Raw genomic sequence first — 72089 nt, forward strand, 5'->3', positions numbered from 1 at the left:
AAAGAACTTATCTTGTAGCCAGCCCTTTCTAATCTTTCTCTTCATGCCATACATGGAAAATGAAAACACGTATGGCACACTGAGATACAAAGTTGAGGCTTCTTGTGACTGACAACACACCTGGCCTAACCTTGGTCATCACCCTTGGCATTCTTAATCCACGGTAACACACAACTGGGGCATAGGTTTTGGGAAGCTCTCCTACGAGTAACAGAGTAACATTGAAGACTTTTAAGCTAGGAAATAATATGATAAGATTTGGAAAATAAATCGTAGTTTGGAAGATAAAGGAATATGAAGAATAAGATTGAAGTCCAAAAGATCTAGAAGGAGGTGATGGCAACAACCCAGAAAGAAATAGTTAAGAGCTTAAATCCTAATAGTGGCCATGGAAATAAAGAGAGTGGATAAATTCAAGATATAGTTACAAGTTAATTCTGCAAGACAGAATTAACAAACCTTACTGATTGATTGGAAGTGGAGGATGAAGGGGGAGAAAGAGATTAAAATGGCTCCCTGCCTGGGCAAACGTTAGTGGTTCCACTGGAATAGGAGAGAGAGGAAAGAGAAGACTGTGAAGACTGGAGTCAGTTCTCAGGGACCTGTTGAACTGATGTGTCGGTGGAGGTACCTGAAATGCAATTAAAAACCAGGGTAGTTAAATATGGGTTCAGAGAGAAACTGGAGTAGAGTTAAAGAAGGGGCGAGGGAGTCATGGCCAGACACAAGCAGTAGTTAAAGCCCAGGGAATAGATGAGCTGATTAAGAGAGGACGTAAGTGAAGGGGGGGAAAAGGTCCAAGGTCATTTAAGGAGACCACGGTGAAAGGAAAGACTGTGGGAATAACATTGGCATTTCTTTGATGCATAATAGGATTTCTCAACTGACTGAACAGATACTCTTTGAAAAGAATAACTCTTTAATCTTTCTAAATCTGTCTGAATTATCTATAAAGGCACCTCTGGGAATTCCAGAAGATTGGTCAGATACCGGCAGATACCTTTTATGAAAAATGAATCTTTTAGAAAGTACATCATTTGAAGAAATTTTAACAAAGTCATATTTATGACTTGCTAACATATTACTACTATATCTTGCTAACATATTACTACTATATATTGTGATTGCTTATCTGCTTATATGTCTGTCCCTTCTCACTAGACTGTAAAATCCTCAAAGGTCCCAGTGTTGGTGTCTAGCCCAGTACCTGGCCCATAGTACACAGTTGATAAATATTTGTGAATTACTATGAATTTGAGTTTTCAAGTTCAATATATACAGAGTATAACTCCGTTCCAGTAATCTTTCCAATGGAAATATGTTAAATTGGCAAGAGATACTATACTTCTAAATATGGCAGTGGCATTCATAACAGTCCACATTGATAGTGATGTATTATATTCGTAAAATGTCATTTAGTAAAGAGAATAAATTAGCTAAAACCATACATAGTAACAAGGATGAATTTCACAAATATGATATTGAATGAAAGATACCACACAAAAACTAGGGCAAATGTAAAATTCTAATCCTATGAAGTTTAAAAACAAATCTAATGCATAAGTTTTAGAAGTCTGGAGAGTAGTTACCTTTGGAGGCGTAGTTGTGATGGGGAAGAGGCACAGGAAGGACTTTCGCAGAACTGGTTATGGTCTATTTCTTGATCTGGGTGTTCTTTTCATGAGCACATTAAATTTGTCATCATTCATTGAACTGCACACTTATTATTTGTTCATTTTTCTGGGTGATGGCTAGACTTCAATAGAATATTGAAGAGAGAGGAACACAAGTAATTCCTGATACATGATACTACATGATAACTAGTAACAGTAAAGAATAATGCCGACAAGTGAAGGAGTATATAGCATGAAGCAAGTAATCGAAACTACAGTAATCAGCTAATAAGAAAAGAGTAAAAGGAAGAAGTCAGTGGGTTTCAGAAGATGTGGGTGACTCGGTTGGTTTATTAGCTGAAAACCCAAGCGGTTGCTGATAACTATCTATCTGCATGGGATCAAAACCTAAGTGGCCTTGCTGAGAATTCAGCACAACTCAGGTTCTGAGCATTCCCCACAACTCTCACCAAAAGAAATGTCACTTCATTAGATCACAACTCTGACAACAAAACACTTCTACTCAGGCTGTGATGGAGTAACTGATATTACCCTCACACCCCTGCCATAAATGAAAATTAGATAAATATGGACAAAATATGAAACATATTTATTTTAGACATGGAACAATAAGCTATACAAGACTCTCTCTAAGAGAAAGGGAACAAATGAGGTAAGTCATTCAAATTGCCTCAACTTTAGACTTAAAGGCATTTAGATTCTGGCACAGAGAGGAGGAACCTGAAGCCGAACGGGCTTGCTCAGTTGAGGAAAAGGATTTTATTTTGGTGAGATTAAGATAGCTGGAATTCGCAGAGACAGTGTGTGAGAAGAGGATATTATGCAGAGGAAAAAACTCCAGAAATCTGCACACAGTCTAGAGAAAAAGAAAAAGGAAAAAATAAAATTATTGGGGAAAAAACAACATCCAGAGAGCTATGAGCTGAACAACTGTGAAGCTCACAAAGTTTTGGGAGACCTTTCTATTCTGATCAGCCACAGTGGAGATATCTCATTAAACATCTAGAACATTCATTAGAGGTGCCAGAAAGCCCAAGTCTTATAAATAAAAATAATCTAGCTATAGAAGGAAGTTACCAGAAATCCATTCTAGCAGAGCATAAAGCCAAGCTTTGAAAGTATCAGGCTGATCCACAAACAGATTAACTGTAAGACAGAACAAAGCTCAACAGTTCTTGAAGAAGACAACAAAATCTAGACTCTATCACCCAATAAAACAAAACAAAACAAACAAAAAAACCACTAGACCTGCAAAGAAGTAGGAAAATGTAATCTATGAGGAGAAAAATGTAATCTATGAGGAGACACAGAAATGATAGAGATGATAGAATTAGCAGATAAAGACTTTAAAACTATTATTGTAAATACAACTTAAAGGAAAACATAAACACATTGAGGCAAGAATTGGAAACTATTAAGGGGAGGTGAACCATGAGAGACTATGGACTCTGAAAAACAATCTGAGGGTTTTGAAGGGACGGTGGGTGGGAGGTTGGGGTACCAGGTGGTGGGTATTATAGAGGGCACGGATTGCATGGAGCACGGGGTGTGGTGCAAAAATAATGAATACTGTTATGCTGGAAATAAAAAAAAAAAATTAATTAAAAAAATAAAATAAAATAAAATAGCAAAAAAAAAAAAAAAAAAAAAAAAAACCCCAAAAAAAAGAATTGGAAACTATTAAAAAGATCCAAACAGAACTTCTAACGCTGAAAGATATCATACCTGAAATGAAAAATTAATTAGATGGGCTTGACATAAATTTAAACACTACAGGAAAAGACAAGCAAACTCGAAGGCAGGAAGCAGAAACTATCCAAACCAAATTACAGAGAAAAAAAAGAGGATTAAAAAATGAAAAGCCTCACAAGATGGGATTGGGAGGGAGACAAACCATAAGTGACTTTTAATCTCACAAAACAAACTGAGGGTTGCTGGGGGGAGGGGGTTGGGGAGAAGGGGGTGGGATTATGGACATTGGGGAGGGTATGTGCTTTGGTGAGTGCTGTGAAGTGTGTAAACCTGGTGATTCACAGACCTGTACCCCTGGGGATAGAGTATTACGCCTCCATCAGAAAGGATGAATACCCAACTTTTGTAGCATCATGGACGGGACTGGAAGAGATTATGCTGAGTGAAATAAGTCAAGCAGGGAGAGTCAACTATCATATGGTTTCACTTATTTGTGGAGCATAACAAATAGCATGGAGGACATGGGGACTTAGAGTGGAGAAGGGAGTTGGGGGAAATTGGAAGGGGAGGTGAACCATGAGAGACTATGGACTCTGAAAAACAATCTGAGGGTTTTGAAGGGACGGGGGGTGGGAGGTTGGGGTACCAGGTGGTGGGTATTATAGAGGGCACGGATTGCATGGAGCACGGGGTGTGGTGCAAAAATAATGAATACTGTTATGCTGGAAATAAAAATAAATTAAAAAAAAAAAAGAATTATTCAAATAAAAAAAAAAAAAAAAAATGAAAAGCCTCAGTGATCTATGAAACAAAATCAAATAGTCTAACGTTTAATAATCAGAGTCTCAAAAATTAGGTAGTAGGGCAGAGCAAAAGAGAAAATATTTGAGGAAATAATGGTTGTTAATTTTCTATATTTAATGAAAAATATTCACCCCAAAAGCCAAGAAACACAATGATCCTCAAGCAAGATGAAGACAGAGAAAACTACAAATTACATCAAAGCATATTGACAAAAATCAATGATAAAAAGTTGCCAGAGAAAACCGGGGAACAGAGATAAGAATATTCAATTCAAGCCAGAAAAAAATGGACCAAGATCTTTAAAGGGTTGAAAGGAAAAATTTTCAACCTATAATTGTACTTCCAACAAAAACATCTCAAATACAAAAGAGAAATAAAGACAGCTTTCAAAGACAGAATTATGTGCCAGCATATCTGCTTTACAAGAATGTTTTTTTAAAAGTTCCTCCGCCTGCAAAATAAAATGACATCATATAAAAACTTAGATTGGTACCAAGGAATGAAAAGTGCTAGAAATGGTTAATATTTGAGTATATCTAAAAGATTTTTCTCCTAATTTTTAATCTCTTTAAAAGATAACTGACTTTCTTGAACAAAATAAAAACAAACCTATCTATATGTGAAGAACCTTGTAACATTCCATTTCCCCTCTTTAGTTCATTAATATATCACTGTCATAATAAATAATAAATAAATAAAGGGTCATACCCTTTATTTCTACAGAGTATACTACAGAGATACTAGAGTATCAATGTGAAATACACATGCAAGTGCAGACGTGCACACACACACATAGACCTCTTGCAGGATGAAGGAAATACTCACCGTGCCAAAACTAGACTGGCCTTAGAGCGTTTGCTCTTCTGGGGTGGTAATGGTTAAGATTTAAAGTGGGTATTAGAGAGTACAGGTTAAGTCTAGCTCCCAGTTACTAACTCTCAGATGCTGAGCAAGTTATGTAACTAGCGCAGACCTCAGTTTCCTTATCTGTATAATGCAAGTAGTGCCTATTTACTAGCATGGGTGTGAAGATTAATTAAATGATCATATGTAAAGTGTTAGCACATTGCCTGGCTGCCAATAATATGGACCTGACAAAGGATGACTGTTATTATCCTGAAGTCAAACATGTCCCCACCTTGCCAGATAGCAACTTGTTCAGACACCAGTTGATCAAGAAGATATGACAGGAACTGGGGAAAGCAGGAAGCGGCAAGTGGCACTAAAATCCTCCATCTTCCAAAGAAGAGTAAAAGAAATCATCTTGAGTTGGTAAATCGGTCATTAGAGACTTAGGGATGGGGAGGAGTATGATGGCAGCCCCTGGAAGAGTTTAAAAAAAATTTGTTTACAGCGATTGCCTCTGAGAAATGGGGTTGAGGAAAAAAAGAAAAGATTTGATTATTCATAGTATACCCTTTTATCCTGTTAAAAATTTTATCATGCATTAAATATTGCATAGAACTTCAAAACCTAGTTCTATAATTTATAAAGTACATCTGGAGCAAGTAGAAAGGTTAAAGAAATATACCTGAATCTGTATAAAAATGGCACTTCTTAAGTGTTTCCAATCCTCACACTGAAGGTGAAACTGCTGGTGTGTGTGTGTGTGTGTGTACACACACGTGTGCGCACATGTGCATACCCGCAAACCTGTGCACCTCTGTTTGTCTGGAAAGTGAATGCTTGCTGGTTTAACATTGGAATTCTCTACTGACACTTTGCTTATGCCTTCTCCCTCCTTACGCCTCATATTACTAAAAATTAATATTTGCCTTTTTGGTCGATAGCATGAAAAGTTGGAAGAAGATCCAGTGATGTGAAAATAGAAATAGAACAGACACCTAGAGTGCAGGGAAAATAGTAGAGTGCCCTGGAGAGGCAGAGGATGCAGGAAATAACTAAAATCAGGTCTACCTTGTCAACCTACCTTGGCTCTGTGAGTCCTAACTAAGATTCCAGCTTTGGACAACAGAAGTGGGTTAGGAAGGGATCAGAGTTGTAGACACTGGAGTATGTATAATCTCACAGCAGATGGGGAAACAGGTTGACTTCTATTACTATTATTATTATAAAAATTGTTTTTCTTCTTTGTTTCATAGCATTTTATTCCAACAAAGTTAAGACGCTAGACAGACACCATAACCTAACACAAAGCACGCAGCATCAATTGTGGTATAGAACATAGTCATAGAATGTTGCCAAAGTAATGGCCTCAAGGTCCAAGCCAGGATATAAGGAGAAGGGGACTGTGCCCTCATGAGGTCCTCTCAGAAACCAGCAATCCTGGCAATTAAGACCTCTGGATGAGTAAAGTGGTTGGGACTGTGGACTTTGACTCCTGACAGTCCTGGATTCCAATCCCACTTCTGTTCTTCCCTATCAGTGGGCCTTTGGAAAGTTGCTTAACATCCCTGAGCCTCAGTTTTTTTTTACCTGTATAATGGGGATAATAAAAGCATACTTAAAAAAAAAATACGTACTACCTGGCATTCTTCATGTACTACCACAATTCATTCTCACAACAGCTGAATACTATTATGCCATTTCATTTACTTTTATCTTTTAAACATTTTTGTATATTTATTATGTTTCACAAAATTGTACCTTGCAGTCTAATATAAATAAAAAATTTTTTAAAAAATTGTATATTTCATGAACCAAACTATATACCAGGTAGTCCAGCTATTAAAGTGTGTTGTAATTCTTAATCAGCAAGGTTTTTCTTCTTCCAATTTTTTTTTTTTTTTTTTTTTTTTTTTTTTTTTTTTTTTTTATTTTTTTTTTTTTTTTTTTTTTTTTTTTAAAGATTTTATTTATTTATTTGACAGAGAGAAATCACAAGTAGATGGAGAGGCAGGCAGAGAGAGAGAGAGAGGGAAGCAGGCTCTCTGCCGAGCAGAGAGCCCGATGTGGGACCCGATCCCAGGACCCTGAGATCATGACCTGAGCCGAAGGCAGCGGCTTAAACCACTGAGCCACCCAGGCGCCCCTCTTCTTCCAATTTTTATTTAAATTCTAGTTAGTTAACGTATAGTGTAATATTGGTTTCAGGGATAGAATTCAATGATGCATCACTTACATACAATACCCAGTGCTCATCAAAACAAGTGCCTTCTTAATCCCCAATACCACCATTTAGCCTGATCTCCATCAACCCTCAGTTTGTTCTCTATCACTTAGTATCTCTGATGAATGGCCTTCCCCCCACTTCTTTTTTTCCCCTTCCCACACATTCATGTATTTTGTTTCCTAAATGCCACATATGAGTGAAATCATATGGTATTTGTCTTTCGCTAATTTATTTGCTTAGCATAATACACTCTAGCTCCATCCATGTCGCTGCAAATGGCAAGATTTCATTCTTTTTGATGGCCAAAGAAGATATATTGTATCTTCTTTATCTAATCACCAGTCAATGGACACCTGGGCTCCTTCCACAGTCTGGTTATTGTTGATAATGCTGCCAGAAACCTCAGGGATCATGTACCCCTTCAAATCTGTATTTTTTTAATCCATTGGGTTATTGTCCCATTTTACAGATGTGAAAATAGAGGATCACAGTGAGGTTAAGTCACTTGTTTGAAGTCACACAGTTGGTAAGTAAGGCAGCCAGAAGAGGACTCCAGCAGTTGACTCCAAGAGCCCTTCTATTAATCATCACACTAAAATGTATGATAAAGTTTTCCTGAGGATTAAATGAAATGCATTTAATAGTGGTTGGCATACTTTGAGCATTTAATAAAGAACAAGTATTATAATGAGAGCTGGGAGGAATCCAAGTTCCAAGTTATAACAAATTTGGGGTTTGAGTAGATTGCATTGTACTTTCATTATCTAGGGCAAAGTCTAAAGAGGCATCCATCCTCACTCTCCAGAAAGTTTTAAGTGGAAAGCAAGTTCCCACAGGAGAATACAGTTTTCTCAGGGGCAGGGCCACAGGGTAGGGGCCATAAATCATTTCTACAGGAGCTATCTTTCTCAGAGAGGGAAGAGATGACAGTAGGAAAGCAAGAAGTTGCTGGAGAAAGTCCCAGTGGTATCAAGGCTTGGGCAGGGCTCCCTATCAAGGCTCCCCTGCCCAGCAGTGACTGCTTGGGATCCAGCTCTTACGCTTCTGTGCTTAAGAACTAGAGATGGAGAGAGCCAAGTGGATGTATCCAGACCCACACAAGTGCATGAAATGCAGTGTCTTCATGCCTAGGCCAGTGGGTCAACCTGGCAGGGACAGGAAGCTAAGCAAGATGCAAAGAGCTGAGGCATGAGTTTTGCACACTAGGATGCATGCATCCTCTTTTGTTCCTCCACCATCCCTCACCCCATCCTTGAGAGGACTATAGCCTTGTCTCTTTCATGCCCCACTTTATCCCGCTAGGAACCCTAAGTGGTCCAGGGCAGGCACTCAAACATTAGTTGAGTGAGTTACATGAAAAGTGGCATTAAGATAAACATAAATATACTAGGGAATAGAATGGAAAATTGGCATATGCGTCCAAAATGGGAAGGGACTTTAAAGAAATGTCCTATCTCTGATGAGGGCTTTAAACTCTGTCTCCAGAAATTAGTCTACAGTTCCAAGTTTACACTTTTTTTTTTTTTTTAAGCTGTTAGGAATACTTGAAAGGGAATGTTTCAGAAGACCAGAACACAGTAAACCATACTACCTCTTTTCCTCCTATTATGGATCTTTTAAATGTATTGTCATCCGTCTGTAATTGTGAAGGAGGACTGAAGAAAGGAGAGCATGGCTAGTGCTGGGGAAAATATCTTGCATGCCTCAGTTTGTATGTAGACCCAGGTTTATTTTAACTTTAGATCTACACTGCTGTGGCACACCCTCAGAAAGGCTTTCCTCTGCCATTTCTTTTTAACTTTTTTTTGTGGTAAATATAAATAATGTAAAATGTACCAGTTTAACCATTTTTAAGTGCACGGTTCAGTGGCACTAAGTGAGTTCAGATTGCTGTACAACCATCAACACCATCCACCCACAGAAATGTCATCACCCCAGGCTGACACTCTGTACCCATTAAATACTAACACGCTTTCCCTCCTCCTCTCAGTTCTTGAAAACCACCATTCATTCAATCTTCTGTCTCTATGCATTTGACTCTTCTAGGTCCCTTATCTAAGTGGAATCGTACAGTCTGTCTCCTTTTAGGTTGGGCTTATTTCACTTAGTGTAATGTTTTCAAGGTTCATCCATATTGCAGTATGTTTCGGAATTTCGTTCCTTTTTAAGGCTGAATAATATCCCATTGTATGTATATTCCACACTTTGTTTATCCATTCATCATTTGGTAGACATTTGGGCTCTTTCCACCTTTTGGCTACTGTGAAAAATGCTGCTATGAACACTGTTGTGCAAATTCTCTATTAGAGTCTCTGCTCTCAGCGCTTCTGGGTATTTAACTGGAAGTGGAATTTCTAGATCATGAGGTAAATTCTATGCTGAACTTTTTTGAGAAACTAACCCTGGCATTTTTTTTCTTGTCCCCCCCCCAAATCAGTTTTTATCATCTATTCAAACAGTTTATTTTGTCTCTCCAATATACCATCCCACATTTAGGCTAAACTACCTTTCTTTGGCTTGTTCCCTCTTTCACTTATCAAGGTATTTAAAATTATGATCTTATGTTCCACAGTACTGATCTTCCCCAAAACACACACATTGGACCTCACTCCTTTGAGCAAACTGCCATTTACTAAGTCACAAGTTGCATTAGTTAGAAGAGTAAGAAACCAACTCTTTTTGAGGTGGGGGAACAGTCTTTCAAATCACTATCAAGATATCAGTCTGATATGAATAAGGTAGACATGCCAAGAGAAGAGAGCTCTTGATTTACACATGCCTCACTCAGGAACATCCCTGACATATAAACGGCAGCAGAAATCAGGAGTCCAACTCCTCTGCTGCAGTAGCTGGAGGGCTCCACCTGCCATCATTGCCATGGCAAGGATGCTGCACTCTCGCTTCTTCATGGAACAGTTAGAACCCCTTGTTACAGGATTTTTTTTTTTAATCCTTTGGTGCCTATGGTTCTTGGTCACACCCCGTCAAAGAATGAAGAGGTAGACCGGGCAAGTGGTGGGCAGCAAAGCAAGGTGTATTAAATGATAGTACAAAGCTCCTAAAGAGGGAGGCAACCCTAGAAGGTTACCACTGGAATTTCCAAGTCTAGGGGTTTTTATGGGCTTGTTGGAGGGCTGTTTTATTTAATTTTAAAAAAGATTTTATTTATTTATTTGACAGAGAGAGAGAGTGCATGCAGGGGGAGTGGCAAGCAGAGGGAGAAGCAGTCTCCCTGCTGAGCAAGGAGCTGGACAGATGGGGCTCTACCTGGGGATTCTAGGACCTGAGGCGAAGGTAGTCTCTTAACTGCTTAACTGACTGAGCCACCCAGGTGCCCCTGGAGGGCTATTTTAATCTGATTAACCACCCCCACCCGTGCCTGTCACCCCATCAGGTTTTTGTCATCTATCTGTCATATGGGAAGGGTAGAGGGCTCCTTCCGGTGGTGTAAAATCCCAAGGGTGGTTTCCTCTGAGGGCTGGAGGGGATAGGGGGCTTGTCCTTTATCAACAACCCTTCATCACCATCCCTCTTCTACTTTCATCTTCTGTCTTCCTTTCTGACCCCAGAACTGTGGGAGTGCCACCCCACTGTGGTTACCTGGCATTAGAGGGAGAGCCCCTGTTCTCACTAGAGAGCTGAATTTCCTCAGAAGCAGAATTTCAGTTGGAATGCTGCATGACTTTTCCCACGGAAACAATGTTCCTATGTATTGAGTCCACAAATCCTGTCCACTCCATTTGCCAGCTACCTCAAAAGCAGGCCTTCCTCCCTGCCTCCTCTTCGTTGAGGTCAGAATCTCAGACTACTGCGGTGGACTCTGACCTGGTTTCCCCCCACCCCAGGATTTCTGCTCCACCCGTCACCCTATGGGGTAAGCCCACCTCTACCCAGCTCTAAGTCCTTGTCACCAGAGTATAGAAACAGCAATACTCAAAGAAAAACTTAGCTCTTCCATGCCCCTGCTGAATGGAGGGGCAACTTGGAGCCATGTCTTCTGACCTAGTCTGGTCCGAACTTTTCTTATCAGTTGCTTTTCATATGTCTATGGTTCTTGTTTGTTTAGCAAACAAGAAAACTACTGGGAGTGTTATCTTTCATATATCAATGTCAGCAGCAGAAGGGAAAGAAGTAGAAGGGAATACAGTGTAAGGCCCAAACCATCCCATCACCCTTCAGTCACCCTGGTCAATAGTGGTGTGATACCCATTTTCTTCTTCCTTTTTGAGGATGGTATTGAAAGTAAAGTAGTCAAGTCATTATTCTTACTCTAATCATCCGATTCTTTCTTCCTTACACTTCCTAACCACCGTCTTTCCTATTTAAAAAGGGAAACTAACAGGGTTCCTGGAACCTAAGTCCACTGGAGAGGGGGCTGGGCAGTGGGAGGTTTCCCCACACCAACAATAATTCTCCAGACACCTGCTGGGTGTCCCATAATTCAACTCTATTCTGACCCTATTTACCCAGAGAGAGCATCAGACTCTGCAGTTTAGGGACTTGGTCCTACAAGGCTGTCCCCACCTGTTCAGATGTCAATTACAAGTCCAGGTTACTGCATGTGTCCCCACCTGTTCAGATGTCAATTACAAGTCCAGGTTACTGCAAGACCCACTGGCTATAGACTGGGGACTCCCAAGACCCTTTCCTCTGGTTTTATGAATTTGCTAGAACAAGTCACAGAACTAAGAGAAGCATTTTACTTACTAGATCACTGGTTTATTATAACTATAACTATAACTATAACTATAACTATAACTATAACTATATAGCTACAACTCAGGAGCCATAACTCAGGAATAGCCAGATGAAAGCCACAGGGCAAAGTATGGGGAAAGAACACAGGGCTTCCATGGACTCTCCGGAGAGCCATTCTCCCAGTACCTCCATGTGCTCACCATGAAGCTCTCCAACCCTTTGGAGAGTTTTTATGGAGGATTCATTATATAGGCATGACTGATTAAGTCACTGGCCATTGCTGACTGAACTCAATCCCTGGCCTTTCCCCCTCCCCACAGGTGTCAGGTGGTATTGCCAGTGCCAACCCTCTAATCACTGGATGGTTCCTCGGCAAGAGCCACCATCCTTAGGTGTTTTCAGAAAATCACCTCATTAATATAAACCCAGTTGTGGTAGAAGGTTTGTTATGAATAACAAGATGCCTTTACACCTTTACGGCACTGAAGCTATTTTAGGAACTAAGGACAAGAGATCAAGTATTAAGACAACAGTCGCTCCCCTATTGCTCTTACTGCTCAGGAAATTCCAAGGGTTTGAGAGCTGTGAGCCCAGAACCTTGGATGAAGAGCAAAGGAATATGGGAATTACCAAATATATACTTCCTATAAACCACAATATTACAGGGACTCTTCAAACACTCTGCACATCTAAGTCTTACAAGTAATGCAATTGTGAAACTGCACTTGATTTCTAGATGTTTGGTTTCTGCTTCAAAATCACTGACTTTTTTGGTTCTTCCTTCATAATCATGATCTATCACCCTCACCACTCTTCCCTACAACTTCCCCACCAAAATACCGCCACCACCAACAAAAATAAAATCAGTTTCATATATTTTTATAAGCAGTCTTAAATTCTTTTTAAGACACGCAATGTATGTGTTAACAAAGTTAGAATTCAGGTAGCCATTTGTACCAACTTGCCTACAACAAACCTGGTTTATGCCTATTGCCCTGCCTAATTTTTGAAATCTCCTTCTTTTACTCTAAAAGGGGGGGGGCAGTTTGGAGGATAAATTATATGTTCACCTTACTTAAAAACACAACTTGATTTTCTAATAAAGTGCTTTTCAGGTGACGCTGCTTTTGCCCCCATCACTGGACTTGATTTACACAACTCTGCAAAATACGGAGGGAAATATTTTATCTCAATAACCAAGACCTCAAGTAGTAGGTGGTGACTATCTTAGGTCACATACTCAGGGACAGAATCAGAGGCAGAACCCAGGATTCCTGACTGCAGTATTTTTCAGCTATTGATCATTTTGTACAAATATCTGAGTAAAGGCAGTTGGTAATCTGCTTGCACTTGGACCTAGAACAGTTTAGGCAAGTTCACCCCTGCCCAGACACTGTCCTTTCACCTTTAAAGCGAGCAGAGATGAAAGAAGAATTACCTACACATAAAGAGCATATTTTATTGAATCCCAGGCATTCTGGAGCCAAATGACATATTTTTTTTTTTTAACTTTACTGGGCGCAATTATGTCAGATTATTGGAATCTTACATCTAACCAAATTAGATGTCTCAGTTAATAACCAAAAAGAAGAAAGAAACAACAAAAAAAGACCAATAACGGATGCCTACTGTTACAAAGAACATATGAATGGGTTCTGCCCGAGTCTTACAGATATATTTTCCCTACGGTTATATGCTAATTCTTTTTGTTGTTGTTGTTTCACCTAAAACCAGAAAAATTCTACCTTCCTTGGATAAATGGCAAAGAGACAAAGGCACAGTCTTTGGCAAGGTCTCCAGGGCATTCCAGAAATGCTGAATGCGGTGCCACACCATTAAATAAAAGCACACTCTCCTAACCTCCCAAAGGCCTACCCCAAAAGAAGGCCACAGAACCCACAGTCGTCCCTCCCTCTCTTTGCAAAGACAGAAAGGGGTCCGCTGTGCCTGGGGAAGGATGACTCCAAGCCGCTGGCCAGTCTAGCCGGACCGCAGCAGAGCGGAGCACGCCCTTGGACCAGTTGTGGGCACCAGCCCCAGACCAGGGTGGTGGCCGGCCCCCTCCTGCGCAGGAGTCTCCAGGAGCTGAAGGTAAGAGGGCAGCGGAGGACAAGCGCGGTCCCCGGCAGGGGGCGGAGGGCCGCGCGCGCATGCGCCCCGCCCCGCCGCCGGCCGGAAGAGCCGGGCAGCGGAGCCGCTGCTCCCCGCGCTAGTTGCCGCGGCGCGGGGGAGAGCGCCGGCCGCGCGATGCGGCCCCTGGACAGCTCCCGGGCAGCCGAGGTGCCAGAGCCCGGGCTGCGGCTGACGGACGACGCGCCGCAGGGCGCGATCGAGGAGCCCGCGGCGGCCGAGGCAGCGGGGACGCCGGGTACCGGGAGGTGCTGGCTGTTCGGCTCCTCGCCGTGCGGCTTGTGTGCTCCGCAGGGTGAGTGTGGGGTGCGGACCCGGGCGCGGGTCTTGCCCCTTGGGGTAGGGGTGGGGGTGCAGGCGCCAGCGGGCGGGGGTCCCCGCACAGCTGCGGGCCGGGGGCTCAGTGAGGACCGCTGCCCCCATCCCTACCCTGCTCAGAGCTGGGGAAAACCCTCGAGCCCTCACCTGGAGGTCTGCAAAGCAGAATTTCGTCCCCCGTTGGCGCGAAGACCGGAGAAAGTTTCTGATTGTGTTTGGAACCCTTTTGGGATTCTGAAACTGTTCCTATAATTAAAGTGTTGCGGGCAGGACAGCGGAGTCAGATTGCAGTTTGGTGCGCCCTGCCGGAGGTTGGAGGTTGGGGGGTCAGTACGAGGCCATCCCGCAGCCGGCTGAGGTTGGTAAGGAGCTAAACTATGAACACTGATGACGGTGGTAAGCGGTGTTCCTTCAAGAGGAAGTTGAAAAGCAGAGTATGGGGCACGTGGTTGGCTCAGTGCGTTAAGCAGGGGACTCTTGATCTTGGCTGAGGTCTTGATGTCAGGGTTCTGAGTTCAAGTCTTCAGTTGAGCTCCATGCTAGACATGGAGTCTACTTAATTAAAAATTAAAAAAAAAAAGGAAGCATAGAGTGTAGAAAATGCCTCAGAATCTCAGAATCTTGGAAAGGCCAAGTTGACTGAGAGGAACCACTGGTTCTTTTGGGGTTGGGAGGACTTATTTGTTCTTGTAAATTTTTATAATATATTTATAATAGCTCATATTGAACTAAACCAGCATTCCATTATTAATAGAGTAAATATTTTGTGATTTTTCCCTATTTTTCTAAATTTGAATCATTATATCATAGACCTGAAACAAATACAGAAGGACTTTCTTGGCAATTAATCCTAAACAAGGCAGAGAGGCACGATCTTACATTAACATTGTTAGGAGGTTCACAGACCTATCTTCCAGAGCCCAGTATCCTGTAAAAACACTTTGATCTTGTTCAGCCTCTTTCTTCCACAAATGAGGAAAGTGAAGCCTAGGAAGATGAGGGCCTCAGAGCGGGGGTTGCCTTGTTTTTCCCTAGATCTGGCATGTGTGGGTGAGACATGGCATAGGTCTGTGTAGCACCAAGGTTGAGGATCTCATCATGCCAGAGACCCAGGCCAAGGCCCTTTGTGCTGAACACAGTGCTACTCTACCCACCTTGAACATCTTCCTTGAAGAATAAGAAAAAGGTAGATCGCCTTTCAAGACAAAGTTACAGTCTGCACCATCTCATCCCCTCGGTGGCCTCCACCAAGTGTGACCCTGGATTTCTGTGCCTCTTACCCAGCCCCAGGTCCCCCTTTCTGTATTATGAACTTCCCACATTTTAGAGAGAGGAGCCCCAGATGACTCTTGTTCCACGTTTGTCCTAAATGCTAAAGAAAGATCAGACTTCTGATTATTTATGCATGGGCTGGTAGCTACAGAGCAGGGGTTCCTGCTAGCTGTGGAGCTGTGTTGACCAGATGTGCAGCCCATGAAGAGGTGTATTTCTCACCTTATCAGTTATTATGGCTGAATGTCATTTTGGTGGAATGCTGAGTCAGTCCTTCTGAACTCTTAAATGTTTCCGCTGTTGTGAGCCAAAGAAATACTGTACACTCAGGCAGCACGTGGCAAAATGATAAAGCTACACAAGCTACTGCACTTAGGAATCTTGTGGAGTATTTTAACTGCAAAGAAAATTGCTAACAGTAAGATTTAGTAGTACTTATTGTAAGATAACCAGATAATATTCCGAAAACAGTATTGCCAGAGAAATGTTGTCATTGATCTTTGCAACAGTTATCATTTTAACCGCTTGATCATGCGTGTCTCAAGAAAGCTCATTTTCAAGTTCAGATTGAAACTGTTAACAGTTTTCTACATTCTGGGATAACCTTCACAGACAACATACAGCTATCCTAAGACATCTATTTATTTTCTTGAGGGACAGTGTGGATTTTGGACTGAAGCAAGGAGAAGTTGTCTTCGCTCTTGTGCCTCATATGCCCCTGGGAGGAGTTGTCTGTATGTAGTACTGGTTCTCAAGCTGGTGGAGCTTTCTACAGTTGCAGAGAGCCTGCATTAGTGGGTCTGGGGTAGGACTCGGGAATTGAAGTTTAAAGAGTTACTCAATCGATTTTTATTCCCAGCCGGGGTTGTGAACCACCAGTTTAAAGCAAAGAATAGAGAAACGGAGCAACTTTTCAGTTTTCTCCTAACTCAGGAAATTGCACTGTGACCCCTTACTTAATTTGAATTATTTAGAGTTGCCAAATTTTTAGCTATGCTTGTAGTGGAATATGATCATAGAAACACATTACATAAGCAAATGCCTCTTTGGATTATGCTGCTCTCTTGTCCATCTCCATTGGCAGAATGGAAATTATTATTCAGTAAGACACAGGTCTGCCTGAGTAGAACCAGGCCTCCCCCACATAACAAATAATCAAGTTCAGCCAGGCCTTATAACAACTGCCCTCTCCGAGTCAGCAGTTATGGGCCTTAAGTGTTTATAGGCAAGAAAAATATGTGAGTGGCTGTGTTTCAAGAGACAAGATAATCAGAACCAGAGGTGTAAAATTAAGTTTTAAAAGAGTTAAAGTATCATGTTAAGTTAAAATATTCCTGGAGAAAAATTTAAAAGTTTAGGTTGGAGAAGGTCCTTGAAATGTAGACCAGGGAGATGTTTTCTGTCCTTGATCTTCCTGTTCTGAGGGTGTAGTTTCTATGTATGAGTTGGGTTTCTTTTAAGAAAAACTATTTTATTTGGACCTGAACTCTGAAGTTTCAGAAGCTGAACTCTCAGACTGACCACAGCCAAGACATGTATTTTGTGGTGCTTAACTTGGAAGTCTTCTAAAGTTTCCTTCTCATGGGCTAAGTGAGTATGTACAGTTTGTTTCCGTGGTATCTGAGCACATAGGCAGTGAACAGAAAGTGGAGGATTCGGGAACTTAAAACATATCACCCTTGATGTGACGACCACTAGCTCCAAATTATTTTGACTGTGCACCTGGAACCAGAAGAGGGCGAGGCCTCTGACCACACTGGCATCTTTTACTGCACATGTCAGGCTATGGAATGCTCCTGGAAAGATTGTGCATCGTCATACTTTGGTCCCCATTCACAAAGTGTTTGTCACTCGTGGGCAAAGGTATCTCATGCCTATGAGATAGTTGAAATGTATTACCTGGTGTTTGCATTTATCAGAGAAGGGCATTTAAAAAAAAATGTTATTATGCAATATTGTTCTGTAGCTGAGTAACATGTTGTGAATTCCTAGACTGGAATGATGATCCTAGTTTTACTATAAACTGCAACTGCCAAAACCATACACTCTTGCATTTTGCTATGCTCTTAACTGATGAGGGCCAGTAGTGTTTCCTTCTTACTCTCTCCTTGTTTCTGTATTCATTTCAAAAAAGAAAAGAAATATTAATATATTCCTCAATGTGTCACCTGTCTTTTAGGGGGCTCTCTGCTTATCCTGTCCCCTTTAGCTCCCTTTTGAATGATGGGGTTGGGAGTGGGTATGAGATTCAAAACAGGTTTTACTCTTGTCTTAGGTAACTCAGATAGAGAAAGTGGCAAAACGAAAGTTTAATGCTCATACACACTGTCGTTAATGGATCGAATATGTGTTGCTCTCGAGAAAGCAGAAGTAGCAGAAGCTTCCTGGTTCAGATCTAGCCAAGAAGCTGATGCTCAACGACAGTTCTGATTTTTAAAAAATTTTGTTTTAAAGCACTTTGAGGTCAGAGGAGTAGATACCATAGCCCCCTGCCCTCGAAGAGTTTATGCTGTAAACAGAAGATCAGTCGTAAACCATGAAAAGTAAAAGATTTGATTAACGGTTCAAAATAACAGAATGGAGAGACTCCCCAGATTATGCTGTCGCCAGTGGTGTTAGACTTGGCATTTTTCTATAAGTTCTCTGGTATTCTTTCATTCAGCAAATATTTAATCAGGGTCTTCTGTGAGCCAGGCATAAACAAAACAGTGAGGTCCCAGCCTGAAAGAGTACACAGACTTGTTGGGGAAGTAAGATAATCAACAAGGAGCCATATGACACAGCTATAAACTGTTGTCCAAAAAAGAATACTTTCTTCATAAAGCCCGGTTCACCAGTGAGATGATAAAAATTATCACTTGGAAGCCTTTTTCTCCAGCCATCTTGACAAGCATTTCTTAAAGATTTCTCTCACCATCTTGGCAAGTATTTTTACTTCTTTTTGACTTGTAAGTGAGGGGTGATTCTTCAGTGAGCCAAAGGAAATCCATTTTATAGGGTAAAGCTGCTTCAAAAATTATGGGTTTAAATTGTTGCTTTGCTCAATGATTCGTCATTCCTGGTAGAGAAATGGTTCAGATCCAGAGAATGGGAATGCTTAGGAGATAGCATTCTTAGCCTGTTAGCCATTAACACTGTACCATTTTTCTCAATTCCTAACTGAAAATAATAAATCATATATTTGGAAGCAAGGACTAACCAGAACTTAATCTTTTTCAGAAGCCAAGAAGAAAGCACCCTGTCCTGGACTTGGCTTGTTTTATACATTATTGTCCGCCTTCCTTTTCTCAGTGGCCTCTTTATTTGTTAAAAAAGTGCAAGACGTCCATGCCGTAGAAATTAGTGCATTCCGATGTGTGTTCCAAATGCTAGTCATTATCCCTTGCTTAATATACAGAAAGTAAGTATTTCTTATCTGCAAAGTAGAAGGTATTAACAAATGTTTGTAAATCTTTTGACCTGCTTAAATTATTTATTCTCTAGCATCTGCTTTATCCCTCCCATAGATTTACCAGTTCTTACATCCTTTGGCTCTGATTACTAAAAAGTCACAAGGACCCACCCACAGAAGATGCTCTCATAAGCACAAACCACATGCCCAGCAAAAGAGGGGAAAGAGATTCAGTTATTCTCCACTCCCCATTTTAAGAACAAAGCATTCCTTGTATAGTTCCCTCCATCTTGTATCACCCTCCCTTCTTTCCCTTGGCATAACTAGTGTTTAGAACAAAAAAGTAAATGAGAAGAAGCAGTGGTGTCTCCTAATACCAAGATTTAAGTAGAATGGGCTGCTCTGTTATCCAGGCAAATAGAAGGTTACCTTAATAATGTGGGAAAGAGAAAAGGTAATCTTCAGCAAGGCCTTTTAAATAGTTTCATGTTCAGTGTCCTCATCTGTGAAATGGATGGAATTATACTCTTTGTCTTCTATCTGGCACCTTGGCTGCAAGGGCCAAATAAAATTTATTATAGATCAGAGCGCTTTGTGTAGAATGTAACACATGTAGTATTCCCCACTCTTCCTGATCACTCCCCACTAGGACTTCTTTCCCTTCTATATGGAAGGGAACCTGGGAAAGGGTGGGGATCCTGATCACTCCCCACCTAGCACCTCTTTCTCTTCCATATAGAAGGGAAAGAGGTGCTAGGTGGGGAGTGATCAGGATCCCCACCCTTTCCCAGGTTAAATTATGCCTCTCTCACACCTATTATAATCTCTACACACCCCCGTGTACTTAGAACCCTTAGAGAAGAGACCAGTTGGGTCCCTGCTGGCAGTCTGGCTCTTTCTCTCTTTGGGCAAAAATGCTTAAACCCTAAACTAAATGCTTCAGTCAGGTGCCACCAAAGTCTCCTTGTATCTGTAACACAGTACAGATGCATTTGGAATAGTTTCACCCTGTATCCTGAGGATTCGGTGAAAAAGGTGAAAACTTACTAATTAATACTGTCAGAAATTCCTGTGGAAGTGTGGACAAGTCTTGGTATTTTAGGAAATGATGGTAAGACTTCAGAAATTTCTAAGGGTGATAACAGACCACTGACGCTAACACAGTTATCTTCCCCTTAATAAAAGAATTGTCAGGGGAAGGCATTAGAAGAGTTTTTTAAATCCTTAGCACCAATCTCTTTTGACCTATTTTATGTTTCATTATCATGGAAGATGCATATGGTATTCCAAGTATTTTCAAAGTATGAGTCAAAGATGACCCACCCTTTCTAACTCCAGAGACCCAGCAGTCCTCATGTCAGGCCTACAGGGCTACACTTCACATAGATGTTCAGTGCTGGCTCCAGGTCAGCAAGCTGCACTAGCCTGACATATACCCAGCACATTGCTTGGTAAATATTTAATTAAAAAAAAATTGAGTGGCAATTATTATACTTATCCAAATGGCTGTATGTTCTTTTTCAGTATATTTTAACTCTTCCTGCAGAGAACAGTCAAAAGTTGTCTCACATTCCAAGGCTAAAATACATTTTAGCATTACCTCAGCTTTTATAGAAAAACTCATAAGATTGGCAATGCATACCAGTCAGCACCAAGTTTTCTTATGTAGAAACAGAAACTGTGTTTATTATAAACATCACTTACTATTACTGTAGAAAATTGAGGGAAAATAAAGAAGAAAAATTACCTGTGAGTCCATCTATTAATGTTTACCCACTATGAACATTTCAGTACATTTTCCTTTTTGTTTTTTTTGCAAGCCTGTGTAAACATAGGGAAAATTATATTTGCTGAATTATAATTATACAATTTATGGAGTTCTTTTCTATTTTTGCTTCTACTGTGAACACTTTTCATGTCTTTAGCTATACTTAGAAACCATTTTTTAAAGGTGTATATTATTCATTTGTGGGCATTATTATAATTTACCAGTTCCTTATTTTTTTGACAGTTAGGCATTCAATAATTACATTTAATCAAGAAGTGCAATATTAAAAACATACTAAGTTGGTTTAATGTGCGTTCCTCCATTTGAATTTACAGAACTGGGTTTTTAGGCCCCAAAGGTCAACGAATTTTCCTCTTGCTCAGAGGAGTCCTGGGTTCTACGGCCATGATCCTACTGTACTACGCTTTCCAGGCAACATCTCTCGCCGACGCCACTGTCATCACGTTTAGCTCGCCCGTGTTCACGTCTATCTTTGCTTGCATATTTCTCAAGGAGAAATACAGCCCTTGGGATGCCCTCTTCACCGTCTTCACCATCACCGGCGTGATCCTTATCGTGAGGCCCCCGTTTCTGTTTGGCGCCAGCGCCGCGGGCGGGGGCGAGAGCTACTCCCTTCACCTCAAGGGCACGATTGCGGCGGTGGCGCACGCTGTGTTCGGCGCCCTGACCCTGGTCATCCTCAGAAAGATGGGGAAGTCTGTGGACTACTTCCTGAGCATCTGGTATTACGTCATCCTCGGGCTCCTGGAGAGCATCATCGTCCTCTTCATCATCGGGGAATGGAGTCTGCCGTACTGCGGCTTGGACAGGCTGTTTCTCATCCTCATCGGCCTGTTTGGTTTGGGGGGTCAGGTGTTTCTCACGAAAGCCATCCAAATAGAAAAAGCAGGGCCAGTGGCAATAATGAAGACTATGGACGTGGTCTTCGCGTTCATCTTCCAGATTATTTTCTTTAACGATGTGCCCACGTGGTGGACGGTGGGCGGGGCCCTGTGCGTCATAGCCAGCAGCACCGGCGCGGCCGTGCGGAAGTGGTGCCAGGGTTCCAAATGAGGCTTTGCTGCCACGCGCACGGTCCCCGGGCAGACACGCCCCGCGTGCACACAGCTGGAAAGTCCGCATTTCCTTCACTGGTCATACTTAATAAATTTCGTAATTAAAGTACCATTTTTGAATATGGTATGTCTTTAATTAGCTAAGAATTTAGCCAGTCAGTGTGGTAGCAATTTTTTTCTCAATTGTTTTGGTTTTGGTTTTTTTTTTTTTTTTTTTTTCTGTTGGGGTGGCATCGGTAAGAGGACAAAAAAAAAAAAGTTCTATGACTGGTATAAATATATGTAATTTTTGAAAGTGTATTTTTGGTACTGATGGGATATATGTGGGTAGGAAATTTTAGATGCCCTTTGAGCAGTGTAGATGCTAAGAAACTTACTGATTATAATGCTGCTATAATTGGTATTATGTTGGAAATTCATTTGAAACCTAATTCCATTTCGGAGGCCAAAGCTGAAACTTGGAATAGGTGCCTACTTAATGGCGTTAATAATACAAATGAATTGGCCTTATTTTCAAGGCTTTTATAAATGATTATCATTCTTTTAACCCATATAAGTGCCTTTTCATTTTGATGCCAGAATTTTTATATGTAAACTTTAAAAAAAAAAGTTTTTAATCACCAGGTTTGGCTAGAAGTTTTCTGTATCAGTGGCATTCATGACTGTAGCTATCATTCTATAATTTTAAGTTGTCCTCTGATTTTTTTGAAACTGCACTACATTTTTCTTAACTTTCTAAGATTTCAGGTCTTTAAACCACAAGAGAGGAATCTTGGCATAGCCAGTGTGCACATTTCCATGCTGAAGTATTTTCCCCTCACTAGAAATGTGATTTTCTATAAATTCTCTTTGAATTTATAGTGCGATGCCAAATAAGATTTTCTCAGGATTTTATTAGGTTGAGCCATATGAAATTGCTGAAATTTTACCTTTTTAACTTACAAAAACAATGGTTTCTTATGGTTCACCCTAATAGATACCTCCCTTACCCTCTCTACACCAAATATTTACAAGACTGTGGCATATATTTTTTTAAGACAACTTTTTAAAATACAGTAATCCTATTAAATTTATTTTTGTAGTCCTTTTCCCTTATAGAATTACATGTAATAATGCTTCATGTTACTTGTTAAATGTAAAGATATGAATCCATGGTTGATTGACTTTTGTAGTTTCTTGAACAGAAAAAAAAAATCACTGTTAAATTCTAGTATATCAGTATAAAATGTTAGTGCTGTACCATGATACTAATTTCATGAATTCAAATGACATTTTTTATTTGGAATTTCATCAGGCCAATACTCTGCAGTTAAAGAGAGAATGCATTATTTAGGAGCACTTGGGAGGTTAATTGGGAAGTAGAGAGTAGACGCAAATGATTCTTTTATCACAATCAGCTCTTTATTGGTGAAGCTATAATGGTTTCCAACTCTTACTGTCCAACCTAGCGTCTGTCATTATCTTAAGCCTAAAGATTTAAACGATTAAAGGCTCTTTCTCTCCCTTTCATCATAATTCTTCCAAAGAAAGAAAGAACTTGGCTTCTGAGGTTTATGCCTTGGTAAGAAAGGATCTTTTCCAGTAGTTCCAAGAGGAAATTTTTAGCTTGCTGATCTTCCCAAATGCTTCCCACCTGACAAATCCTAAATGAAGTCTACTTACGGGAGTCACACTATCATTATAACTTTAGCCTAAACCACAGTTTTTGGAGTTTAGAGTGGCAGAAGCATCATTTTGCAAGAATGTTAGAGATTTAGAGCTCAAAGATCCTCTTGTAAGAGCCACGCTGCAAAGATAGAGATGCTGGGGAGGGGATCTGTCCAAGATGGGTTTCCATGGCCTTCTCCTTTCCCTCATTTCCATGATAACGTGTGGAAAGTAAACCACTGCTTAAGCTACCTAAGGTAAATTAACTCAGGGAACCTTCTCCTGGTTCCTTACCTTGCACAATGAAAGCACCTATGGGACTTGGAGAGTTAAATCCCTTTGGGCCTGTACACTATATATGAGTTATTTCAACAGTGTGTGGTTTAAGTACTTGAATGTCACAATATATGACCAAGGTTGGAGAAAATGTTTCTTCTCTAAACTTTTACAGAGTGTCATTCTTAAACACTTTTATAATGTCCAAAGTATATACAAGGATGTGTATTGTAACAATTTATGAGTGTGTATATTTTGCAGAGATTGTAGTTTCTATATCTTGAAAATATTTTCATAAATTGTTTTTATTATAAATACTAATAAAGTTAATATGAAAGAAGGCTATATGTTGGCTTCTATGATTATAACAAATGTGCTCGCTAATCTAACTTACTTCCTTTTTCATCCATGTGCTTCAAAATTCATTTTGTAAAGGATATGGTCCCTAGTCATTCACCTGTGATGTAATCTCAAGTTTCAGTTTTTTTTTTTTTTAAGATTTTATTTATTTCTCAGGGAGAGAGCACAAAGCCGGAGGAACGGCAGGCAGAGGGAGACGAAATCTCCCCACTGAGCAGGGAGTCTGATGTGGGACTCAATCCCAGAATCATGACCTGAGACAAAAGGGCAGAAGCTTAACCAACTGAGCCATCCAGGCATCCCATCAATCTATCAGTATTTTTGTTCCTCTGATACTGTTTCATCAAATCTAATTTCTCTAAAATAAAGACCCTAACCTTCTATTCCAATGAGGCCTACATTGTTCTAGACTCCCAGAGCTTAGAGCAGCTTTGAACCTATACTTTTCTTTTCATAGCTAATCTGTCACTAAGTCCTGGGGTGTCTGTCTTCTTATTATCTTGTGGATTCATTCTTTCCTTGCCATTTCCACTGCCACCAGCTTAGTCTAAGATTGAGCACCTCACAGTTGAATTACAACAGTCTCCTAATGGGTTACCCACTGCTTGACTCTCATCCACTCAGATCCTTGCCTCACTGCCAGACTGACCTTCCTAAAGCCGTTTTCTTTTCTTTTTTAAGATTTTATTTATTTATTTGACAGACAGAGATCACAAGTAGGCAGAGAGAGAGGAAGGGAAGCAGGCTCTCTGCTGAGCAGAGAGCCCAATGCAAGACTTGATCCCAGGACTCTGGGATCATGACCTGAGCTAAAGGCAGAGGCTTTAACCCACTGAGCCACCCAGGCATCCCCCAAAGCCATTTTCATTTTTACTTAGGTTTTCAGAGAACCAAATGTTTCTGTATCACATACCACATCTTATCCAAATTACTTGGCCCATTCCCACTTTTCCAACCTCATTTCCCATGTCCCATCACAAATCAATACTCTTATCAATCTCCCCACTGGCCCACATTTGCCAAGAGATTCCTTCCTAGGTCTCCCCTGCTTCCTGTGCCACCTTTTCTTTGTCCTCTAAACCCTCTTGGCCTCCAAAGGCTCAGCTTGAGCTTCTGTTTCTTCCTCGGCCTCCAGCTTCTCCCACCCATACTTGCCCACTCAGACAGAGTAGATAAAGCACTGGAATAGGCTGAAGATCTGAGTGTGGTTGTATCACTTTCCAGCTGAATCAATCACAGTGTACCTCAGCCTGTCCTCATTTGTTAAATAGAATATTACTTGCCCAAACCATGCAATAAAGGAATGCCATAGAGGGACTTGTAGATCAAAAAGGAAGATAAAAACACTACATATCAAACTGTAGTTAATACTGTAGAGTTGAACATTCTCTCTCCTCCTCAAAATGATGCCCAGTTCAGGGTCCTTACTCCTAAGCAGTTTCACCAGGAAATCCAGGAACAGTCTAATGGATTTCAAACCTCATTTGACTCTCTCCAACCAGCACATAATTCCACTATTGGACAGTTCTCAATTTCCTGGCTAATCTGCCCACATAGGTGGCCAAGGGTAACCAGTCATTATCTTATGCATAGGTGTTGCCACCTTTCCAGTTCTGGCTTTAACTCTGATCCTCTGTATTACACTTGGCTCTGGCTGGGTAAGGTGCCTGATTTTCTATGTGTTTCCCACATGCTATTCTCTACACTCAGTATGGCTCTTCTAGCCCCTTATCTGTTCACTCAGTAAGCACAATTAGTCTCCTGAGGGTAATCTAGTGATGAAAGCCAGAAGTCTTTAGGTAACATGTCAGCCTCTAATGTAGGTATATGGAGCTGTGGTCAGCACTGGGCATTAGAATGTGATTCTTAGGGTGTAGGTTGGGCACATGAAGCCTGAGCACCACCCTAAGCACACCATTCTATGGTCCCTTTGGCCCCTTCTATGAAATCTAATACAGCTACCATATTCACTTGGAATTCTGCAAGATGCCCTAACAGGGACTCTGTGATTCACAAAGACCCATCCAAGTTTTAGACTATTAGAACACTAGGTTTGAAGTTGGACTTGGAAAACCAATTCACAGAGAGTCTGTGAAACTTCACGCTGCTCATCATCCCCTAGAAATTGGGGTGGGACTTTATAGAAGGAGGGTAAGGGGAAGACGTATCTCGTGTCAAGGCAGGGCATGCAATGTTGCATCATAGAAGTTCAGTCCACAGGAAATGTGCCACTGGGTTGCACGAGGCACATGCCAGCTATCATCTATTAAGCCAGATATGTAATAATAAAAAATAATGCTATTCTTTTCACCGATTTTTAAATAGTTATTTTTCATAAGAATATTATTTATGTTAACATTATGGAATCATTTTAATAATTTTTTTTCAGTTTTGCCTTTAAATATCTCTCTATATATAACACACATAACAGAAGTTCTTTGGAGTTCTCAATAATGTTTAAGAGAGTAAAGGAATACAAAACTGAAAAGTTCCCAAGTTGCAGATTTAATATCTAGTGTTATCAAATTTGAAACCTTAAAAAAAAAAAAAAAAAAAAAAGAAAACAATGATTAAGCCCACCATCAAATCTACCAACTTTTTCATGAGGTTCTCACAGTTTGAAATGCAGCTCAAAAACAGTTTGCAAATTGGAAACATCTTTAATGTGATGTTCCATTTTAGAATTGTTGAGTTAATCCACTCTAAATGTATATAAGCAATCCAAATTATCTACCCAACAGAGGGCAAAGGAACAAGAAATCCAATTGGTCTATGTTCACAGGGTCATTATCAAGCTGCCTCTGTTACTTCCTACGTATGTGTTTTAGTTCCTTTGTATGTGCATTTTAGAAAAGTCAGAAGACTTTGATACTTGGCAAGTAAGTATGTGCATTGGTACAACTTCTGTGAAGGTCAACTTGCCAACATCTATCATTTTACAAATGAATATGCTTTTCCACCCAGAAATTCCATTTCAGGAATTTATCTTATAAATATACTTGCTTATTGCAAAATAAAATGTGCATGTTTATTCATTGCAGCATTACTTGTAATAGCAAAAAAAAAAATAGAGCTAGTCTAATGTTAAATAAGTAATGGTACCAGTAATTGCTTAAATGACTAAATAAGTAATGATACTGAAATTTTCCTCTGTCCAAGGTTCTTCTAGTTGGACTAATAATTAAGTTTACATAAGACAGATTAATGGAAGAAAAGAAAACCAGAAAGTTTCATTACATATGCACAGAGGCCCAGCAATGAAATTGAGTCCTAAAGGAATGGCCAGACAGTTTTTATACTTTTTAGGCAAAGAGATGATAAATCTATGAGGAATGACAAGACAAAGATAACCTTGGGAGCTTCAGATAGTAAGGAATTCTAAAGAGTATTTGGGCTGGGTTAGTAAATGAGTAAAAAGTAACAAGGGTTATCTATGCAGCCTTCTTGGCTCTAAATTTCCAGTTCTGGTGATAAAGATATCTCTATTTCTTTGTATACGGAGGGTACCTTTCACATGGGAGATTTCTTTCCTGCTTTCAGGGGGACAGAGGAGGGTCTAAGTGTCCTTGCATAGGCTGTCTCTTCAGTAACTTCTATTTAAAATATTCAGTATGCCAAAGTGGCACATTTAGGAGTGGCCTACCTACCCTTGGCCCTAAGAGTACATACATAAAATGAAATACAATACAATAAAAATAAATTAAGGAAGAGCGAGGGAGCTTTCCATGTATGAATATGGAGTAATCTTCAAGATTATTAGTGGAAAAGTAAGATTGAGGTAGTAGTACAGCATAGTATGTATTCATTGACATAAAAAGAAGGTAAACAGAATATTGCAAGAGGATACACAAGGAACTGGTAACATTGGTTACCTTTAGGGAGAAGAATTGGGGGGCTGAAGAGTAGGAAGGAGACTTTTCACTAAATTCCTTTTTATACCTTTCAAATTCTGAACCATGTATATATGTGACCTAGTCAAAAAATGAAATAAAAAATAAACTGATGGGGGAAAAAGGAGGTAAAAGAGAGATATCCACATATATATCCATATACACATGCATAGAGAAATGTTCACTGCTTTCATCTGAGCCATCACCCTGGCTCACCGTCACTGACTTCCTATTGCCTCATTCAGCCCACAAATCGGACTTAAATTCCCACATGCTGGGGGCACCTGGGTGGCTCAGTCCATTGAGTCCTTTGGCTCAGGTCATGATCCCAGGATCTTGCAATCCAGGCCTGCATGGGGCTCCCTGCTCAGCTGGAAGCCTGCTTCTTTCTCTCCCTCTGCCAGCTGCTCCCCCTGCTTGTGGGCTCTTTCTCTCCCTCAAAAATAAAAATAAATTAATTAATTTAAAAAAAAATTCCCACATGCTCCATGACTGAAGAAAATAACAAAAGAAAATCCTGAACTTCAGCATTTTCATAGATAAATATAGGGGTTCCTGGATGGCTCAGTTGTTAAGTGTCTACCTTAGGCTCAGGTCATGATCCCAGAGCCCCGTGTTGGGCTCCCTGCTCTACGGGAAGCTTGCCTCTCCTCCCTTTCCCACTCCTCTTGCTTGTGTTTCCTCTCTCACTGTGTCTCTGTCAAATAAATAAATAAAATCTTAAAAAAAGAAAAGAAAAGAAATATATCCTCCAATCCTGGGAATGAGCCCTGAATTGGGCTCCCCGCTCAGCAGGGAGTCTTCTTCTCCCCCTCCCTCTGCTCTATTTCTTTGCATTAAATAAAATCTAATATATGTACATATATATATCCTCCAAGATCCCAGAAAGCATTGCCCACCCCTGAGTTAGATATCTACCTTTCCACACCAACAAAACCATTCTTACATGGAAAGGAAACTAATATTTACTTAATTTGTCCCATCCAGGCCAGGAGCTTCTTGATCTTTGTCTCATTCAGTCCTTGTCAACTCTGCGAGATGGGCTGAATGGGAAACTGAAGTTCAAAGTGGTTGAATAGGGTCACCTACCTTACCTGTAAATGATGAAGTTGGCCACTACCCAAGGTCTGCCTGACTGCAAAGACCTGACCTTTCCATTACCCCATGTCACTTCCTTAGCTGGGGAAGAAGGCACGATAGGGAGTCACCGTGGCATTTGTCACTATGGTGAAAAGACTGTTTCTTGACTTGGAGATTTAAAGTTATGTATGCCCTTCTCCTCTCTCCTTTTCCATGGATGTAAGAGCCAGATGTGGAAGAATAGGTGATGATAGCAGTTTATATTCTAGTTTTATTTCTCTCAACCTGTTAATCAATATTTATTAAGCAGTAGCCATACACAATCACAGTCAATGAAAGGAAACACCAAACATCAATTATTGTCAAAGATTGCTCTTAAAGTGGTAAAACTGGATGCAAAAATGACATACACACACTATAATAATCCGTACACAATGAGCTATAACGAGAACCTTGAAATGAGATCACCTCCTGAGGTCACAAACCAAGGCAGAACAAAGAACAAAACTATGCAAGGTCCCCTAAATATACAGATTCAATTCTGAGCCAGCCACATTTAGCCATAACTTACCTAGATGTGCTAAGAAGATTTGTAAGGGTGTAATGTACCAATCAGAAGAAGGGCTGAACAGCCATGGAAGCAGGAAAAAAGGGTGGCTAGGTCAGGCATGTTCCCATTGTAGAGATCTCTATGATAAGAGATGGTGAGTTCCCAGTTTTTCACCCTAAAGTACCCCTAATGGCTAAGAAGAAGGTAGAGGCATAATGGCATCACCACAATCAGGAGCTCCACCCATAACACAATAACAGTAACCACTACCCTTTATTGTATTCTTCATGTAACAACTACTCTTCTAACTGCTTTTTGTGCTCTGGATCATTGAGTCTTTTCAGCTCCTTAAGGAAGGCTTTTTATTGCCTTCATTTCATCATTGAGGAAATAGAGACGTGAAGAAGTTACATGACATGTCCAAGTTAAGTGACTTGTCCACTTGCTAGTAAGTGGCAGAACCTGGGTCTTAAAACCCTGGCCTGTCAAACTCCAAACTTATATTCTTGACTCTGCTACTCTACTGCTCACCCTAAGACTGAAGCCATGCTTTAAAAAAAAAAATAATCATGAGTTTTATGTACCCCTGGCACACTGCAGTGTAGCCCAAGAGACTCTTCAACTCCATTTTAAGAAACACGGCCAATGGTTATGCAGTCAAGTCCTCTTGCCACTGGAAACTGTAAAATCACGCCCCTTATTCATTGTATATCCATGTTATCAGTATCTACACAATTACAATTTGGCTTCTCACATACTTTAAATGCAGAGGATAATGGATTAAGCAAAAGCTTAAGCCCTTGGTTCCGTAAACTGTTATATTTCTCATTGTATATCAGTAAAATTGCCATTGTTCCACGTACTGGTCTCCAGGTACTTGGTGATTGTAACTCTTTCCAGAGAGATATACTGTATTCCCAGCATCCCTCATCCCCTTTCTTCTAAAACAATACTTCTGTGTTACTCAGGGTAATTATCCTAGCTAGTATAATAACCCCCAAATCTCAGATGTATACCAATAAAAATTTATTTCTTAGTTATATCACAGTCCAATTAAGTTGTAAGTTACAAGCTCTCTGTCATTTCTCCTTTAAGTGGTGACTCAGGCTTCCAGGCTCCATCCATCCTAAAGTCCTAACCTCTTAAACATGTAGCCTCCAAGCTTGCTGCAGATTTTATGACCATGTAGACTTTCATATGCAGAATATCACTTCCACCTCTATCCTACTGAGCTTAACCTAACTGAAAAGGAAGACAGGATTCCTTTGGTTTTCATTTGGTTCCAAAGAGGAAAAGAAAAGAGAATTTGGTGAACACATAACGTTATCTCTGCTGCACCCCATCCCTTCCGAGAACCACCCAAACCTGATTCCACAGAGTTCTAGTGGGCTGGCAATACAGAATCCCACCACCAATGGCCTAAGGAGTGGGTGGGCCCATGACCTGAATGGAAAAAAGTCAAGTTTCTCTCTTCCGATCATTTGAACATCAAGCAGAGTCACAGGAGCAGAAGGCACATAGTTGACTTGTTTGACAACAGTGTCCAGTGAGGTGGGCCTTGAGTGCTGGCTGCCAAGAGGTGTCCAGCTCTTTTGTCAAGAGCTGGACTATCACTCCAACTAATCCCTTACTCATGACTAAAGTCGAATCAGTTTCTGTTACTTGTACCCAACATAGCTTAGTCAATACCCAGCATTGCTGCCTGTATGCTGACCACTCCCTCATGACTTGGCCCTGAGCTGTGATAATTTCACTGAGGTGGTGCCTCCCCTGGGGATCTGATGGAGTGTCTGACCAATGTTTTCCAGGTGACACCACTCTATCTCATTACATGCTGTCTTTGATCTTCTAGGAACATGGAAAAAGCAATTAACAATACAAAGCAGGTGTTTAAGGCTGAATAAGTGATAAAGACAACATAACATCCTCAAGAGGGATATAAAGGGGATATCAACGGACATCACATCCAGGAGTGATCTCTAAAAGACAGTCCCAGACAACACTTCGTCCACCTTTTCTATTTCACAGACAAAAATCAAGATTCTACAATAGCACAGTTCGGTAGAAATCTAATGCAAGCTACGTATGTGTTATGGACTGAATGTGTCCCTCCAAAATTCACGTTGAAGTCCTAACCCTCAGTGTGATAGTATGAAGAGGGTTAGGGGTTTAGAAGTTAATTGGGCTTATATGAGGTCATGAAGATAGGGTCCCTATTAAGGGATTAGTGTCCTTATAAGAAGAGGAAGAGACCAGAGCCCTCTTCCTTCACTATGTAAGTGTACAGTCAGAAGATCCTCACTAGGAACCGATCATGGACTTCCTAGCTTCCAGAACTGTGAGAAATAAATATTAGTTGTTTAAGCCACCCAGTCAATGGTATTTTGTAATAGCAGCCTTTGCTGACTTAGACAATATATAATTCTGAATTTTCTGATGGCCCTCTTAAATAATGTAAAAAGAAGCAGGTGAAGTTAATTTTAACAATATATTTGATTTGTTGGGGCTGATTCCACGTTAAAACCTGTTAAACCCCTAAGGCCTGCCTGGGCCTACTTAGCCATAGTGACTCCATGTTGCCTAGATAGCCATTTTGTTGTTTAATAAATGCCTCAGCAGTTACTGATACTGGTTCCAGGTAACCGTTGCTAAAACACATACCTAAAACAAGGCCATTTTGTTGTTTAATAAACGCCTCAGCAGTTACTAGTATTGGTTCCGGGTAACCATTACTAAAACACACCAGTAAAAGACATCCAATCAGCCAAAGCCACATACGTAAAGGTCTGCGGTTGTGCCCTATAAAAACTAGCCTGTAAGACCAAGGGGGGTCGCTCTCTTCGGAGGCGGCCCTGGCCGGTCAGTCTGACTTCTAATGCTTGGCATAGAATAAAGCTTTGCATAACTTTCACTTTGTCTCAGTCCCATTCCTTTGATAATGGACCCCAACAGACTTAATCCAATATATATAAAATACTACCATTTCAACATGTAATCAATATAAAACTTTATTAGTGAGATATTATGCATTCCTTCAGTCACACTGAACCTGGAGTCTATTTTACAGTTTCAGCACATCTCAGCTGAGACCAGCCACATTTCAGATGCTCTGTGGACACACAGAGATAGCAGTTCCATGTCTGATAGCCCAGTTCTAGAACATGCTGGGAGTAAAGAAGGATTATAAGAACAGCCACCACTTCTGTAGCCCTGTTATATGCCAGCACATATCAAAGTTCTTAGATTTTCCTCTTGTTTCTTCCCTGGAATAACCTTATGAGAGTGATGTTCTCTTTCCTCTTTTACAGATGAGAAAGATAAGACTCAGCACGTTTAAGAAAGAGACTTGTGTAAAGTCACACAGCCAGCAAAGGACAGAGGCACTCAATTTGACCCAAAGTATACACATTCTATTGATCTCATACTTCCCATTTACAGATACAAGAAGGTAAATTGGTCTGGACTTTCCCCCAAAGGGGGTGAGGCAGGGCAGGGCGTACACGAGGCTCAGTGGAACAACACTTATACCACCAGGAAGATGTGTTCTGCGAAGGCAGAAGGTACCTACTGTGCCACTGAGAGCAGCAGAAACGAGGTACTGATCAATTACCCCCCCCAAAAAAAAACCTCACAAACAAAACAAAAAAACCCACCTGTGAGAAGTAATGGTGAGGAGATAAACAAAGTGAAAACAGAAGAAATGTTGCACTAACCAGAAAGAGATAAATGAGTTTGAACATTAACAAAGGGCAGAGTTGATGATATAAAATGGTCATAACCTTGGCATGCCATTTCCATAGAGTGAGTGGAAGTCGGTGCCACAGGTTCTACCTGTAAGGTTACCCTTGGGAAGAGGAGAAACCAGAGCCTAGAGCCAGGTCAGGACTTACCCAGATTGGCTGGGAAGTAAGTCAGAGGGAGAGCCAAGGTCACAAGAGAGGAAACGGGAGAGTGCAACCATCCAAGGTGTGCTGTGAGAACAGCCTGTTGTGCTGGGATCCAAGCAGGGCAGACACACCTGACTATACATGCTCAGCTAGGACTGACCCCCAAAGCTGGAGCCCATATAAACAGGCCTCAGTGAAATGAAAATGTCACGCTAAATTGGCCATGTGTTTACATTATGCTTTTTCTATATTTAGAGGTTAAATACCTCTTAGTTATGAAAGGATGATAATAGTGGATACTCATTGTGTGGATAGCTTTGTCCTTTTTTTTTTTTTTATGTCTTTACAAATACAGAAGTTGACAATCTTATATTGGTCCTCTACTTTCATTTATTTATTTATTTTTAAAGATTTTATTTATTCATTTGAGACAGAGAGAAAGAGAGAGAGAGAGACCATGAGCAGTGGGAGAAAAGCTGAGGGAAGAGGAGAAGCAGACTCCCTGTTGAGCCCTAAGGAGCTGAATCTCAGGATCCTGGGATCATGACCTTAGCAGAAGACAGACGCTTAACCATCTGAACCACCCTGGTGCCCCCTCCAGATTTATTATTTAAAAACAAAAAAACTGTAATGGAATATGAAATTTTAAAAATAACAAGTTAAGTTTCCATCCTCTCTCATACATACTGGATTTTGCTTCTCCTTGGTATGATTTTAACTACTCTACTTTAGCTCCATGTCCTTGACCCATAAACATGCTCAAATTTCTTCCAGTTACATCAAAGTAAATGGAAACTTCCTTAAACTCTCCTCCCCCTCCCCTCTAGATACACCCAACACCTGTTTCTTCTTTAACTACCAGTCTTTCCTAAGCCCTTCTGTTGTTCCTCCTCCCCCCAATTTTTCACGCTGGCACTTGAATATTCAACAATAATCAATCGTTTCCACCAAAACAAAGATTAATTAAAATCTATTATTCACTGTTAAAGTTTGTCCTTCTGGTTGAATCATTGTGAAAACAATACTGCCTTCTTCCTATTTTTTTTTTTTTTAAAGATTTTATTTATTTATTTTACAGAGAGAAATCACAAGTAGATGGAGAGGCAGGCAGAGAGAGAGAGAGAGAGAGGGAAGCAGACTCCCTGCTGAGCAGAGAGCCCGATGCGGGGCTCGATCCCAGGACCCTGAGATCATGACCCGAGCCGAAGGCAGCGGCTTAACCCACTGAGCCACCCAGGCGCCCCTGCCTTCTTCCTATTAACTTACCTTGGGAGGGCCCAGTATTTTGGTTCTGTTTCATGTCAGACGTTTGAGTATAAGAGGAAAACCATGTTCCAAACTGGTTTTCAAATAAGCATTGCTTTTTTTGTTTTTTTAATCTTCTTATTTTGACATAATTTCAGAATTACAGAAATATTGTAAGAATTGTATAAATTCCCATTGCCTTTTACCAGATTCCTCAAGAGTGAAAATCTGAGACTAAGTTACAGACATGATGCCACTTAGGCCTTGTGTTATCCAAGATTCTCCATAGAAACAAACCAATAGATGATATATATACAAATCTTAAGAAAGAGAGAATTATTTTAAGGAATTGGCTCATGCAGTTGTGAGGGCTGACAAGTCTGAAATTTGTAGAGCAGGCTGGCAGACTGAAAATTTAGGTAAAAGTTGATGTTGATGTTGTCTTGAATCTGAATTCCTCAGGGAGGAATTTAGACAGACTTTCTATGTGGCAGTCCTGAGGAGAATTCCTTCTTTGGAAGTCCTAAATCTTTTCTCTCAAGGCCTTCAACTGATTGAATGAAGCCCATCCATAGTATGGAGGATAATCTGGTTTACTCAAAGTCTACTGACTTAAATGTTAATACATAGGGGTGTCTGAGTGGCTCAGTCAGTTTAGCATCTGACTCTTGATTTCAACTCAGGTCATTATCTTAGGGTCCTGAGATCACACCCTACATCAGCCTCTGTGTTCAGTGAGGAGTCTGCTTGAATTCTCTCTCTCCCTCTTCCCAATCCTTGCCCTTGCAAACATAAATAAATAAATCTTTTTAAAAAATTTATTTATTTGAGAGCGAAAGAGAAAGAGCTTATGAGCAGGGGGAGAGAGAGAGGGAGAAATAGACTCCCTACTGAGCAGGAAGCCATATGTGGCACTCTCTCCCAGGACCCTGGGATCATGACCTAAGCCAAAGGCAGACGCCACCAAGGCGCCCAAATAAATAAATCTTAAAAAAAATAAAATAAACCTGGTGATTCACAGACCTGTACCCCTGGGGCTAATAATACATTATAAGTTTATAAAAAATTAAAAAATTTTAAAAAAATAAATAAATATTGGAGCACCTGGGTGGCTCAGTGGGTTAAGCCTCTGCCTTTGGCTCAGGTCATGATCTCAGGGTCCTGGGATCAAGCCCCGCATAGGGCTCTCTGCTCAGTGGGGAGCCTGCTTCCCCCTCTTTCTCTGCCTGCTGCTTTGCCTACTTGTGATCTCTCTCATTCTGTCAAATAAATAAATAAAATCTTAAAAAAAAAAAAATTAGTCACATCTTCAAAATACCTTCACACCAACATCCAGATGGATATTTGACCAAACAACTGGACATCATAGCCTAGTTGACACTTTAAATCAACCATCATACACTTAAAATCGTCCTTTCAAAAGGCTACCCAGGTCAGGTTAGGACTTTTCAGCAAAGACAGCAATAGTATTTCAAACAGAAAAACTTTTAAAATTCAGAAATCATTTCCAGGAAAGTGACTTTAATGAAGTGGTTTAGAAGTTAATGGTAACATTCACAGAATGTTGATCTGGATGTGTAGCTTTGATTGGGGATGAGGGAAAAAATGTCAAATTACCTTAGAGGCTACAGGCTCAGGATGCCCTTGGTTTAGAGCTTAATTTTACCAGTAGATGTCACTATAGTCAGACATTATTTTAGAAAAACACAAAAAGGTGATCTCATTAGCGTTTAAAGGCTATGGAGCTGGGGGAAGCCAACAAACTGTTCTATATAAACATGTGCTCTTCTTTTTTAAAAAATACAATAGGCATCTAATCATCATTTGCTGAGTGAATAAATGAGCAATCAATGTATATTAATTATTCTGCCTTGAAATTTTTGTGATTGAGTTACACTCTGATAGGTGAAAACAAACAGAATTTGTCAACCCAAGATGTGGCTCTTTGGCATAAGGATTATTTTAGGCTGATTATTTTTAAGAAACTGCAGATTCAGGAAAAGCTCTTTACCTTCCTTTAAACTGCCTAAATTTACATTGGAAAAGGAGCCTGTGCCAAGAAGAGAGCTATTATCAGAGATACCTTTTTACCAAAGAAATTTATCTGCAACACAGGGAGACTTTTGTTCTGAAAATATCTCACCCTTCCTGTGAATGACCTTTCTTCCCTCTGTACCCCCAAACTCCTGCCCCTTTCCTTAGTTCAAGATGTTATATAAGTTTCAACTACCTGGCTCCCCGTTGAGTGTCATATTTTTATAGGGTTCCCATAGATTCATTAAATTTTAAATTGAATTTGGTTTTTTCCTGTTAATCTGTTTTATATTAATTTAATTATTTGACCAGTCAAAGAACATAGAAGGGAAGTTAAGTTAAAAAGAAACAGACCAGGGACGCCTGGGTGGCTCAGTTGGTTAAGCAGCTGCCTTCGGCTCAGGTCATGATCCCAGTGTCCTGGGATCGAGTCCCACATCAGGCTCCTTGCTCGGCGGGGAGCCTGCTTCTCCCTCTGCCTCTGCCTGCCATTCTCTATGCCTGTGCTCTCTCTCTCCCCCCCGCTCTCTCTCTGATAAATAAATAAAAATCTTAAAAAAAAAAAAAAAAGAAACAGACCAAAAATGGAGCCACTGATGCTAAACCCCACCAAGACTTAACATGCAACCTAACAGCATTTTCAGCCTCTGGCAGGAGTGCAATCATTCTGGAATTTCCTGATCCCACTAGTGAGGTCATCTGTATAATAAGACCTCTGGACTTGCCCTAAGGGAAGGTAACCTTGCCTGAACAATCTACTCATATTATAACTTCCTTGTCCCACTTGCTAGATAAAATGCTGCTGACTGATGAATCATCGAATAAAACTAATTAGATCTTTAAATCTACTGACTTGAATTCTGTCTTTTAACAGAAGAAAGGGAAACTCTTCCACCCCTACATAGCCATGTCAGAGAAAAGCTTTAGAAACTGCATAATGAAACTGATCTCTAAGTTAAGAGCAGACAAGTTTAATAGAAAACAAGTTGTCTATAGAGTCCATTCTTGAGAAGAAACAAGAAAATTTAAGCAATTCGATTTCACAAACATTAAATTCACCACCCCATGTCCACACTGAACTCTGTTCTACTAAAAAGATCTTTAACGTAGGAGAGAGTGAAGCACAGGACACTTTTTCTGTCTTCCATCTAAGAGATGGGGAAGGGGCAGATCTTCCTGGCACCAAAGAGAGACAAGTTCTAAATCTGGGAGAAGGAGCCAAGAAACAAATTCCCACGAATTCTCCTTCAACATCCACTATCCTTTTTATAAACTGAGGTCTGCCTACATAAAACAAAGCGATTAGGAAAACAGTTTGCAAAGCTAGCCAATGATTCAGAGGTTTGCTACTGATTACATATGAGAATATGCACTATATTCATTTTGAACTCTTGCTAACTAGCACACTCCGTCCAAAGTCCTTTATCTGATTTAACCCTCTCAGAAGCTCTATAAGGCAGGGATTTTTATTGTCCTAACTTTTAGAGATGAAATACCTGAAAGATACTAGCAGGTGGGGAGTGAGGAGTTAAACAACTTATCCAAGACCACCCCGTTAATGAACAATAGAACCGGATCCAAATCCCGCCTTGGGTGAAGCGCTCTGCCATGCTCCCTGAGGTCATTATTCCCAAGTAACAGGCTGTAGGCAAAGCCTGACCACAGATAACATCTGGACTCTACGTTAAGTTCATTTTGCCCCAGTCATTTAAAAAATCTTAATTACTGAACCGTGCCTCTGAAGAAGGCACTCTGTTTTGTGCTAGAAAAGGGAAATTTAAAGGAAAGAAGAAGAGTGCCCTCAGAACTTATAATTGAGTGGCAGTGGTGGGGTGGGTGTGTCAGGAGATGAGGAGGGACTTGAATGAGGAAGGTCACCCAGCCTCTGTCTTCTCCACATGCCCTATGGGGGTTTGGGGAAAATTGAGAAGATTTAGAGCAGCTGCTGTGAGGAATGTGTTAGGTTAAATAATATGTCTGGAGAAGAGAAGGATATTTCAGGATCTTTCTTTCCACTCCTTAAAATTAGTTGAGCTTCTCTGCTCAGATTTTCCAAAATAAAGTTCACCTCTAGGTTGGGCACAAGTTCAATGAATTTCAATACAGAATCTAGTCTTGTCTCTCTCTTTCTCTTACTTTTTCAGAGACTTGGTGTTGCTTTACACCTTTTTTTTTTTTTTCTTAAGACCCCATTTACTTATTAGAGAGTGAGTGAGAGAGCAGGAGCAGAGGTAGAGGCAGAGAGAGAGAGGAAGAAGCAGACTCCCCACCCAGCAGGGAGTCCGACTTAGGGCTTGATCCCAGGACCCCAAGATCATGACCTGAGCCATAAGTGGATGCTTAACCCACTGAGCCCCCCAGGTGCCCCTTTAGTCTTATCTCTTGAAAACTCGTCAGCACTTCAATTTTTTTTTTTTTTTAATCACAGAAATAGATCACTGATAATACTACATTAAGGAAGATGCTGACTTGAAATGCTTACTCGGCTTTCAGTGTTGATTATCCATTCAACTTTTTTTTTTCCTTAATGTTACCCCACTTCAGGAATAAGGAAACAGCCAAACAAGAAATGGTTTCAAAGTTGCACGTTGAAATCATAAGACAAACATCTGTGTTTGTTAGTATCTTCAAAGCACATGGGTTGTATTACCTTCCTCCTGACGTTTTGAATAATGCCCTTTGCCTACTCTGTGTTTCTGCCTCATTGTGGACACATTTTCTGTCTCCACCAGGATGTTGTCATTTCTGCCTCCATTCCACTTAAAATCATTTGCTAAATTATCTCACTGCATTTTATGTTTAGAAATCTTCTCTTTGAGACACTCCATTCTGCTTCTAGCAAGGGAGGTAAATCTGTTTGACTGTTAATTACTAATGGAATTTCCTCAGACTCAAATCTTCCCTCATATACTTCGCTTGGGAGCAGGTAGAAAGTGTTGCTCTGGAGAAATTATGAGATAAAAAATCTCTAAACTGAGGGCTTAATAACCAAACCCATAACCAGTGTATTTTTCCAGAGTTGCCTTCAAAAAGTGTATAAATTGGTTTTTAAAGTCCCACTGAAGGGGGGAAATCCCCAAACAGGAAAAACAAATGGCTAATAAATATATGAAAAAAATTTCAACTTTTCTACATAAAGTACATTAACACAGCAATGAGTTCTTTTCACTTTAAGTAAGAGTCTTTGTTTTTGTATTAATAATACTCAATATTGGCAAGAGGGTGCAAATTGCCAGATGGCACTATGGTTTGGCAGCATAAACTGTAAAATCTTTCTGAAAATAAATTTGCAATACATGTCATACTCTGTGGCCCAGGAATTCCATTTCTAGGACTTTTTCCTAAGACAACAATCTGAACACACAAAAAAAGAGAACACTTTTACATAAAGATAATCCTTTTTATAATTTATAATAATAAAATGTAAAGAACTATTCCCTTATTAGAGTATATATATTTTTAAAGCTACATCCATAGATTAGGATCTTTTTTTAAAAATTAAAATTCAATTAATTAACATATAATGTATTATTGGTTTCAGAGGTAGAGGTCAGTGACTCATCAGTCTTATATAACACACAGTGCTAATTATACAACACATATCCTCCCCAAAGTCCATCACCTAGTTAACCCATCCCTCCACGCCCTTCCCCTCCAGCAACCCTCAGTTTGTTTCCTATGATTGAGAGTCTCTTATGATTTGTCTCCCTCTGATTTCATCTTGTTTTATTTTTTCCTCTCTTCCCCTATGATCCTCTGCTTTGTTTCTTAAGTTCCACATATGAGTGAGATCATAGGATAATTGTCTTTCTCTGATTGACTTATTTTGCTTAGCATAATACTCTCTAGTTCCAACCATGTCATTGCAAATGGCAAGATTTCTTTTTTTTTTTTTTGATGACTGAGTAGTATTCCATTGTATATATATACCACATCTTCTTTATCCATTCATCTGTCAACGGACATCTGGGCTCTTCCACAGCTTGGCTATTGTGGACATTGCTGCTATAAATGTTGGGGTGCAGGTGCTCCTTTGGATCACTACATTTGTATCTTTGGGGTAAATACCCAGTGGTGTAATTGTTGGGTCATAGGGTAGGTCTAATTTCAACTCTTTGAGGAACGTCCATACTATTCTCCAGAGTGGCTGTACCAGTTTGCATCCCTACCAACAGTGTAAGGGGGTTCCCCTTTCTCCACATCCTTGTCAACATTTGTCATTTCCTGACTTGTTAATTTTAGCCCTCCTGACTAGTATGCGGTGGTCATAGATTAGGATCTGAAGTACCCACTTACAATTATGTTTGTAAAGGTAGAATTAAAGGAAAATAATTGTGATATGACATTACGTGGAAAAAACAGAATAAAGATATATAAGCAAATATATATAGCACATATAAATTACATATATACATATATGTACATATACACATACATGTCCTCTTATAAAATACTTGGAACTGAGGTTCCAAGTATGACTAAGAGAGCAGTTCAGAACCTTGCTAATGTATTGTCATCACAATTATGACAGTGACACTTAGCACTTGTATTAGCTCAGATTTCCTAGAAGCAGAGCTTGAGATAGGGATTTGGGTTTATATGATTTGTGAGGGTGTACTCTTTAGGAAGAGCCCATGAAAGCTGAGAGAAAGAGACTAGGGAGAGAAAGAGGTAAGGATGTGGTTTCAGGTAAAGTCTTGTCCTACATGATCCTGGGAGTGCTCTGGAGGATAAGTTATACCATAGCATTACTGGTAGTTCCCACCCCAGCACAGTTCAGATGGGGAAAGAAGAGTGGAACCTATGAGCCATGAACACCCAAGTTCAGAGCAGCAGGGCACAGGGTGCAACAGCAGAGGGAATCTGCACTAGTCCTGTTGTCTCAACTAGCCATCTAGCCACAACTAAGCCATTCTGAGGATTAAATGACATCATTGTGTGGGCCTATGAGAACCATCAAGGAGCTTAGCTTTGTGTGCTCTTAATGTTAACTAGCTATAGGTTTCTTTATTCCTTCCCTCTTTCCTCTCCCTTTCTTTTTTCCTTTTCTTCCTTTTTCTCTTTCCCTCTCTCCCTCCCTTCCTTCATTTCTCTCTCTTTTTTTCTCTCTCGCTTTCTTTTTAAGGATTTTGTTTATGTGAAAGGGAGAGAGTGCCCTGAGAGCACAGGAGAAGAGCAGAGCGGGAGGGAGAGGGACAAACAGACTCTGCACTGAGCACTGAGTCCAATGCGGGACTTCCCCAGGACTCTCAGATCATGACCTGAGCTGAAACCAAGAGTCTGCAGACTGAGCCACCCTGGTGCTCCACTAGCTACCAATTTCCAAAGACCACACCTAATTTAATTATGCAACATGGAAGCTCAGCCTAGAGAGTGACCCTTGCGCTGGCATAGGCACCATCCACTGTTACCACAAGTTCTAGTCACCTTCCTCCCTACTGGTTGCAGATATTGGAGGAGGGGCACAGTAGGAATGAAGATATGGAGTTGAGCCCTCCCTATCAGCTAAGTGGTGATTTCTCTGGATGGTGTCTTCCTCCTGGGTAAAATAAAGTAACTGAATTAAATCAATAAAGCATCCTTATTCTGGGCCTGGAAATCCCCAGGAATTGTGTCCAAAATTCAGTCTTGCATGCAATTTTCTGGGATTCAGATACCTAACTTTCATCAGATTCTTTAAGGAGACTTTCAGCTGACTTCCAAACTTCCTTCCCCTCAAACACTCTGATAAAGAGTAAGAGATTTAGAGAAGAGACTTAGGTCAGAGGAAGAAATCAAGCATTGAATTCTTCACTCTGGTTTTATAAATATCTTGGATTAGCAGAAGGATTCTTTGTTCTCACTTTCCCTCAACCCCCATTCAGATTTAGGAAAATTAAATGCAGGCTCCCAAGGCACATCAAAAGACTTTCAGGACTACATTTTCCATGCTCCCCACCCCGGTGAGAGGTGAGTGTTCTCTTCATTTCACAGAGCAAGAAACTGAGGTGGCTGGGAAGTGACTCATCCAAAGTCCAACAGCACCTCCTTGTGGTTTGGACCCAGGTGGCAAGACTTAGGGAATCTAGTGGCTTTCAAATGTCCTGGGGAACAGACTTAGAAATATTTTTATATAAAAAAATATACTTTTTCTTCCCCACTCTTTTAAAAATGATACTTTAGAAATTCAACAACATGGATGTGTAAAATATAAGAAGGTTCAGCTCTCCAGTTTACCTCAAGTGCTAAGTAGTATAATGATTGTTTTTTTACATATATATTTTTTGTTTGACTGATTTTTACAAAAATGGAATTATATTATGCGCTCTGTCCTGTACCTTCTGTCCAGACACTATATCATGAGCATTTTCCATGTCAGAACATAAAGATGTACCTCTTTCATTAGAAAACTATACTAAATTTTAAAAAATATGTATTTATTTGACAGACAGAGATCATAAGTAGACAGAGAGACAGGGGGAGAGAGAGGGGAAGGCAGGCTCCCCACCAAGCAGAGAGCCCAATGTGGGGCTTGATCCCTGGACCCTGAGATCATGACCCAAGCCAAAGACAGAGGCTCAACCCACTGAACCACCCAGGTGCCCCTGAAAACTGTACTAAGAACAACATCTATATATTAAAGATCCATAACATGTTTATTTGAATCACAAGGTTAAATTGTGAATAATGTGGAATGAAGCTTCTACTGTGGAGAAACTATTCAAACTTCTTATAAACTAGTTATGGAAGTTGAGGTTCTACACTGTTCAAAAAAAAAAAAATTCAGGAACTGTTCAGGACCACTCACATGAAACCACCTGAGGAGCCATGCAGCCATGGCTTCAGCGAGCAGCCCTCTATGAAATGTCGGACCAAGTTTGGGTCCATCCGTTTTGTGCAGGTGCTCATCACATCATTATAAAGTGTGCAACAGCAAGAGAACAACCCAGATGTTTTATCATGATCATACTGTATACATCATTTTAGTATCCTGCCTGTCTAACCAACGATACTTGTAGTATTTATAAGTTTTGGACACTTATGATTTAGTTTTTAACATTATAGATGTTATTGTATTTTGAAATGAGTAACCTAAAAACCAGAAGTCAAATGATAGATAGATAGATAGATAGATAGACAGATGAGTATAGATGTATAGTTATTTAATAAGTCTTATTCAAAACAGGAAATTCAAATAGCTTTAAGTTGAGCTACCTAACTCAATTTAGCAGTGCAGAAATACAACTGTATCTAGTCTTAAAATGCAGAAAAAATTCCAAGGGTGAAATTTTAAACATAACATTCTTTTATGCAATCTATACAACACACCAAATACGATGGTTTTAAAACTTTAAGTAAATGCTTCACTGATACAGGAACTAAACATGTATTTTCGATCGCTTCTCGGCCTTTTGGCTAAGATCAAGTGTAAACATGTATTTTCGAAATGGTTTGTGAACATCTCATAATGTTACAATACACACCTGAAAAGTGTTAGTTATGTCAAAAGAATAGTATAGCATGGTAGTTAATGGTTCCATCTCTGGAGTATGAAGAACCTGAATTTGAACCCTAGTTTCATCACTAGCGAGATTACCTTAAGCAAGTAACATCGCCTTCCTAACCTTTGTCTGTGCAATGGGTTTATTAGTCCCCAAATAACAGAGATGTTGCAATAATTATACAAAATCATGACAATAAAATCCTTAAAAGGAAATAATTGTACAAAATCATGACAATAAAACTCTTATAAGGATTTTATTGTCATGATTTTGTATAATTATTTCCTTATAAGGATTTTATTGTCATGATTTTGTATAATTATTACAATGCCTAATGCTGAGTAACCTTTAAGGATTATTATTGTTTTAAGCAAAGAAGAAACAAAAGCCACCAAGAGCCAAGTGAAGGATGCTCTTCTTTGAGGTCTCACTGAGCCATGCATAGCTTGTCAGGACTCCCTTGTCTCATGGTCTGACCTTCACACATGGTGTTCTTAACCACTTCACTGCATGATCTCACAGTGAAAGTCTGTTGGAAGGGAGGGAGATGCCCTTTGTTAAATCTATTTTCCTTATTTTCTAACATCTTCTGGGAAAAATGGAAAGTAGGTGTGAAAGTTCAATACAAGAAAAGGCACACGTTAGCAGTCAGAGAAAAGACTCTTGCTGCTGGCCTCTGAGGAAAGTCACCCAGAGGCGCTTTGATGCCAATCTGATCTGAAGGGAAAAATCATTTCCAGGGTAGAATTCACGGTGAATTTATTTTGTCTTCTTTTTCATGAAAGCAATATGTATAGTTGGTAAAGGGGGAAAAAATTACTACAGAGAAATGAAGCACTGTTTTCTATCCCCAAATACCTGCAGTCCTGGTCCCTTGCTCCACGTTAACTATTGGTTTTGGGGTCTTTTGGGGTTACCTCCATTGGAAATGGATTTCAATAGAACAATCTTGTCCAAGCGTTTGTAAAGTCTGAGGTCAGGATATGGAGAACCAAAGGAAACAAAAGGATTCTGTGTTTTTCTGGTTAAGGCCAGTGTCAGCATTAGGAATTAGCAGACATCATCCTAGCAGAATATAAAAATGGAATTCTGGAATAAATGGGAAGATCATGGTCATAAGGGCCAGCAGGGCCCAGAGGGATTATGGTTCTTTCCTGTTTACCTCTTACTTCACCCATCCCCAGAGTTCCTGGGTAGAGCCAAGCAGAGGATAATCATAAACTGGACAAATGCCAACAGCTGGTCCAAAGAGCAAGGCTTGGAAATCAGATGAGGTACCAGATCTCTTCCTGTCACAGCAAGGCACTTAGGATGGTGACAGAGTGAACTCGACCCTGAATGGTCCTGTCCTGGCACCCAGACAAATGCCTTGCAAAGAAAGATAGGAGAGAGTCCACCTGCTAAGGTGCAGTACTCTCTTAGCCAAGCCAGCCACATGTAAATTAGAATAAATCAGGACATTACTCTTCTTCCCATAGACAGGCTAGCCTCTGTGTCACCTAGCAGAAATTTGGAAGCTGATTAAGGAAAAGAAAACAGTTCAAGTTCATTTTACTATGGTCAGATGCCAGCAAAATAGATCTAGACTATCATTACGTATTTATACTCATGAAACAAACAACTTGGCATGGATTGCAAAGTATTTCATTATAATTTAGGCATCTCATGGCATTTAATGTGTTGTTTCATTATGTCTTTATTTATTGACATACCAACATGACCACACAAGTTCCTGCTAGTATTTCACTGACCCCCTGTATTGTTAGGAAAAATAAAAATTCGCTATACAGGCGGAAAAAAAAAAGATTCATTTTCATAAGTAGTTTATGTGTGGTATGGGAAAATTGGTGAAGCTCTTTGAAGCTTCTCTGCCTTTTCAAAGGCTATTCCCCCACCTCCACGGTTGTCCTTCTAGGCTCATCCTCTTTTAAGACTTTCATTTCCCAGTTGGAATGAGTTTCTCCCTCTTTTCTTCTTCTGGGGTGTCCTGTTTTTGCTTAAATAGTTGTACTAGCAATGTGTTTAAGGATTAAATTAACAGTCTGCCTTTCCTCCTGGTCATTGAACTCCCAAAAGGGCACAAGATGGCAAGAATTTGCTTTGCTCATTATGGTATATCACATAAAGGAGTACCATGCTGCAGTCAAAGAGAATAAGGAACCATCAGGCATCAGGGATATAAAAACATAACCACAACGATATACCACTTTGCAGTCAAAAAGTCAGATAACTACAAGTGTTGGCAAGAACGTGGAGAAATCAAAATCCTCATATATTACTGGTGGGACAGTAAAATGGTGGAAAACATTTTACTGGATTTTATCCAATTTAATGGATAGGAAAACTGTGGAAAACAGTTCGGCATTTCCTCAAAAAAATTAAACATAGAGTTACCACGAGATTCAGCAATTCCACTCCTAGGCATATAGCCAAGAGAACGGAAAATATTTGCCCATACAAAAACTTGCACATGAATGCTCATAGCAGCATTATTCATAATAGCCAAAAAGTGGAAACGACTCAAAGGTTCATTGACTGAAGAATGGAGAAACAAAATGTGGCATATCTATACAATGGAGAAGTGGGCAAAAAAGAGAAACAGTATCGATACATGACACAACATGGACGAAGCTTGAAAACATTGTGATAAGTGAAATAGGCCAGACACAAAGGACTACACATTGTATGATTCCGTTTACATGAAAAATCAGAATAAGCTAAACTAGACAGACAGAAAATGAATGGGTGGTTTCTTAGGGTTGGTGGAACTGGGGTGGAATGATCAGTGCCTTCTGATAGGTATGAAATTTCTTTTGAGGGTCATGAAAATATTCTATTTACTTGACAGAGATCACAAGTAGGCAGGGAGGCAGGCAGAGAGAGAGAAAGAGAGAGAGGAGGTAGCAGGCTCCTCACTGAGCAGAGAATCTGATGTGGGGCTTGATCCCAGGACCTTGGGATCATGATCTGAGGTGAAGGCAGAGGCTTTAACCCACTGAGCCACCCAGGCACCCCGAGGGTCATGAAAATATTCTAAAATTGATTGTGATAGTGGTCAAACATGGTATACTTTAAATGGGTGAACTGTATAGTATATGAGTTGTATCTCAATAAAGCTGTTACTAAAAAAAAAAAAAGGCATTTTTTTAAATACTTCAATACTGCAAGGTATGATTTCTTTTCTTTCTTTCTTTTTTTTTTTTTTGCAAGGTATTTCTAAGATAAAAGCAAAAACAAAAAATAAATAAAAACAAAACCAAGGTACAAATTTCTGATATATGTGTGAGAAATAAGGAGAATAAAAATATGCATGCAACAGCTTATTTTTGCAAAAAGAATCACAAGAAGGATAAATCAGATATAATGATAATGTCCCCTACAAAGGAAAAGTGGAAAAGCAGTGGGAGAGGAAGCAGAGATAGTGTCACTTCTCTGAGTAAACTTTTCTGTATTATTTTGACTTTTGGAACCATGCTAATGTTTTTACATATTCAAAAAATCAAATCAACAAGTTAGCACAAAAACTAAAATTGGACACAAACAAAACCAAATGTATTGAGCTGTATGTCAAATGGGTAATATAATCACATGGGGGAAACTAATTCAGGACTCTGAACATATAAATATACTCTAAAGACAAAAAGAACTGCAAATATATTTTGAATTTTGCTTAGGAAATTTGTTTCTGGCAGCAGTATAGGTATATTCTCAGAGTTTTTTGTGATTATCATAGGATAGAGCAAATGATTATCCTTATATTGAAGATTATGGAAATCAGAGCTTTTGCTGCTGGAAAACAAATATGTAAATATAAAATGGGGCATGGACATATAGAACTCTGTGCTGCTGGACTTAAATTAGAGGAATCATTATAAAGTCATGTTTTAAAAATACATAGGTATAGATTCACTATTTATATTGGCTGAAAGGGTCTAGAAGCAGTCACAGCCCAGAAGCAATAAGCACACTGAATGCCCAGATCTTGGTTTCTAAATTCCATTCCCTACTAATAAAAACCAGAGCTTCTTGGAAAAAAATGGCTGATTCAAGCACTGTGCCATGGAAAACACAAAATGATTACCTTGTTTTTAAAAGAAGAGTTCAAAGAATATGAGGACATGTCAAAGTTTCCAAAAGTTTCATGCTCAAATCAGGGACACTTTGATCAATAAAATAAATATCATTAGTAGCGGATTATAACACTTTAAACAAAATAAGAATCCATGACCCCATACTGATTATGAATTGATAGAGGCTAGAGGATGGAGGGACAGAGGATGGGTGGATAGATAGATAGATAGATAGAAAGAAAGAAAACCTCCTTACATTGGAAAGTCAATTGATAAATATAGATAGAATGATGGAATTAGAAAATCAATATTTGGCAACCATAATAGTAATAAATTCAGCCAAGAAATATCATCAATGTTGAAACTGTGGGTGAATGTTCAATGAGGAACAGAATTCTTACATGATCTCAAAATAACTACATAAAATACTTGAGTATGAAGTGAGAGAATGTAACTATAGTAGAGAAACCTTGCAGCAGATACCACTTTAATAAAGTCATAAAGGGTAACATCACCATGATAGGACAAATTGAAATTGTATGCTAACTCATAGGATATACTGAAGATACACAGCATGACTTTTGAGATACACCTCTCAAAACACGAAACTTGATCTAATCACAAGGAAACATAAAGCAAAATCAAATTGAGGGACAGTCCACAAAATGACTGAACTTCAAGAGTGTCAGTCATAAAAGTCAAGGAAAGATACAGATACAGCAATTAAATGCAATGTATATTCCCAGATTGAATCTTTCTGTGACAAAGGACATCCATGGAACAAATGAAGAAATATGAATTGAGTCTATAGGTTAGATAGTAATTTTCAACATTAATTTCCCAATTTTAAAGGTTGTACTGTAGTTATGTAGAATGTCTTTGTTTAAAAGGATTCTAAAAGTATTTAGCAATAATGGATGTTATGTCATCAACTTTTCCTCATATAATTGGGTGATGGGGAACTCTTTGTTCTATATCTGCAACTTTAAGTTTGAATTTATTTCAAAAATAAAAGGAAAGGGGCACCTGGGTGGCTCCATGGGTTAAGGCCTCTGCCTTCGGCTCAGGTCATGATCTCAGGGTCCTGGGATCGAGTCCCGCATCGGGCTCTTTGCTCCGCTCCTGCTTCCTCCTCTCTCTCTGCCTGCCTCTCTGCCTGCTTGTGATCTCTGTTTGTCAAATGAATAGAATCTTTAAAAAATTAAAAAAAAAAAAGAAAAGGAAAGATTCCATAAGTCCATGTTTCTGCTAAAAACAAACAGAAATAAAGGAATGAGGGAAAGAGAAAGTTTCTATTTATAGAAAAATGTCGACTGCAAAATGTATGAGGAACAATAGAGTTTTTGAATCACCATTTTGAACCACTATGTTATTTATTGATTCAGGCAAGAATTATCAATGGATGCTAAAATTATTGGTCAAAAATTTGTTGGGGACCAGAATATGTATAAAGACTCAAAGCATCTTCTTAAAGCTTACTTATTAATTATAGAAGAAGAAATGGTACCTTTACCAATATATCATAAATAACACTGTAGTCAAGCGATCAAAACTAACATCACCCAAAGTGGGATGAAGGAACATGAGGTGATTCTGGCTTTGATGCCCTGAAAGAGATATATACTATGTTGTGTTCTTGCCAAGAATGTATCTTGATCATGAAGTCACAGAAGGCATTCAGACACACCTAAAATGAGGGACATTCTATAAAATAATAGGTAAGCACACTTTAAAAATGTTATCTCATTGAATGGATAAAGAAGATGTGGTATATATAAATACAATGGAATACAATGCAGCCATCAAAAGAAATGAAATCTTGCCATTTGCAAGGACGTGGATAGAACTAGAGGGTATTTTGCTGAGTGAAATAAGTCAATCAGAGAAAGACAAATGCCATATGATCTCCCTGATATGAGGAAGTGGAGATGCAACGGGGGGGTTGTTTGGGGAGTAGGAAAAGAATAAATGAAACAAGATGGGATCGGGAGGGAGACAAACCGTAAGAGACTCTTAATGTCACAAAACAAACTGAGGGGGGCCGGGGGTAGGGGGGTAGGGAGAGGGTGGTGGGGTTATGGACATTGGGGAAGGTATGTGCTATGGTGAGTACTGTGAAGTGTGTAGACCTGGCAATTCACAGACCTGTACCCCTGGGGCTAATAATACATTATATGTTTATTTAAAAATTTAAAAATTTTTTTAAAATGTTATCTCATGATAAACAGGGAAGGCTGACAAGTCATTGCAGATTGAAAGACGTTGGAGATATGCGAACTAAATGGAGTGCATGTGTGGTCTTGGATTAAATCCTGAATTGGTGAATTAAAGTATTGTTATATTCAATATTGAGACAGTCAGCAAAATTTGTATGTACACTATATTTTAGATACAAGTATATATTGGATCAGTGTTAATTTTCCTGGATTTGATAATAACAGACTGTCCTAGGGAACCACAAATGACCCCAAATAGCCAAAAGAATCTTGAGAAGGAAAATCAAAGCTGGAGATATCACAATTCCAGGTTTCAAGATATACTACAAAGCTGTAAGAATCAAAACAGTATGGTACTGGCACAAAAACAGACACATAGATCAACAGAACAGAATCGAGTCCAGAAATAAACACACTCACATCGTCAATAAATCTATGACAAAGGAGACAAGACTATACAATGCAGAAAAGAATGTCTCTTCAATAAATGGTGCTGGGAAAACTGGGCAGCTATATGCAAAAGAATGAAAGTGGACCACTTTCTATCACAAACACAAAAGAAAGCTCAAAGTGGATTAGAAACCCAAATGTGAGACCTAAAACCATATAAATCATAGATGAGAACACAGTCAGTAATTTCTTTGACATCAGCTATAGCAACATTTTTCTAGATATGTTGCTAGATATGCCTCCTGAGGCAAGGGAAATAAAAGCAAAAATAAACCACTGGGACTACATCAGAATAAAAAGCTTTTGCACAGTGAAAGAAACCATCAACAAAACAAAAAGGCAATATACTGAATGGGAGGAGATATTTGTAAGTGATATATCTGATAAGGAGTTAATATCCAAAATATATAAAGAACTTATAAAGTTCAACCCTCCCCAAAAGTCCAATTTAAAAAGGGTCAAAGAGGGGTACCTGGGTGGCTCAGTGGGTTAAGCCTCTACCTTCAGCTCAGGTCATGATCTCGGGTCCTGGGATCAAGCCCCACATCAGGCTCTCTGCTCAGCAGGGAGCTTGCTTCCCCCCCCCCCCCCCCCCCCCCCCCCCGCCTGGCTCTCTGCCTACTTGTGATCTGTCTGTCAAATAAATAAATATTTTTTTTAAAAAAGGAGGCAAAGGACCTGAAGACACTTTTCAGAAAAGACATACTGATGGCCAACAGATACATTAAAAGCTGTCAAACAATTCTCTCCCCTTCTCCTCTGCCCTTCCCCCAGCTCTCTTTCTATCTCTCAAATAGATAAATATTTTTAAAAAGAAGAAGTAGAAATAAAAAAGTGTATGAGAAGATGTGGCAAAAAACGAAACTTGTACACTATTGGTGGGAATGTAAATTGGTATAGCCACTGTGAAAAATCATATAGAGATTCCTTAAAACATTAAAAACAGAAATACGATATGATCCAACAATTCTACAACTGGATATTTACTCAAAGAAAATGAAAACACTAATTCAAAAAGATAGATTAAAAAAAAAGATATATGAACCCTTATGTTTATTGGATCCTTATCTACAATAGCCAAGCTATGGAAGCAACCTAAGTGTCTATCAACAGATGAATGGCTAATGAGGATGTGGTGTATACACACACACACACACACACACACACACACACGAATAGTACGTAGCCATAAGAAAGGATGAGGTCTGGCCATTTGTGACATGGGTGAACCTAGAGGGTATTATGTTAAGTGAAATAAGTCAGAGAAAGATAAATAACATATTATTTCACTCATATGTGGAATCTAAAAAACAAAACAAATAAACAAAACAAGAAATAGTTATAATTCTAAGGAGATATCTATTAGCAATACAAGTTCGTAATCTCTTCAGCTTACTCTCAAATGTTTAATTTGAAAAAAAGAATGTGTATGTGTGTGTATTTTTAAGACAGAGAGAAAGACAAATTTATCAAATTGCTAATAAAAGGCCAAGTTTTCAAAATATTAATTTAAAAAGAAAAGAAATCATCTTGCTCAACTGTTTATCCCTAGCACTTCCCTGCATAACCTTTAGAACATAGTAGATGCTCAACATATATTTATTAAATGCTTAAATTAAATGACAAGTCCAATCAGGACTCTTTGAATTGTAAGTGGTAAGATAACCTGTTCAAAGTGTTTAAGTGATGAAGAAAGTCAGTACATTTAACTGTAAAGTCAAAGGGTATATTTTCTTCAGGCATAGCTAGATCCAGGGGTTCAATCAATGTCATTAAGATCTGGACTTTTGCTCTCTCTCTTGCTCTCTCACTCTCACTCTTCCCCTTGCCCTTATTTTCCCATGTTGGAAATACAGTTCCCTCTGTTTCCTTTACTCTCTTTCTTAAGCTGACTCTCCATATGGTAGCCCCACACAGCTCTCTAATTCAACAGAAATAAAGATATTTCTGTCCAACTGTTCCATATACTTCCACTACTAAATCTCACTGAGCTGATCTGAGTAGTCAGAGAGGATGAAAAATGCTTGTGTTCTCTAGTGTGACCTACATGCCCTGTGGAATGAACAGCTTCAAAGTTTCCAAAACACAAAAGTCACGCAGAGTCTTGGAACACCATCACTAGGATGAGAAATGCAGCCAGGTTCTCCCTTCTCCCCTGGTCCTTTTTGACTAGCTTCTCTATGTGGCACAAAATGATCAGATAGATACTACAAAGTCCGCAAAGTGAAACTCTAAAGTCCAAGCTATTTACTCTCAGAGGTTAATCAAACTATGTTTCAAAATAAAATGCTATAATTCGAAAGTTAAAGGAAAGAAAGTTCCATAAGTCTCCTTTTTAAAGAACAGTGATGAAGGGTGCTTGGATGGCTCAGTCATTTAAGCATTTAACTCTTGATTTCATCTCAAGTCACAATCTCAGGGTCATGAGACAGAGCCCCGAGTTGGGCTCCGCACTCAAGGTAGAGCCTGGTTAAGATTCTCTCTCTCCCTTTCCCCCCTGCTCTCTCTCTCTCCCTCAAAAAACAAACAAAATAACAACAAAAACAGTGATGAGATGTGATTACCTGCTCAAATAGTCTCCATTCCATCAATTATGAAAAAATCAGATCAATCAGACAGTGGGTATTGTTAGACACCCGGGTCCAGATCATTTGGGGGAGTGCTGTGAGGTTCCAAGAAGTAGAAAACATGGTCTCTGCTATCAGAAAGCTCTCATTTCAGTCAGGGGAGAATTTACGCACTAGAGACAGTCATTGGAGATCTGACCTAGTCCCTAGGTGCCAGGGATGTGGTGAAACTTTGAGTTCCTTCAAGTTCTGTGGGTTCAAAGGCAAAGGGAGCTCAAGAGAGATTAGAAGGTGACATTGATGACAATACAGCTTTTGGCCTGTATTATTCACTGATATGGCCGCATGCCCAGAAGGGTGCCTGGCCCGTAATAAGCACCAGTAAATAAGTACTAAATGAAAGAACAGACTGAGGATGCCCAAAAAGGCCATCAGAGAAAGTGGGAGGGAAAGCGAAGGCTAACACTTAATGAGGGACAGGGACACACTGTGTGTCTGAGAAGACTTGGGGTAGCTGGCAGGATGGGACAAAGCCAGGCCGCGGTGGAACCAGTGGTTCATGCTGGTGCAGAAGAGGAACTTGGTAAGCAGCAGATGGTACAGAAGAACCGAGCTGTACAGGGCAGGGGTCACTAATCAGCACTGGGCTACATAAGCTAGTGGATATGTTGTCGCTTGTTTGTTTGTTTTTACCTCCCCAGTGTTTTAAAGATTTATTTACCTAATTTAGAAAGAGAGAGGAGAAGATAAGCTCAAGCAGACTCCCCACTGAGTGCAGAGCCCAGTGTGGGGCTTGATCTCATAAACCTGAGATCATGACCCAAGCCAAAACCAAGAGATGGATGCTCAACCGAATGAGCCACCCAGGTGCCCCAAGATCTCCATGAAGTTTTAGAAATTGGGAAATCTTATATAGCATCCAGATTTCTGGCTTCTCTTGAACACTCAGAAGATCTGGCAGCCATGAGCCATGTGGTCACACGGGTACAGCTGGCGGAGCTAAGTGGCCTCACAGGCCTCGAGTCCCCTTCAGTTTACCACGCGCCGCCACTCCCCATTTCATTACTCCTGGGCCAAGTCTCTCCTTAGCGTGACCCGCAGACTCCACCGGCATTTGAGCTTGTGGCGGGCATAGGTGGACAGCGAATTGTTCTCAGTTGTCTCTGAAAACCTGCTTAGCACTTTCACCTTCCTCTTTGCAACTTCTGCATTATATTCTGTTCTCAGTAAAATTTCACAATATTTTAAAAAGAAGTAAAAGACACTCACAAGTTTGGGAAAACTAAGCTAATGCTTGAAAACTGTAAAATAAAGAGGCATAAACAAATGTGTTACCACGATTTGGCTCAAAGTGTTCCCACAGTCCTGCATTCAAAACCCTGAGGAACAAAGTCATTGATGATTCCAACCCCCTTCCCGCACCCACCCACAACGTCCCAGAGCTGCCGTCTCTTTAAGGACATTGGTATGAATATTTTTGCCATCTTCCTTCTCTAGTATTTTCAGAAACTTAACACATGCTGGATGTGGCAGGTGTGATTCTAATTTTAATATGGGTGGGAGTCCACCCAGCCAAGTATTCGAGAAGGGCTTTGGGAATTGTATCAGAGCATCAGGCTGGTTGGAGCATATTGTGCTGCCTGAACAACATCCCATTTGGGCACAGGTCCACTGAGTGGGGGCCTCCTACCAGTCAGCTAAACCCCCGTGAGCTATGAGTATTAAAAAAAGAAAAAAAAAGTCAGCACCTGTTTCAGCTTTGGCAAGAACCCTAAAATAGAGCAACCATTTCTCACGAAAGCTGAACTTCAGTATTTGCAGCTGCTTACTTCCTTATCAAAAATCAATTTCTGTCTATTATATAGTGTACAGAAATAGGATGCCCCCCCTTTCTAATTCACTGCTTTTCTTCTTGACCAAAGGAACTTTTTGAACACTTTTGTGTAGATTTGGAATCAATGGGGAAGGTTTTGTTTTGTTTTGTTCTTTTCCTATGAAAAGCCATTGACCCACTAAAAAGAAGAACTCCATTTACGGAAAAAAAAAGGTTTTTTTTAAAGCTGTTCATTTTAAAAGGAAGCATTCTGCTTACTGTTCCTTGTTTTTTTGTTTTGTTTTGTTTTGTTTTCTTTTCTTTTCTTTTCTCAGGCACCCTGCAAGAGGATGAATGAAAAATAAAGACAGGAACAAAAACCTTTATTCAGTAAATAAAACAATCCATAAAATAGCTTTCACTGTGTATCATGATATATGTGGAGGGAGACAGAGCAAATGCAATGGCTGGAAAAGGACAAAGGAGAGAAGGAAAGAGGAACAGAGAGGTAAGGAGAGAGACACATGTCCTCAAAGATGCGAAGGAAAAAGCCTAAAGCTGACATCTCATCAGACCACTCTCCAGGCTCCCAACCTTAGTCCCTAAACTCATCTTACATCCTCACTGTGCAAATACTATACCTCTTTGGCCTGTCTCCATGAGCCTCTATCTCATCTGTTCAGTTGGATCCCTTATGCATTGGATCCAAGCCCTGGACCACCCCGATAAAACCAGCCACAGAATCTTCTTTCCCCAAGCATGTCTGAATCCCCTCAGGAATAATGAGCACACTCGGGGCAGAAATATCCTTCTAATAGGTTACCCATCTTAATTACCCAGAGCTTTTCTGAGAATGGGCATGGTTTTATTAACCACATTTTGACTAGCTCATTGTTAGGAGTGGAGAAAAAACACATGCCTGCTCTTTATAAAATCAGAAATGCCTGATTTTCTGTTCAGCGCCATCACTATCCAAGATACTGAGAATGACTAATTCAAAAGGGCATTTCTCACCTCCTAAAACATAATTCTCTAGTATTCATACCACTAGCCATTCTGTCAAAATATCTTATATGCAGCCCTATTATTTATTTTATTTAAGTAAACTCTGGTTGTCAATAGTGAAGTTAGCTGAGCAGGGTAAAAATCTTAAAAGGAAAACCAAATCTATTCCTTAAATTTCACCTATAGAAATAGGATGCTTTCAAATATGCACATTAAAAAAAAACATGAAACATGTGACATGTAGAGGAAGAGGAAAAAAATTTAAAAAATAGTTCTGAAAAGCCATAAGGAATTGTAAGTCATCAGTAAATACATCTCATCACTCCTTCCTCCCACCACTCTGTCTCATCCCATTGATTCTGCAGTGTTTCTTGGTAAAAAGCACAAAGAGAGCGGAAGTTAAGGATAGATAAATGCGGTCTAAAGTCTGTGAACTCAGTAATTTTATCTTCCCTCAGCCTACCCTTTGATTTAGGGAAGGACTCAGAAGTCAGCCTCCTCTGCTCTTCCCTATCCCTGGCCTCTTAGTTCTATCAGATAATCCGTTTAAGGCTTGGCATTCCTATTGTCAAATACAATTGCTGGTTAATCTGATTGCTATCTCCTCTCCTAAACAAAGTCCTTCTAAAACCAGATGAAATTGTGTCAGATCTAACCCCAGAGCTCCAAGCTTCTCCTTAACTTCTGGTTCCCACGGTGAAGACTGAACCATGTTCTCAGCAGGACTGGGTATGGGAGACTCTTGACCCAGATCAACTTACGTTCTGAATTTATGTTAAACCCAGGGAGCCGGATGTGGGGCTTGATCCCAGCACCCTGGGATCATGACCTGAGCTGAAGGGCGATGCTTTAGTGACTGAGCCACCCAGGTGCCCTAAAATCAGTTAATTTTCTGATTTACTATAAGGGTAGCAGAATGATTTGTCTAAAAACCATGTCATGCCTCTGCTCCAGTGGCTGCTCATCTCACTCAGAGAGAAGCCACAGTTATTCAGCCAACAAGTTCTGCCAACATGTCCATACCCTACCCTGATAACTGTCTAACCTCCTCTTCTACTGCCTCCCTGGTGCTCATACACCAGGCACATGATCTTGCTGTTCCTTTAACATCTCAATCTTTTACTCACCACAGGGCACTTGCTTTTACAATCTCTTCTGCCTGGAATATTCTTCCTCCAGGTATCCACAATCTCACTTTCTCAATTCCTGAAGGTCTCTGCTCAAACATCACATTGTCCACAAGGCCTTCCTTAACCACCTTTCTTAAAACAGCAGCAGCCTCCTCCTGCCCCAGTATCCTTCATTATTTTTAAACATTTTTATTGAGAAATAGTTCACACCACCATGTACTTCATCTGTTTAAAGTGTACAATTCCATAACTTTTAGTGTATTCACACACTAAAATTGTGCATCCAACTTCCTATCAATTCGAAAACATTTAATTGCCCCCAAAAGATTTTCTTTAAGCCATGAATCCCAATCACCCCAACTCCCTAGCCCTAGGCAATCACTATTCTACTTGCTGTCTCCATGTATTTGTCTACTCTGGACTTTTCATACCCATGGGATTGCACAAGATGTAGTCCTTTGTCACTGGCTCCTTAGTGTCATGTTTTCCAGGTTCATCCATGGGGTACCATGAATCAGCACCTCATTCCTTTTATTGCTGGATACTATCCCATTGTATTGCTCCAGTAATCAGTTTTGATGGGTATCTGGGTTGTTTCCACTTCTTGACTATGAAGAGTAGCACTGTTAATAAGGTGTGTGTATACGTTTTGGTGTTGACATGTGTTATAATTTTTCTTGAGTATACACCTAGTAGTGAATCCCCATTATTTTTATCCTGCTTTATTTTGAGCACTTCTTACCATCTGATATATGATATATATATTTTTTATAATTTTTTAGTTTTTTTATTAACATATAATGTATTATTAGCCCCAGGGGTACAGGTCTGTGAATCGCCAGGTTTACATACTTAACAGCACTCACCATAGCACATACCTTCCCCAATGTCTATAATGATATATGATATGTCTACTCACTTTCTTTTCTTTTGCCTCCTCTTTTCCTGCTAGAATATAAGCTCCCTAAAGGTGAGATTTTGGTCTGTTTTGTTCACTGCTTAGACTTGGCACATAGTAGCAGGCAGTAAATGTGTATTGCATGAATGAAAGAATGCTACTGTCATTAAGGCAAACTGAGTGAGGAAAATCTATTACATCAGCAAGCTGATCATGTACACGCTATAAGTCAATTTGTCAAGAGGTTTGGAATTTCAGCTTGAGAGAAGTAAGAACATTTTCAGAGTTGTCACCAGCCAGCGCCTTAGTCAAACAACCACTCTGTGGCCTCAGTTCCTCCTGTGTAAAATGTCAGGATTGGACCAGTGTCCCTGACCCCTTGCTGCTCCATATTCCATAATCCAACACATAAATTAACAGTTGACTTGATTTGCCCATGCAAGTGTCATTCATTCATTCATTCATTCATTCATTCAGTATTAAATGCCTTGGTGAGTCAGACAGTATGCAGGTGACTCATATCACCATTCACAATTTATTTGGACAGTAATTACACCCTTACTGGTTTAATTAAAAAAAAATTTGTGTATAAATAAATACAGCTGAGTTGGGCTTTAAAAAATGGATGTCATCCCTTAACTATTTTAAGTTTCTAAGACATAGGCAGAAACTGGAAGGATGAAAAAAAATCAATATCACATAAGTTTATTATTATTTATTTTAGTGTCTTCTAGTTTCACAAAGTACACCCATTATCAGAAACAGAGAGGGCGTTAAGTGGGAAAAAAAAAACTATCAGACTCATTGGTAGGCTTTCGCTCTGTGAAAAAATACGAACCATTCACCATCAGAAGTCCCTACTTCTTCTCGTGCTTTTCGTGGTGGTCAGAGACCAAAGGGCTGCCTGAAATAAGAGAAGTTTCTCTATCATGTTTTTTTATCTAGGCATTTTATTCCTTGATTTAGCATAATACCTCAAATGTTGAGAGGCAGAGAGAGTAAGAGTCAAAAGCCTTTTCGAGGGGTACCTGGGTGGCTCAAAGTAATAAGTACTTTGGGAGCCAAAGTAATAAGATGTCCTATTGTCCAAAAGCCTTGTTTTTGCTGGAGCAATACACTTGAAAAATCACTGGCTATGTTCCTGGACCAAATACCCTAAAATATACTTTGTCAGGAGTATTTTCTATGATTAAGTCCCAGGGACAGCTTTTTATCATCTGCCTACTGCATAATTTTAAGAAAGCATCTCAGGGGGGCACCTGGGTGGCTCAGTTGTTAAGCATCTGCCTTCAGCTCAGGTCATGATCCCAGGGTTCTGGGATCGAGCCCCGCATCGGGCTCCCTGCTCAGCGGGAAGCCTGCTTCTCCCTCTCCCACTCGCCCTGCTTGTGTTCCCTCTCTTGCTGTGTCTCTCTCTGTCAAATAATAAAATATTTTTAAAAAGAGAAAGAAAAGCATCTCAGGAGAGTGAAGTGGACTTGGGAGGTAATATACAAATGCTTCATTCAATAAATCTTTATTTGCCTATGATGTCCCAGCCTGCAAGCAGGAAGTGGTTAATACTTTCTCATCCAAACTGCCTTGGGTTTCCATAAGACAGGTATCATGGGCACACTCTTTCATAAATGAGGAGAGCTGAAGCTCTGAGATGTAAAAAAAAAAAAATTTTTTTTACCTTTGTTAGGATTATACAAGTCATGGACAAAGTACACGAGCCCCCCAGAGACCAGACACTATCTCACCCTGTAAGTACCACTCCAAGTACATCTCTTGCATTCACCGATGGAGCAATAATGTTATCTTTGCATTATCTTATCATTTCATAGGAAGTGTATAATATGTATTGGAGACAATAGGTGGCAATAATTACAATTCCTTTCCCATAAAAGGAAGATATTTTATCCTGGAACTGGAGAGTTTTATGGAAAACTGAAAAATCTGACCAAATTCCTTTATTTTAAATTACCAAATGTAAATCATAGGGGACCTTTCTAAAAGGAAAAAAAAAAAAGACTTTAGTGAATTTTGGAAGCTCTGAAGTGCTATTTTTAAGAAAATTTAGGTGAATGAATTATTCACATTTTATGTGGTGGGGGCTCCCTCCCCATCTATCAGAAGTAGTTAATAGAAACCTCCCCTAATATGAACTCAGTAACTAGATAACGAAGATGAAGATACATGTTACTTCAACTCCCAAAATACCAGTTTCCTTATCTGTACAGTGTGAAGGCTGTACAGGAAGATTTGCAATCTGGTTCTGCTCTACAGCCCTTACATGCAATCCTGGGATATAAATCACACTTTTGGGGCACCTGGGTGACTCAGTCAGTTAAGCATCCAACTCTTGATTTCAGCTCAGGTTATGATCTCAGGGTGGTGGGATCGAGCTCCACACCCAGTGCCGAGTCTGCTTGAGATTCTCTCTCTCCCTCTTGCTCTGCCCCTCTTCGCCATCACTCTCTCCCTCTAGATAAATTAAATAAAATCTTTAAAGTAAGCAAACAAGTGAATGAATGAATGAATAAGTAACTAAAAACACACTTTCCAAATAATTCTGTAATTATAAAAAAAAGAACAAAAAGTTGCCTCTAAACTAGTTGTGTCTACTGGTCACAAACAATAGAACCAGCTCTTGCTATTGCAAAAGAAATAATAAAGAAACTCTGGAAATTGAGGTAAGAGCAATAGAATGAAGCTTAGAAAGGGGAATGAACTAAGAAGGTCAGAGGCTGTAGACAGAGAAACAAAAAAGCATCCATCTTCCTGCTCAGTGGGTTTGACTGTCTGGAGCCACTGTAACATTTCAGAGAGAGAAAGCAGCTGAATGAGTTAGCTTGGAACTTCTGCCCCACCTTAGCCAAGGGAGGGATCTCATGCATGGTGGAATTATGTTATTTCTGATTGGAGGTGACCATAGCATCCCCCAAGCAAAAGCTAGGTGCTATTACCAGAAGAGAGAGGAGGCTGGGCAGGCAAAAACAACAAATGTCTTTGAACCTGATGTCAGGGATTTGCCCTCTGTCCTCTTGGAGGGATCAGTAACAGGGGTTTGGGGCTAGGGACAAATACAAGCCATGAATAGACATGAGGATAAACCCTGGATCAAAGCTGTGGTCCAGGCCAGGAAGGGGCAGGCCGGAGCTGGGGAAGGCGGATGACAAGAGAGCGCACTTGGAGCTCTGAGGGGTGAGCAGCTGTATTTTCTGATACACACTTCATCCAGCCGCCTGCACCGAGAATGCACCACATGGTCAGTGGAATGGAATGCAGGGCAGATACCAGCCCCTCCAAAGCACAGAAATCCGATACAATGCCTTCAGCCCGATGCACGTCCGGGCATTTTGTCTCATTTGATTCCAATTCTTTTTGATGTCCAACAAAATTAAGATGGCCAGGCTGGGTCAAAGGGTCAGACCAGCCAAGTGAGAATGGCCAGGCCCACATTGCACATTTAGGTGAGAGCACGGACTTTAGCTGAGGCAGGGCAAAACTGCCCTGTCCTCTTTTGTAAGCTGAGGAGAGGGGTCCTGGTTTGCTTTGGAAGGTGCTGGCACCCCAGGGGTGGAGGAGACTGCTGTGATAGAGACATAGGGCACAGCAGCTTTCAGAGCCAAGGACTGGAGCCAACGGAGCAATATCAGCTGCCAGATCCAAGAGGTCAGTTTGAGACTGTGGTCAAGAGTGAGACAAGAGACCAGGAGCTGGGATTTAAAAAGGTCTGGAAACACAGCAGGAAGTGAGATGGTTTGAAAAAGTTCAGGATAGAGACTATTCAGCCCAAGGGTCACAGCCTTATTTTCCTGGGTGCTGGCCACATGGCAGGGGGCCGGGCAAACAATCAAAATCATTTAGCAGCACAGAGCTGGACTGGAGGAAGATGGACAAACACCTGAGGTGGCCATGCACATCTGACCCAGAGCAGGCAGGGCTTGGGGACCTACAGGCTAGCATCCAGAGTCCCAGAGGTCAAAAATGTGGCAGTAGCCAGTAAGACAGACCTCCACTTCTGATGATACCTTCCAAGCGAGGACACCAGGTCCTCAGACTTGGTGGTGATGCCGTCTCTCATTGGGCAAGTACATGCTTGAAAGAAAGAAAGAAAGAAAGAAAGAAAGAAAGAAAGAAAGAAAGAAAGAAAGAAAGGGCGAGCTGCTTCTGTAAGATAATGGTTCTCAACCCCGGCTGCCCCCTGAAGTCACCTGGAAATAGGTTGAGTCCAAGATTTTACCAACAGAGTCTACTAGAGTTACTCTGAGGGATAGCCTGGACTTCAGGGGTTTAGAACTGTTTTTAATTAGGTATAAAAACTAAATATTCAAAACTTGAAAACTAGGAAATGTCAACTAATCCTTTTACAAACAAACTGGCTTCTGATCAATAACTCAAATGCCCTCTTCGTGAGTCTTAGGGAAGAAATAACATGCCTCATTCATCTTTTTCTTTCAGCACCCGAAACAGTTCTGGGCATATATTAAGCACTTATTAAAAATATTTTCAATTGAAATGTAATATCCCTCAAAGGGTATACAACAAAATGTTAAGTAGTTTTTTTGGTATTGAGACTATAATGTAACTTTTTTCTTCACTTTTTATCTCCACTTTTCTATTTTTCAATGACTTTTCTTAAGGTTAAAAAATACATATTTTTAAAACATTCATTGGGAAGGACTATTAATCTCCATTAAGAGAAAAGAAAGAATGTTTAATGTCATCATCACTTAAATATTCTCCAATTAAGTAGTTCAACATTCATACCAAACCACAAAGATTCAGTTTGAGTTTGAGAAACGAGTAAGTGATGGGACTAAGTGACAGGAGCAATTATGTACATTTTGCAAATGTTTGCAGGCAGCACCAGGAAATAAGAAAATATATAACCAAATGCTTTACCAAGGCCTGAGCTTCTGATCACTGCTGGATGAGAACATTTGAACATTTGGTCTGCTTCTTCAATATCTAATTTACCTTCAAACATCAAACACTCAGTTTCCAAGTTGATGGTTACAGAATATTAGTAGAGGTATCACATTAAGATTCCTCCACCTCAAAGGATTCCTTAAAAAAAGCTGAGTTTTGTTTTGTTTTTTAAAATAATCTATAGTGGCTCTAATCAAGGATAACTAAACCCCAGGTCAGAGTATTCATTGTGTTTAACCTCTTAATGGAACTGTTATATCTCGTAAACTATTTCAAATATTACTAGATTTATATTTGCCTGTTTTTAAACAATTCTTTTTTTTTTTTTAAAGATTTTATTTATTTATTTTCCAGAGAGATAGAGAGCACAAGCAGGGGGAGCAGAAGGGAGAGGGAGAAGCAGGCTCCCCGCCAAGCAGGAAGCCGGATGTGGGATTCGATCCCAGGACCCTGGGATCATGACTTGAACCAAAGACAGATGCTGAACCAACTGAACCACCCAGGCATTCCCCAAAATTCCGTGTGTGTGTGTGTGTTTAAAGATTTTATTTATTTATCTGAGAGAGAGAGAGCATGCACTAGCACAGGGGAAAGGAAGAGGCAGAGGGAGGAGACTCTCTACTGAGCAAGGAACCCGATGTAGGACTTGATCCCAGGACGCTGGGATCATGACCTGAGCCAAAGGCAGATGTTTAACTGATGGAGCCACCCAGCTGCCCCTAAAAATTCTTTTCCTTTTTAAGGCACTTTATACTCTTCTTGCACTAACTACAAAACCCTACCCTCTGTAGAGAGGGTGACCACAGCAAACCTTTATTTATAAGGTTGTTATAATGCAGGACAACTCAGCACCATAAATGAACACTTCACAGCCACATGTGAGAGGTTTTCTTTGCCCCTCAGAACAGTAAGCAGTTTCCTCTCTTGCTTTCTTATAAAGAAAGCCCACTTGAAAAACTAAAATTTAAAAAAATGATACAGAATACAGCAAACTGGTATATGTCTATTGTTCTGTTTTGCAGACTTATATGTGGTAAGGCACTGTTAGAATACCAAAGTGATGGCTGTAGAAGAGTACTGAAAGGAGTATTGCAGACAACAGACTTCAGTAATGGCTCCAGCAGACCCACAAAGAATTAGTTTTACAGCAAGGAGCTTGGGGTAACCTGGCTAAATATTTCACTTTGGAGCAGGTTGGGGGGCAGATGGCTGGGATTTGCAAAGCAGTGCTGGTGACTGTGGTTTGGCTGGGCTTAGGGTTAATTTCTCACTCACTGCTTCAGACTGTACAGAACATCCTGCTTATGCCCTGTGCTCCACTGGGAACTTGTCTCACCCCTCAGGTCAAGGCTATCTTAAAATGGCAAGATTAGCGGCAGTCCTGGAGCCAGGCATTTAAAAGGAGGAGGGCTGGCTGGCTCAGGCTGGGTGTGAGAGAGATGAAGATGTTCTTGTCAAAAGCCCAGCCAGGATCCTTTCAAATTTCATCGCTATAAATGCTCTGCATTTCGCCAGCAATCCCTGTGTTCACCCAGTGGTGTAGGTGCTGGGAAGGAGAAGAGCAGGAGGAAATGAGAATGCTTAGGACCTGGAGAGAAAGGAGGGCTTTTGCACAGGATGTGATTTCTCTGGACCCCAGCTGAGTTCTTACTGGAGTTCAACAAACTGACCTGCGGTATCAGAGCCTTTTCTAATTCCTTTGAATATTTTTTTCAGTGATAGAACATTTATGCTTTCAGTAGTTACATGTGAATTTTGGAAATAGCTGAGTCAATTATAATCAAGCTAGGTCAATAATAACCTGCATTTAGATAGTGCTTTCTGTTGCATAAGGTGCTATAACAATGCCTTATTACATTTAATCTCCAGGACAACCCTGGAGGCACTATTATTCTCAAGCTGCAGAGGAGGAAAGTGAGTTTGAAGACGTTAAGGGATGTGTAGAGTTACATAACAGAGCTGGACCTGAATCCAGATCTGATTCCAATTCCATTGCTTTTCACCCCACATTAGAGGTTCTATTTTTAATTTAAAACATATGAAGCAGTGCTTTGGGGCAACCTACCTAACTTCACAATCTTGTGCTAAATACAATTCAGTAAGAGGATTTCCAAAATATTTTGAGCAAAGGCATCTTCATCAGAATGAGCATGTGTTTTCCTAAGAATGGTAAGTGTATGGTTTTCCTATCTTTCCAAACACACAGTTCGATTTTTAAAATCCCATTATTTTATTGTCGCAACTTGTAAGACCTTAAAATGCATTCTATATTCACTTCCATAAAAATCATTATGTAGGAAAAAATACTGGAGGAAAAAGCTATTTCACACGTGGGAGAGGGAAAATTGCAAAGAGCAAAGAGCCTCTAATAGAACATAAAACCAGATTTGTGGGCTACTTTTTATCTGGAAAAAGAAAAAAATGGTGGTATGATAATAGTTATACATCTAACAGAAGAACTTCATTATACTTGGAGGTTTTATTCTAGAAATTCCAAGTAAATAAAGAAATACAAGAGGGGTACTCCCCTAATTGATTTTTTCCCTCCCATTTTGGTTTTCAGTCATTTGTTCCATTACATCCACCTTTCTTTTAGGTGCAGTGACTATATGTAGGAAACCAGTCTGCCATTGTGTTATATCAAGATAAAAGTGTCCTATAGGTGCCATAATTGATCATCGAGTGGCCGGACACTTGTATGTTCCAGGAGCTCAGAGATGAATGTTAAAAATGCAGGAATTTTGGGAGCCAACTGTTAAACTGTTGGTACTTCAAACTATAGTGGGAGAATTTACAACATGGAAATCAATAAATCTGCTACAAATCAGGGTTCCCTTCCCACCCAGAGCCAGTTTGCCTGACACTGCTGACAGGAGGTGTGAGAAATTAGGGAGGGCGGGGGTGCTACCCTACAACTGTTAGAAGTCAAAGAAGAATAAAGAATGTGCCATCTTGTCCAGTGACTTTGGACTCGAAGTATAAACAGTTTTGTTTTTATTTTTGTTTTGTTTTGTTTTCAAAGATTTTATTTATTTGACAGAGAGAGACACCGCGAGAGAGGGAACACAAGCAGGGGAGTGGGAGAGGGAGTCCCTCTGAGCAGGGAGTCCAACGCGGGGCTCAATCCCAGAATCCTGGGATCATGACCTGAGTCAAAGGCAGATGCTTAACGACTGAGCCACACAGGTGCCCCTATAAATAGAGTTTTAATAAAGCTGAGAGAGTCAGACTGTATTTAGAGACATTTCTGTAATATCAAACAAACATTTGGCACCACACAAGCAATTCAACATGCTTACAGTGAGTTGTTTAATTTACCTTCAGGTTAAAATAATATAAGATGGTCACTACATATTGTTCAATGGAAAAAAGCAAGTTACAAATTGCACATATGTGAGCCAAGAAAAATCATTGTAGACATGTATATTCTGGGAAAATATATACCAAACTGATTATTTCTTACAAGAGTAGGGAAGAAGATTAATGTTTACCCTTTTTATTTCTGAATTGTTCTTTGTTGCTTTCTTTTTTTTATGAACATTAAATTTCCTTATAACTAAATAGTAATTTTAAAAATTTAATTAATTATTATAATTAATAATTATTTATAATTATTATAAATAATATTATATTATTTATAATATAATAATATTATATAATATCATAATTATAATAATTATAAACAATTATTATTTGACAGACGGAGATCACAAGTAGGCAGGGAGGCAGGCGGGGGGGGGGAAGCAGACTCCCTGCTGAGCAGAGAGCCTGATGTGGGGCTTAATTCCAGGACTCTGAGATCATGACCTGAGCCGAAGGCAGAGGCTTAACCCACTGAGCCACCCAGGCACCTCTTTAAATAGTAATTTTAAAAGAAAGAATACAACATCAGATAAATTTGGTCATACTGACAACCTGATAATGATCTACTCAAAGCATAAAACTGATCCAACCAACTATTTTCATCCTCATTCTTCTAGTCTCTTCTATTTTCCTTTTTTAATTGTTTTGACTTTTTAATTGCTGTTTTCAAAGATAAATGCATTTACATCTTTATGGGCTCCAAATTTTCAGTTTAAAATACTTTAAAATTGTACCTGCTTTAAAATACTTTAAAGTTAGTTCCTGCATTGGTGTTAAAAGACATACCAATTCCACCTCTGGGATCAGTTAGGTCTTAAAAGTCTGCCACTATGTCCGTTAGCAAGCCTTAGAGGACTCCTACTTCCAACTGCTGGCTGCAGGCAGAGCTGACAACATTTTGCTTTAGCAAATTGCTTTGTTCTTGTCAAGGAAAGTTTGTAAATGGAAAGTTTGTTCGTAGAGGAGTTTCTGGAGAACTCTAGCTAAGCTGTATTTCTGGCTTGGCCATAGAATGAACTATGCTACTTTGGGTTAGTCATTTAATCTTCTAGAGCCTCATCTGAAAATAGGGATAATACCGTATTTCCATGACTCAAAGACATACATTTCCCCCATATTTTATTACCCCTGAAATGGGATGTATCTAAATAAATTTGCCAGCTTCCATGCCCAGTGTGGGACATAAATGTCATTTGTGAGTGTAGGACAACTTCACAGGTTCCATAAAGGTATCTGCTTAGTTCATATCACTTTAGAGGAGTTATTTGCATTTAATAATACCACTTGTGTTTATTTGCATTTCATCTTAAGTAACTCTACATTTATATTACTCTACATTTGGGCCTTGGTATTTAAAGTGTTAATAAAGCCTCCCCAGTGATTCTAGTGCATTATATTAAGTTAGTGGTTCTCAAACTTAGCTGCATGAGGGTCGCCCAGAGCTCAGGTCAGTGCATGAGCATCTCAGGGTGGAGATCTAGGTATCACGTTTTTTTTTTCCTAAGTGGTAAAGCCCAAACATCAGAATCACCTGAGGCCCTTGTAATTGAATCCAGACTCACATACACTCTGGTCCCCAGTTCTTATTCAGGTCTCAAGGGAGAGCCTTGCAATATGTTTGGTTTTTTTTTTTAAAAAGTAAGATAAAGGTTTTTTTCCATATGTGACAGTGTCTGCTGGTTTATATTTTGTTTTAAATATTTTATTTATTTATTTCAGAGAGGGGGAGAGAGAGAGTAAGTGAATGAGAGGGAGAGGAACAGAGAAACTAAATCAGACTTTGCACTGAGCACAGCCCAGTGCAGGGCTCTGTCCCACAACCATGAGATCATGATCTGAGCCAAAACCAAGAGTTGAAAGTCAGATGCTTAACCAACTGAACCACCCAGGCGTCCCAGCAGTCTGTATTTTGAATAAGTTCCCCAGTTTATGTCGTGGTACAGATTTGAAAATCATCAGCCTACATTCATTCACTAAGTTGGCAGTTAAAAGATCTAGTCTTGGCTCTGCTAACTAGTTCTCTGAACACAGCTTCCTCTACAGAATAAGGAGGTTGGATGAGACGTACTCCAAGATATCTGAAGTCTGTTCTGACTCCAACATGGGGAAGCCTAGATCATTGGTCTAGTGTGGGACATTTGTTGTTTTGTCTGGTGGAAGGCAGCCTTCTGGGGTGTGCACCTCTACTGTGTGACTCTAAAGGGAGCTGCCAGTCTTCCTGTAGAAGTCACCTCACAGGCCACTGTGATGGGCCTAAGTTTGCATGTTTTACCCAAACTGAGTTAACTGGAGCAATTGTGCAGCAGTTTTGAGCTTCAGGCCAGAGATCCAAAGACTCTGAGACTTCTCTGGTGACAAAACCAAAGTTGTGTGTCTGGCAGCCACAGATATGCATTCCCCAGCCACAACTGAGGGAATGAAGGTGATGTTCAGAAAAGCCAAAATGAGAGGCGGAGAGAGTGTGGCCCACTTGGAATCTCTAATTTTAGGGCCTGCAGTTTGATTGCATGGGTCAGTGAAGTCTCAGGTTAGGTTTCTATCAATCACAACCCAAACAAACAAACAAACAAACAACAAAAACTGCCAAAGAATACAACTGATCCTCACTAAAAATGACACTTCAGAGTTTTACAGAGGTTTTGTGTATATTTTCTCTCTGCTTCCTAATGATAGCCCTGAGAAGTAGCACATGTATTTTAAAATCTGAGATATAAAAGACATACCATAAAACTCACTATTTTAAAGTGTACAGTGGTTTTTAGTATATACACAAGGTGTGCAACCATGCATGACCACTCTCTAGTTCTAGAACATTTCATCATCCCAACAAAGCAACCCCATCCCCATTAGAAGTCTCTTCCCCTTTCTTCCTAGTCCCAGCCCTTAGCAACCATGAATCTACTTTCAGCTCTTACATTCCCCATTGGAAGGGAAGGACAAGGAAATCTAGAGATTCCAGTGGCTTTCTTAAGCTTTTCTGAAGATGCTAGAGCTGAGATTAGAGCCTGTTAAACCATCCTGCCTCCTTTTGTGGAGTTATTTACACCCAGTTCATTTCCTCAAGTTATTATATTTGTTGACTACTGTAGAAGGGGAAGGGGGTTAAAACAGCCACATGTAAATTATTATAGTCATTTAGAAACGGTGCTGGTTTGTTCTAAGAAGTCAGTTCACTCTGACATGGTTTGCTTCAATTTTGTTAACGTTATGCTTCTTTTTTTTTTTTTTTAAGATTTTATTTATTTATTTGACAGAGGGAGAGAGATCACAAGTAGGCAGAGAGGCAGGCAGAGAGAGAGAGGTGGGGGGAGGCAGGCTCCCTGCTGAGCAGAGAGCCCAATGCGGGGCTTGATCCCAGGACCCTGAGACCATGACCTGAGCTGAAGGCAGAGGCTTAACCCACTGAGCCACCCAGGCACCCCAATGTTATGCTTTCTTGATGAAAGAGATCAATATGCTTCTTTGCAACTGAAACCCACTTGACCTCCCCAGGAAGGAAAAAATGGTTATTGACTTTCTTATAAATCTAAGGAAGAAAACAAGTTTTAGTCCCCTTTGGAGTCATATGTCTTAACTATAGTAATTCCATTTTAATCTACTAAGCTTTTGAACAGGACAAATAAACCTTATACAACATTCAGAGTTCAATAGGATTAGAAAGGAGACATCAGAGAGAAGATGTAGATATTATATTCTGATTCATTTGGAGTTCAAACCAACTTGGAGCCTTTTATTTTGGCAGATATTATTTTAGTAAGAGTTTTTGCCTACCGAATACTTTAATCTAATTCTAGAAACCAATAAGCTGCAATCTAATTGGGAAATGATGAAAGACAGTGATTTGGAGAAATGGATTTGTTTACATGAAGTTTTGTCCAAGTTCAGCTTTGTAGAAGAGTCGGAAATATCCAATCTCTACTTTGGGGGTAAAAACACATTTAGGGGTACACACCCATATCGCTGAGTATGTATCTCCCTTTGTGTGCTTGTTTTCCATTCATGGGAGTCTATTTCTGTCAATGGGATAATACCAGGCCTGCACATCCCAGCCTCAAAGACCCCTCAGGGTAAAAGGGCTGGAGAACAGCAAGTCCCTGGAACAATCAGGGAGCCTGTTCAGTTTTGGCTGCCTGTGTCACTGTTCTGCCAGTCTGTTGAAGCATTTGGGGAACACCCAGTCTTTGCAGAAGCTTGAATCTGGCTCTAGAGAACAAAAATGAATAAAGAATAAATTCTCCCCAAAGCTGAGAACAGGGGCCTTCACTTTCTTGTCTAATTTTCCTGCCACTCAGTCACATCTGTCTCAGAAAACCCAGTGCACACACATGCCAGGAGGAGGCATATACACTCTTTCCCATCCCACTCTGAACATACAGGCTAACGGTCTAACAATCGAACATTAAAAGATGTTCAGATGTTCATCTTCTCTGACAGACACAGGAAAAGACACTTATCATCAGGGAAATGCAAATAAAAAATCACAGTATCACCTCGCACTAGTCAAAAGAGACAGTATCAAAAAGATGAGAAACAAGAAGTGTTGGTGAGGATATGGAGCCAAGGGAATCCTTGAAACTAACATAACATCACCTGAAACTAATATAACATCATATGTCAACTACACATCGATAAAAACAGAGATGTTCACCTTCTATTTGTTTCACAGAGCCATGGTGGTTTCATGCCTCTGTCCTTGGTCCATATGGTCACTCTACTAGAAGGTCACACCTCATTTCTCTAAAGATAGCCTCTTAGATTCAGTTTGTGCTGTCCTCCTGGGAAGCCTTTCCTGATCGCTTTCGTCTGCAGTCCCAGTTAGGTTCTTCCTCAAGTATCCACCCAATCTCATTCTGCCTCCTCCTATCATGATCACTGTTGTACACTGCTATTCCATTTGCTTTAAAAATATCCCCTATTTGATTGTTTCTACAGGATCTGGCTTATCATACTTATCCCTGTATCCTCAAGACCTGATATAACCCTCAGCTTATAGCAGGCATTTCATTCATTCAAAAACATGTATTGGACATCTAGTGTGTGCTACTACTGTGTACGGTGCTGCAGCTAATCAGCATACAGAGCTTGCTGAATGAATAGTCTCCCAGCCTTGGTTCTCTGCCATCTTTTGCAGTGCAGCAGGAAAGAGAGCTTGCTGGGGGGCTTGGGCACCAAGGTGAGATTCGAAAGGACAAGAGTGATCTCCCTCATTATTTTTGTTTACATGTATTGACTGCCGTGTGCCAAGCACTGTGGCTTGGGACTCATGTACATTCACACACCTAATCCTTTGGTACTATCTTTATCCCAATTTTATAAATAAGGAAACTGAGGTGTAGAGGATGTAGTTTGCCCAA

General features: G+C 40.0%; 1 protein-coding gene across 1 annotated transcript; it reads left to right on the plus strand.

Annotated features, from left to right (window-relative positions):
- The first annotated feature begins 14046 nt into the window (after nt 1–14046).
- Nucleotides 14047–24124, plus strand: SLC35G1 (solute carrier family 35 member G1). Its single transcript, XM_032313925.1, has 3 exons — nt 14047–14326; nt 18841–19021; nt 21116–24124. The coding sequence occupies exons 1-3, from the start codon at nt 14149–14151 to the stop codon at nt 21852–21854; spliced, it is 1098 nt and encodes a 365-aa protein (XP_032169816.1). The 5' UTR covers nt 14047–14148; the 3' UTR covers nt 21855–24124.
- Nucleotides 24125–72089: the final 47965 nt, after the last annotated feature.

The sequence above is a fragment of the Mustela erminea genome, chromosome 14, assembly GCF_009829155.1.
Source record: "Mustela erminea isolate mMusErm1 chromosome 14, mMusErm1.Pri, whole genome shotgun sequence".
Taxonomy (NCBI): domain Eukaryota; kingdom Metazoa; phylum Chordata; class Mammalia; order Carnivora; family Mustelidae; genus Mustela; species Mustela erminea.

Bases quoted from the DNA above. Each gene is read 5' to 3' on its own strand.
- SLC35G1 (XM_032313925.1), top strand. From the start codon at position 14,149: ATGCGGCCCCTGGACAGCTCCCGGGCAGCCGAGGTGCCAGAGCCCGGG. The intron at 14,327-18,840 runs GTGAGTGTGGGG...AATCTTTTTCAG, and splicing joins CGGCTTGTGTGCTCCGCAGG to AAGCCAAGAAGAAAGCACCC. The intron at 19,022-21,115 runs GTAAGTATTTCT...TTGAATTTACAG, and splicing joins CCTTGCTTAATATACAGAAA to AACTGGGTTTTTAGGCCCCA.